This window comes from Gopherus evgoodei, chromosome 7, assembly GCF_007399415.2.
Source record: "Gopherus evgoodei ecotype Sinaloan lineage chromosome 7, rGopEvg1_v1.p, whole genome shotgun sequence".
In the NCBI taxonomy this organism is placed as follows: domain Eukaryota; kingdom Metazoa; phylum Chordata; order Testudines; family Testudinidae; genus Gopherus; species Gopherus evgoodei.
Genome location: NC_044328.1, coordinates 14,895,406 through 14,957,483, shown reverse-complemented (window position 1 = coordinate 14,957,483; position 62,078 = coordinate 14,895,406). Strand labels below are relative to the sequence as shown.

Here is a 62,078-nt window from a genome sequence, read left to right as displayed (position 1 = left end):
TTCTGCTGCTCTGAGCTGTGCAGGATCCATGTTTCTGACCGTGAGGTGGCCGAGAGAAAAAGTGGTGTGAGGCACTTGGGGATTTTAAAAAATGGCACAAAAGTGATGGGATGGCAAAAACATGTGAATATTGGAAAGGAAATTGTGAAAATATGACTCCAAGATTCCATAATTTCCCAAGCTCATTCCTGGCATCCCACAATGCAATAGGGAAAAGATCCCAAGGCGCTGAGCCCCAGATGGTGTGCAGGACTGTAAACTGAAAAAAGTTCTGTTTGTCAAATTAAGCTATGCCTTTAGAATGCTCGTATCTTACATACTAGCAGCATTATGGTAATAATAATAATAATAATAATAATACCACATAAGCCTATGCCTGCTTCATTCTTGACTGTAAATTAAGACTTTTAACTCCGTCTGTCTTCACTTGCTCGTCTCTAGTGGTTTGGTTGCATACAGCAGAATTGAGATTTAGCTCTGGTTAAATCATTTGTTGCAAATAGTACCCTGCTCCATTAGGTTGGTATATAGCATTGATAAATTGCACATCACACGTTTAACTGTAGATTTTGCTGTCATTGTTATTAAAAATAAATCCCTCCCCTCGCATTGCCTTGTGACTGTTGTAATCTGGAGGGGTTTGTATCATTGCTGCAGAATTCTGTAGTTCTGTCTGTAAAGGGCATAAGATTCAGGAAGTGACGTTCACACTTGTGCAAAGGCCCAGCACCAGGCTTCTGCACCACTTGAGTCTCACTCACATCTAATAGTATTGCTCAGATGTTCCTATCTTTAAATATCCTAGGCTGGTAGCAGTTTAACTGCCTGCAGTTACCTGTTAACATTTCCGGTTATTAAGTTCAAGGTCTGGTTGGGAACCCCAACCCACAATACTCTCACTCCATGCTCTACTGACTGAGCTAGCTGGGCATGCTAAGGATCAGGGACCCCACAGCCTCATGCTAATTATGTAAGTTCATGTCTTGCAGGGCGTAGACCTGTAGGTTTCTTGCATTCCTAATAAATAAAATATTGTTAAATAAGCTCTCTGGGTTAAAAGAGAAGGGCCTGAAGTGGGCTCAAGAAGTGCATAGATGTTGTGCTGGTCCTCTGGAGCAGGCTGAAGTGGGAAAGAAGGGTTTGCCAGCCTCTTTGTGCCCATGAGGTGTATTCTTAGAACTATCTGTCCTTCCAGGAGCTGATATCCCTCAATCTCTACCTGTGAGAAGGAATGAAAGGACACCAGCTGTGCACATACGTATCAAGCTGACAACAACCACAGAAACAAGAGGTGTTTTTTTAATGACATTTGGACTTCATTCAGGGCTTGATTCTGCCAGTCTTACTCTGAGTAATACCACACCCTGTAAGTAGGCCCATATGGATGGTAAGGGAGAGGTTTCAGATGCGGAGAGCTGTTGGGACTTGTGCGAGTCCCTACTAAATGATCACATGAATGATAAGAGGGAGCAATAGCCCCGCTCATCAATTTTATGAATCAGTGCGAGAACTTGCAGCTTGATTCCTATTTTAACTGATCTGATTCTCCCATTCTGAATAACCATAAACAATAATCATTAGCAAATGTAGTTACTGGCCTAATCTACTTGGCCCAAGTTCAGGCAGGTTCAAGCTGCTCATCCACTCTCCATGCAGGAGGTGTTTTTGGGCCCTGGAATACAATGAAATCTGGTTGAGCCTTGGTTGGAGAAGTTGTCCCTATGAGACCACTCTAGCTGGCTCAAATTAAAGCAGCTCTGAAGTGGCTCTAAGTTACATTGGAAACTGCTATGGTTCTTGAGACAGGGTAACGGTAGCTTTAGAATCTTTTTACCCTGCCTGTCTTCCCCCCAACTGTTTTGAATATAAGTATTGCTTGGCTGATGATTTGGGTTACTGTGTTTAGCTGCAGCAGCCCTTTAAAGTCTCAATACATTCTCATCAAGACACTATGGGTCACTACCAGTTTATGTTAATATTCTGCTTGTAGAATAATCTTGGGGAGAATTTAGTGCTCACAAAAATAACAATGAGAAAATAATAATTTTATTTACAGAGCTTGTAAACATCTGCCTGTGCACTTGGGGTGCAACCTCTACAACCTCAAAGAACAAATTCAACTCTGGTGTTACTCCCAACCAGGAGCTTGAGAAGCCCACTCTGGGCTCTGAGTCACGCTAACATTGTTCTTATGTTATCATCAGTAATACAGATTCTTCATGCCAAATTCTGCCTTTAGTTTTTACCTGTGTAACCACATTTTGTTTTTAAATTTTGCTCTTAATGCCTGAGCAATCTCATTGCCTTCAGATTCTGCCCTCAGTGACTCCTTTTCAATCCCCACCTTGAAACTTTTCCTGAGCTGCAAAGACTTATATATGCTTACATTTAAGTGAGTGAGCAGTCCCCTTGACCTCACAAGGACTATTCCTGTGTGTAAAGTTAAGAGGTGTGATTGTCTGAGGCCAGGTCTACACTCCAGCGTGTTCTCTGTCTGTGACAATCCTAGTGTTGTGAGCCGAATATACACACAGTTATATCCTCAATACTGCACTTTTGTCATTATAGCTTATTTTTCTTGGTAGGGCAGTTTTATTGGTACAAATTGTGGCCATACTAGGGGTTCTTTTCCAGTACAGTACACCACTATAGCTATACTGGCAAAACACTCTTAGTGTAGAAAGTCTTAGCTAACCAGTCTGCTACTGATGCGTGAGCCAGAACAGACTCCAGGTCACACTCCCATCACCCTGTAGTCCTGCAGAGCTAACAGGAATAAAAAAGTTGTAAAAGTATATTTTTGTCATTATTGTTAGCGGATCTGATTTTTTTATACACTCGGAGTAGAAGGAGCTATGGTGACAGAGGGGATTTCCAGAGTAGAACGACACTTCAAGAAAGATTTAAAAAAAAAAAAAAGACTATCCTCTTAAAAAAAAAGTCAGAGAAATCAAATCAATGTCAGGGAGGCCTAAAAACAGCAGTAGGGAACTGTGGGAAAGTTTTGAGGAGGAAGGGCACAAATGCAGGACCAGCCATAATCAGAATTTTAAAAGGAAGAAAAGTTCTAAAGATGTTGTTCAAAAGTGGGAGAGATTGAGGGGGGGCAAAAGGGGAGGACCACGATGGACTGAAATGGATGTGAGAGGTTTCCACGCTCTAGAACCCGCCACAGGAACTACGTTGGCAGTGTTTTGCTTTCCTTTGCACTCCTGTTAAACGCTGATTTGTAGCACTCTTGAACACGGGCCTTCGTAAGCTGAGACTAAAGGCTGGTCTAACGGTGTGGTAATTTTGTATAGCCTTTGTTAATGGACTTTAGTTTAGGGTTCTGGGTTTATTTTTTTAAAAATCATTTTACTTACATTTTTATTCCCATCAATTCCAAAAGGTTTGAAATGCATTTCGATTCCTATCTAATAGCAGTTAGCTATAAATACCTAAATGCCTGCAGGTCATTTACCAGGTGTAAGAAAATGAAGGGAACAGGTAAAAGATTAATATGTTTGGGATTTATACTATGTACTTTAGCAATTTATTTACTTTGGTTAAAAAAGCTCCACTGCCTTGAACTTTTAACAGCTACAACCTGATTACTCATAACAAACTGTGCAGATCTTAAAGAAACCATGTTAATTTAAAATCTGTAAAACCACATTTTTAAAAGCCTATGCCTATGAGCAATTTGTCCAAGTTTGTTTGTTTTTTTAAATACTAGTTAAAGCCATTATAAATATTTTTCCAAAGCTGGATGCCTTGCTGGAAGATATATGTTTTTGGGCTGAGTACAGAAGTAACTGGATGAAAACATAAGGTCTGTGTTATACAGGAGTTCAAACTAGATGATCTAATGTACTTCGGGCACCTAGGAAATAAACATTCTTCTTCGAGTGATTGCTCATATCCATTCCAGTTAGGTGTGTGCGCCGCGCGTGCACATTCGTCGGAAAACTTTTACCCTAGCAACTCAATGGGCCGGCAGGTCGCCCCCTAGAGTGGCGCCATCATGGCGCTTGATATATACCCCTGCCGGCCCACCTGCTCCTCAGTTCCTTCTTACCGCCCGTGTCGGTCGTTGGAACAGTGGAGCGTGGCTTAGCTGACCTCCACTTCCCTAGCTACTCGTAGTTCTCGTATATAGTTATGCAGTTATATCCTTTTATATATATATTTGTATAGTTATACGTTTTTCTTTGCTAACATAGTTAGTTTAGTAATTGTTAGCGGGGTTCAGGAAGTAGCCCCTTTCATGAACCTGGTGCCGGAGCCCATGCACGGCTCACCGGGTTTTAAAATGGGCTCGGCCTGCCAGAAGCCGATGCCGAAGGGAGATCCACATGACTCCTGTTTGAAGTGCCTCAGGGAATCACACTTGACAGCTAAGTGCCCCATTTGCAAGGCTTTTAAGCCAAGAACAAAAAGGAGCGGGACTTTCACTTACCCCTCCACCTTGGGCGCCGAGCGATGATCAAGCGGCTGGCAGAAGCGCCTCCTCGGCACCGGATCCCGCCGGTACTGCCACGGCCTTTCGGCACCGGCCGTCGCCGGCACCGAAGTCGACTCGGCACCGCTCTCTTCCTCCAAGGTCAAGAAAGCCTACGATTCCTGCTGGTGCCTGACGGCTCCCCGGCACGCGCCGTGGTTGAGCCCCCTGCTCCTGCTGCTTCCGTGCCAGCGGCACCGCAGCCAGAGAGCTCGTCTAAGTCGGATCGCCCGGCACCGGCACCTGCAGAGGCACCGACGACGTCGGCACCGTCGATCCCGGTCCCACAAGGGCCGTAGAATCCGGTGCCTGACGGCTCCCCGGCACGCGCCGTGGTTGAGCTACTGCTCCTGCTGCTTCTGTGCCAACGGCACCGCAGCCAGAGGGCTCGTCTAAGTCGGATTGCCCGGCACCGACACCTCGGAGGCACCGACAACGTCGGCACCGTCGATTCCAGTCCCACAAGGGCCGTCGAATCCGGTGCCTGACGGCTCCCTGGCACGCGCCGTGGTTGAGCTTATTGCTCCTGCTGCTTCCGTGCCGACGGCACCGCAGCCAGACAGCTCATCTAACTCGGATCGCCCGGCACCGACACCTACCGAAGCTCTGACAACCTCGGTACCGTCGATCCCGGTCCCACGAGGGCCGTCGAATCCGGTGCCTGACAGCTCCCCAGTATGCACTGTGGTTGAGCCTGCTGTTCCCTCCACGCCGGGGACATTACCAGCGGCGAGGGATCTCATTGCCATGACAGAGTCGATGCTGCCTGACCCCGGCACCGCCGGTGCGGGTAATACAGTCTCTTCATGTGACCGTCCTCTGTCAGCACAGCAGAGCGGCACCGTTCATGATCACGGTCCCGCAGACACTCCAGGTCCTGTCGGCACGCCCTACACCACTTACAGTCCCGGTGCTGTTTTCCTCATCGGTACTGGTCGCACTCGCTGCACCAGTCGGTATCCCGTTCGCCAAGCCGCTATCGGCACTGTTCCGACTCCCGGCACCGCGACAGGTACCTTGACTCCTGTAGCCTCTCCCTGAGCCTCGAGATCTAGGTCGACCTCCCGGCACCGTTCTGGTTGCGGGTCTGGATCTCGTTCCAGGTACCGGTACGCCTCCCGGTGCCGGTCCCCGGTGCCGAGTTGGGCAAGGTCCGATAGAGTCAGAGACTCTGCCTGTGCCTTCTTTTAGTACCTCCATGGTCATCCGGACACGCATCCATGTCATCCCACATGCGCAGATCTTATGCTCAGGACCACGATTCTGATATGGTGGCCAGCGGGCGCCAGCCCCGAAACCGAAAGAGTCTTGGCGAATGAACCTGCTTGGCTGCAAGGTGTACTCTGCAGAGGCCCTGCAGCTCTGGGTAGCAAAGCAACAAGCCTTGCTTAGCTGCGATAATTGTAGCACCTGGGTGAAGGTAGTTTAGTTTATGGAGTTTCTCCCTCAAAACTCCCGCCAAGAGTTCGCTGCCGTCTTGGAGGACGGGGGAAAAAAGGTACCCAGAGCGTCCCTCCAGGCCTCGTTGGACGCAGCAGACTCTGCAGCCAGGACTCTGGCCTTTGGTGTCGCCATGAGGTGCATCTCATGGCTTCAGGTTTCAAACCTCCGGCCAGAGCTGCAGTATGCCATTCAGGATTTACCCTTTGTTGGTACAGGCCTCTTCGCGGCAAAGACAGCCCCAGGCTGCGAAGCCTGATGGATAATAGGGTCCTAATGCGCTCTCTCAGCATGCATATGCCAGCGACCAAACGCAGGCCTTTTCTTTCCCCAGCCGCCATACTCTGTGCCTAGCCAGAGACAGGACTTTGGCAAACGGCGAGGCCAAGGTGGTCGCAGATGAACGTCAGGACCCCTAAAGAGCCAAGGTCAAGGTCCCTCGCAATTACCACTGGGACCAAAGACAAACCTTCCAAGGTGCGCCTGAGGGTGGTGTACCAGTCACAGGCCGGGATCCCAATCCCGCTTTCTCCTGGCGTGGCCCCAGTTAATTTCAGATCGCTGGGTCCTGCGCACGTTGGAGCATAGGTACCACCTCTAATTTGCTCCAGCCCTGTCCCCCTTCAGCGGACGAAAGGGGCAAGGGGTTTTACTCCCGTTATGCCCTAGTCCCCCACTCGAACGCAGGTCTCAGACCTTTCTAGTCCTGCACGGACTCAACCGGTTTAGGATAAGGTTGAAGTTCCGCACGGTATCCCTGGGAACCATTATTCCATCCTTGCCTCCTGGGGGCTACTATGCCGCCCTGGATATGAAGGACGCGTACTTTCGCAACGCCATCTTCCCTCCGCACAGGAGATACCTCCGCTTTCTAGCCAACTGTCAGTACTTCTGGTTTACGGCCATAGTCGCCGCCTACCTTCGCTGATGTCGGATATGCGTTTTTCCGTATCTGGACGATTCGCTTATCCGAGGAGACTCTGAGACACAAACCACTCAGCGCGTGGGCATCGTCACGGTCTTATTCACGGGTCAAGGCCTGATGATTACTATAGAGCAATCCACTCTGGTTCCCACGCAGAGGTTGGACTTCCTAGGGGCTATCCTGGTCTCCTACCTAGCCGGAGCCTGCTTATCACAACTGCGGTTTTAGGCGATGGCAACAATCATCTGAGGTCTGCAGGCTTTCCCAACGACCTCGGCTCGTACTTGTCTCAGTCTCCTGGGTCCATGGTTGCCCGCAAGTTTGTAACCAAACACGCCAAGCTCCGCCTCCGTCCTCTCCAAGTCCGGCTCACCTCGGCGTACCACCCGGACAGGGAGCCGATGGTCATGGTAGTCACCGTTCCCTCGAGCACCTTAGGCTCCCTAGAGTGGTGGCTAACTCCCTCCCTGGTGTGGGCAGGGATGCGGTTTCATCTGCCCCAGCCCTCACTGCCCCTGACGACGGACGCGTCATCTCTCTGCTCGAGTGCTCATGGTCACCTCCGAGCTTAAGGCCTTTGGTCTTCTCGGGAGCTGGCATTCCACATCAATGCCCCAAAAATGAGAGTAGTCCGCCTGGCGTGCCAGGGGTTCCAGCGGCAGCTGCGAGGCCGTTGTATCTCGGTGTTTACAGCCAACACAACAGCCATGTGCTTCATGAATATCCAGGGAGGGCCATGGTCTTCCCCCCTTTTGTCAGGAGGCCATCCATTTCTGGGACTTTTGCATGGCCCACTCGATGGAGCTGGTGACGTCCTTTCTCCCAGGCGTTCGGAACGTCTTGGCGCTTTGACTCAGCAGGTCTTTCCTGTCTTACGAGTGATCACTCTGCCCCATGTGAGGCGTTCTGCTTTCCAGAAGTGGAGATGTTTCCTCACATAGACCTGTTCGCTCACCGCGAGAGCAGAAAATGCCAGATGTTCTGCTCCTTCCAAGGTCTCTCCTCAGGATCGATCTTGGACGCATTCCTGGTGCCGGGGAAAGGCCAACTCCATTATGCCTTCCCACTGTTCCCACTGGTTCATTAGGTCCTTCTCAAACTCCGCAGGGGCAGAGCGCGCATCATCATGATCACTCCAGAGTGGTCCAGGCAGCACTGATATACCACGTTGCTCGGCCTGTCAATAACAGACCCAATTACCCTGCCACCCCACCCAGACCTCATCACTCAGGGCAACGACAGGCTTCGTCACTCGGACCTGCAGCCTCTTCGCCTCACGGTGTGGCTGCTGCGTAACTGAGCCGGGGTGACAGGAAGCCTTCCACCCGGTCAACGTACCGGGCCAGGTGGAAGCGTTTCTTCTACAGCTGCAATACGCTCGATCTTGCTCCTGCTGAGGTCTCGATCCCCTCTATTTGGCCTGCCTCTGGCCTTCAGCGGCAGGACCTGGCGGTATCATCGCTGAGGATACACTCAGCAGCCATCTCTACCTTCCAGCCAGGCTAAGGTGGACGTTCCGTGTTCTCACACTCTATGGGTTCGAGGTCCCTCAAGGGCTTGGAGCGCTTGCACTCTCGGGTGCGCCGCCCAGCCCCAACCTGGGACCTCAACCTAGTTTTAACCAGACTTATGTCTCCCCCATTCGAGCTGTTCGCGACCGGCCCTCTGCTATACCTGTCTTGGACGACAACTTTCCTCGTAGCTGTTACATCGGCCAGACGGGTCTCCGAGCTCAGAGCTCTTACGGTGGTTCCGCCGTACACTAGGTTTCATAAAGACAAGGTGCAGTTATGACCGCACCCGGCTTTCCTCCCTAAGGTGGTTTCGGCCTTTCATGTTACCCACAGCTCAACGCAATGGGCACAACCATTGCACTCCTTGAACATCTGTAGAGTGCTCGCATTTATATTGCGCTGACAGAACCATTTCGTAAGGTGCCCCAGCTCTGTCACGGTAGCAGGCCAAAGGGAGGGCTTGCTTGTTTTCCTCTCAGAGGATCTCATCTTGGGTGATGGTGGACGTCCGCACTTGTTATGATTTGGCTCATATTTCCCCAAGCCACATCACCGTGCATTCTGCCAGGGCTCAGGCTTCATCTGCCGCCTTGCTGGCTCGTGTTCCTTCCCACGAGATCTGTCGCGCAGCTCCATTGGTCCTCGGTCCATACCTTTGCTTCGCAGTATGCCCTGGTTCAACGGTCAAGAGATGCTGTAGCCTCTGGCTCAGCAGTTTTCAATCTGCCACATTTCACTCCGACCCCACCGCCTACGTAAGGCTTGGGATTCACCTAACTGGAATGGATATGAGCAATCACTCGAAGAAGAAAAGACGGTTACTCACCTTTGTAACTGTTGTTCTTCGAGATGTGTTGCTCATATCCATTCCACACCCGCCCTCCTTCCCCACTGTCGGAGTAGCCGGCAAGAAGGAACTGAGGAGCAGGTGGGCCGGCAGGGGTATATATCAAGCGCCATGATGGCGCCACTCTAGGGGGCGACCTGCTGGCCCACTGAGTTGCTAGGGTAAAAGTTTTCCGATGAATGTGCACGCGCGGCGCACACACCTAACTGGAATGGATATGAGCAACACATCTCGAAGAACAACAGTTACAAAGGTGAGTAACCGTCTTTTCCCATGACATGTCTGAACCCCTGATGTTTGAGTACTGAAACCCTATGGTCCTGCGAACCCTTACGCACACAACTTTACGTATGGGAGCTCAGATGTTATATAGTGATGGGTTCCATAGAAATACCTGGATGGCTTGATAGTTCAGTCATTAGAGAGACAGGACTAGTCACATTGATTTTAATGGGAGAACTGATGTGTGTAACGTTAAGCACATGTGCAAGTGTTTGAAGGACTCGGGTCTGAGAAACAGTCTTCCATAAGTGGGGTGAACTGCAAGGACCAGAGCCGTAGGGTTGCCAGGTGTCCGGTTTTCAACCTGAACACCTGGTCGAAAAGGGACCCTCCCCAGCCGGGTGAAAATGAGCAAGTGAGTGAAGGTGGGGGAGAGTGAGCAACAGAGAGAGGGGGGATGGAGTGAGTGGAGTGGGGCCTCAGAGAAGGGGCAGGGCAAGGGTGTTTGATTTTGTGTGATTAGAAAGTTGGAATATTGGATTATTGTGGAGTTTTTCATGTAACATTGGGCTACAGAGCAGTATTGCCAACCTGAAGCATTAACAAATCAGGCCTATCAAACTGTCTTAAATATTGAGATGCAGAAAATCTGAAAATTAAATAATAAAAATTTGAAATTAATCTTGGGGTTTTTATTTGCTTTCTGGTATTGGAATGTTTAGCTTTCATATTTTAAAACTTTTTTCTGCCATCATGATGTCTAGAAATTTACTTTGAAAGAAAAAATGAGGGGTGAGATTCTCAATTAATAACTGGATTTCAGCAGCTGAGCTCTAAGAAAGTCACTAAATATTATAAAATCACAAGTGTTGGCAATACTGAGAGAGGGCCATCTATATAGTTCAGTGTTTCTGGGCTTCTTCGAAAAGATGAGTGGTCACAACTTTGACCTCAGCTTAATCAGATGTTTTTCCTGGCAATTTCTTTACATTTTAAAATAAATTTTGCAGGAACACCTGTGACACTTATTGCTGATTCTGGGTTTCTAAAACAGTGTTTGTGCTCAGCTGGATATCTGTGCCTTCCTGATATGGTCTGAACAAAATAAATAACAATCTAGTAATCAAGCACAACACAGCAGTGGATTCAAACAGAGAAATTTGCAATCTTGTTGCCTATGGCTGTGTATATTCTAAGGCATGCATGGTATGAGCAGTCCAGTACAGGCCTGAGGGGTTCTGCAGCCAGGAGGCACACATGGAAGGCTGCATGGGACATAAGGTGAACATGGCAGGTGTTAGGAATTAATTATCTTATTACTATGCTGTGGCTATCCTAAGGAGCACAGGTCATGGCAATTCTGACACAATGCAGACTCCCTGCACAAAGACCTAGGAAATACTCCTGCTACAGACCAGATGGTTGCTGCTTGAAAAAAGCTTAGATTGCTACTTTTGATATTTTAAAGGTATGTTTTTATTGAAGTGCCATGTTAAAGTGGATTGACTAAACCATGCCAGCCCCGCACCCCTTTTGCCAGCTCAGGTAATAATAACCCCTTGCAAGACACCCAGTTTTTGCTTAGCTACTTCTGCTGTCTTCCTTAGGTCCTGGAGACTCATTTTGTGGGCTCCTGGTTCCACCTCCTTATGGATACAGCCCGTCAGTTTCCTCCACTTTCACATGTTTTAATAGCTTTGTGTGTGTGTGCTTTAGCCCCCACTGCCTAGCAGGAAGCCAGGAGATACTAACACCAGCCACCCATGGAGATATTTGGCAAGAAAACAAGGCAGAAATAGAGAAACTCAACACCCATCAGCCTGTATTTGAAACTTTCTGCCCATGGCAGTGGGAGGGTGTAGTACTGCATTCCTGCCACCATGTGGTGCTGTATGAGGCTATAAATCTGTACCACTGGCCAGACCCATGCTCCCTTCATTCCAAAATGGTGTCCCCCAGCAGGAGGTAGATGTTGCTGCTTGTTCTGTGTCCCCTGGATCCTGAGGAGACGCTGAGCAGCAGGGACACGTGCCCCAAGGTAAGAGAGTGCCTAGGTCTCTGGTTCTGTACTGTGGCAGGTAGGAGGGTGGTTTGGGAGCAGATGTGCCACATGCACCTGCCCTGCGCTGATTGCACCTTGGGGTTCTTTAGTAGCTTTGATGGAAAGTTTGTGATGTATTTTGGGTGCCCTTTGGGGTTGCCCCTTTGAGGGTCCTTCACCTTAGATTTCATTGCCTCCCAGTTAGATTGTTCCAGCACAAATTCTTGGTGTATTACGGCTTCATTCACATTTCTGTTTTTCTGTCTGTTTTTCTTCAAAGTGTTGTATTCTCAAGGTACTGGTCTGGCCCCAAATGCTCATGAACAACCACAGGAAAAGCCAGGAGTCGCTCTCTAGGAATAGAGGATTACGGGTAATGTAGTAAGTGTCACAGTTCAGGGCAACTACGCTCATAGTCCTCCTCTATGGGCCAGCAAGGGCTGAACCCACTCTTAGGCTTCTGGCTTCCCTGCCATCACTTTTCTTGAGTAGAGACACACACCTCTCTCCCACTCTTGACTGGGCTGTTCCCAGGCTGCCTGGGTCCCTGCCTACACTGAGAATGGCAAATCAGATTGCCTCAGCAGGCCTGCTTTGCCTTTCCTCACAGGCTGCAAACATCATCAGTTAAGTAACCGCACAACTTTCTCAGCAAGTACATTTATCCTTATTCAAAGCAATAACAGATCCTACGTGCTTGCTAATAAGCCAATCAGAAATCACCTCAATTCCAACTCGAGCTCTGGCCAGTGAACAAACCCCACCAATGGTTTTTGATGGGGTTACAGGGTTCATAACCGCGTTGGCTCAGACCTGTGAGCCCTTCCTTTATACAATTGGGCCTATCATCTTGTCTTGATGTAAGAGGTGATGAGCAGGTCCCCTCCTGAGGAGGGAGTTTCAAAGATTGTGTCTGGAGGTGGGGAATTTGCCTTCCCTCCACCCAGGTATTTCCTAGGGAACCCCCTTAACTTCATAACCCGACAAAGTGAGTATTCACCCACGAAAACTCATGTTCCAATATGTCTGTTAGTCTATAAGGTGCCACAGGACTCTGCTGCTTTTACAGATCCAGACTAACATGGCTACCCCTCTGACCCTTAACTTTGTTTATCCCACTAGTTCCTTCTCATCTGTCCCATTATTTTAAAATAGCCATTTGAAGCTTACATAGGGTTTAAATTAGTCATGTGTGCCTCCTTCATTCACATTGCTGTCTGTCTGTCTTCTAAGGGTTGTATTCTCAGGGTACTGGTGTGACCCCAAATGCTCATGAACAACTACAGGAAAACTTGTTACATACAATCCCACCATAACAGAGAAATCTTTGCATTTTTAATATAATGAACTCCTAAGACACTTAACTTTACTTTGGTGGGGTTTAATTGAATTCAGTGAGGTTTGTCCAGGATGTGCAAGAAATTGCCACGTCTGTGACAGTATTAAATTAGACAAGTTTGGCGGTATCTCATCAGCTTTTTGGAGGCACGTGGCTAAAAGAATTATTCTTATTTCAATGCAAATCAGGGGCAGAATTCTGGTCCTTTGCTCTGGTGTGCAAGGGATGAAGATCATGCACAGAGAGTTCTCCTCCTCTCGTACCATCAACTGACTCCATTGTGTAGAAGCTAGGTGTGGTGGCAGGCTTTGCCATCAGGACTTCACAGGGTTAGTGCCACACTGTGGTATAAGCCTGTGCAACGGAGGGGGGAGGAGTCAGGGTCATGGCCCTGCTTCTTCTCCCCAGTCACTAGCTGGGCTAGCCAGGCCATTTAAGAGCAGCGCAGTGGCTGTGCCATCAGGAGCTTGGCAGAGTCCAGAGTGTCTTCTGGAACTTCTACTAGGCCGGTGCATCTCTGTACTACCCCTAATATAAAGCTATGGCAGGGGTTGGGAACCTCTGGCGCGCAGCTTGCCGGGGTAGGCACCCTAGTGGGTCGGGCCAGCTTGTTCACCTGCCACGTCCGCAGGTTCGGCCGATTGTGGCTTCCACTGGCTGCGGTTTGCCTCTTCAGGCCAATGGGGGCGGTGGGAAGCCACGTCCATCACGTCCCTTGTCCTGCACCGCTTCCCACAGCCCCCATTGGCCTGGAACTGTGGCCAGTGGGAGCCGCGATTGGCCGAACCTGCAGAGGCGGCAGGTAAACAAAGTGGCCAGGCCCACCAGGGTGCTTACCCAGGAGAGCCACACGCCAGAGGTTGCCAACCCCGAACTATGGCTTAATGCTACAGCTTCGTCCCGTCATTTCTCCATAAGTAGGGAATATTTTACTTTGCGAAGTATTTGTGCGATTGCAGCTTATAATGGGTAGTTCTGTCTTTCACTGAAATGGGGACTTGTTTTTGTGCTTGTCTATTCTTACCTCATACATATTGTCTGTGTTAAATGTAATGATGTATTTTAATGCATTAAAACTGGAAGGTAAACTGCATACGGGTTTTCTGCATGTGCTCCTGGCATATGCTTAGGGCTGTTTTGAGATTTTGTGCTGTCTTAAACACATTAAAGAGAGACACATAATCCTGGGGCACCTTATAGACTCACAGAAGTATTGGAGCATGAGCTTTGTCAGACTATAAGGTGCCACAGGGTTCTTTGTCGCATTTTACAGATCCAGACTAATATGGCTACCCCTCCGATACTTGACATTAAAGAGAGAATCTTGCAAATGCAACACAGTGGAAAACATTTGTATTTGTCTGTGAGCCTGTTTGAAAAGATTGTGTCAATATTACAATGTTTATCAGTGCACCTACATATATGTACTCCTGTAGCGCCTGCCCCTGTCTCTTACAAGGGAAGTGGACTTTGGATAAACTGAAACCAATGACTTCTTGCTTGAAAAACCCAACAGTGTGTTTACACGGAGCTGAGAAAACAAAGAAAACTACCTATTTCAGAATTATTTTCTGTCAATAGCTGTCTATGAAACAACCCCAGAGAGAGGACTGATGTGGGGAGGGATAGCTCAGTGGTTTGAGCATTGGTCTGCTAAACCTGGCATTGTGAGTTCAATCCTTGAGGGGGCCATTTAGCGATCTGTGGCAAAAATCTGTCTGGGGATATCCTGCCTTGAGCAGAGGGCTGGACTAGATGACCTCCTGAGGTCCCTTCCAATCCTGACATTCTATGAACACAGGAACCATAGTTGATGGGATTCAATTTAGCAAGGTGTAAGTGACTGTGGAATTCCATATTTCACATTTTCTTTGCCACAATATGTAGACCTGGAAAAAAAACAAACAAACAACTTGAGTCAATATTTCACTACAAATGTGTTTTCCAAAGTGGGTAGGAACATTGGTTACATTTATTGGCTCATCTGATTCTGCCAGCCAAGACCCTCCTCATTTGGGAGGAGGAGTACTCCACTTACATCACAGTAGTTCAGCCAAATAGTATAAAGGGGTGACAAGAACTGATGGAACACTATATATTTCCATCAGTGTGCGGTGCTATCTTCACTTTTGTTGAATGCAGGTTTTGGATATTCAGGACCACGCTGTATGATGATCTTGTTAGATATGGGTTTATCTAGGTACTTCCAAACACAGAGGAGCTTGTGTATAGCCAGTAAAAAGTCTGTTTAATTTCATGTCCTGACCTGTCTCTTTGAACAAAAATATGTACAAGTTTCGTTTCCCTGATACCGCTCCTGGAAATATCTTCCTTGAAAGTAACACATCTGGGCGTGACCTGCACTAACTGACTGACTCACACTCACTCATGCCCGTCACCCCAATCGGGGTATAGGCCGCCAACCACAGATCTCCAGAATCTTCTATCCTGGGCCATTCGCTCTAGCTGGTTCCAGGTATAGCCCAGCTGACGGACACTTAAAATGTTGCCTGTAGGGTGATACTTGTGGAAAGTCATGTCACAGAAATGGTAACCTTGGGATTATTTTTTCTAAAAAAGTAGTTAACAAGGATTTAGACAGAGTGTAATAAAGGAATATCCTTTAATGCTCTGGGTGCCCTTATCTATTTTTTTTGGCCAAGCCAGGTGAAATCTAACACTCAGCTCTCTGGCATTTTCCTGTCTGCCTGTAACATGATCTCACTGAAACTCCATATCTGACAAATTCCAAAAATTCAAGGAGTGTTCCAGGCATCAATAGGCACAACCCTGTTGATTTTGCAGCAAATCAGAGCGCCAGAAAAAAACTGATTCCATGGAAAATCAGGGCTCCAAGACTGCCTCCTGCTGCAGGCAGAAGAATCTCATTGCAACCCTCTGCAGCTGCCTAGACATATCAGAGGCAACAGCTTAACTTACTGTGTGGGTTGATTGTCTATAGCCTGGACTCCAACAGAAATAAGAGAGCCTTACAGGGAGGGCTTGGGGGTGGAAGGAGAAAGAGGGTGCACAGAGATCCTGGCATGGAGGGAGATGCAGGACCCAGGGATGGTGGGAGCACAGAGACCCTGGAACAGGGGGATGTGAGGGCGGATGTGAAGAGATACTGGCATGTGTCAGAGAGGGGAATGTGAGCTACATAGAGCCCCTGGCATGGGGCAAGGGGTAGGGGGGAGCTGCATGGAGTAAACGAAATGGACAGGGCTGCCCAGAGGATTCAGGGGGCCTGGGGCAAAACAATTTTTGGGGCCCCTTCCATAAAAGAAGTTGCAATATTTAATACTATATTCTCGTGAGGGCCCCTGCGGGCCCGGGGCAAATTCTCCACTTGCCCCCCCCCAGGTGTCCCTAGAAATTGAGGGGGATGGGAGCTTGTGGGAGAGAATGGAGGGATGCAAGAAGCCTCTGATGTGTGCAATGAGCTCAGTTTACAGAAGCTACAAAATGTGTGCACACACACCCCAGTCTAGAAATACGCTGGATCAAACAGAAGCATCAGTCCACTCCATCAACTTGAATACACAGCGACGACATGAGCAACTGAAATCAATCAATACCACACAGAGCCTCCAGAGCTGCTGTACTTCACTGTTGTGTATGCAGTTAAAATTGCTTTTTGGGTGAAATCCATCTCCAAGTTGAAAGCCAGCCTAATGCCTGGGCACCCTTGAACTCCCATTTAAGCTCTGTTGGAAGAGTTTAAGTGGGCCTTGCCCTTGTATGCCAGCTCTTTGCATAGGGGAGAATCTCACCCTTTAGGAGTAAACCGCAATGTCAAATTTGGTTCTTTTTATAAATGACAAACGTAGTGTAAAACAAGTGTACTTACACATGGCCATCTTCTTCATTGATTATATGTACCATTTCTGCTCCCAGTCGGGCCCAAAGCAGAGTCAATATGTTCTTATTCCAGAGAAATTCAACTTTTGTAATATTTCTTGGGTTAATTTCAACATCAACGTACTTGGTATAAATGCTGCCTTGATGAAGGAGTCCACTGCAAATAGGAGAATGAGGAGAGTGACCCTATCTGATACAGTCCAGGGGCAGGGGTTCTCAACCTTTTTGTTTCTCAGCCCCCTCCCGTGTTTTAAAAATTCCACAGGCCAGCTGTGCCACAACTGTTTTTCTGCATATAAAAGCCAGGGCCATTGTTAGAGGGTAGTAAGCAGGAAGCTAAGTTTCTCAGGCTTTGGCTTCAGCCCCTGGCGGTGAGGCTCGATGCCCCAGGCTGCAGTCTTATGCAAGAAGGCTTCAGCTTTCTGCCCTGGGCCCTAGCGAGTGTAACACCGGCCATGCTTGGCGGACCCTGTAAAATCTGCTCGTGGCCCCACAGAGAGCCCCCGACTGCTGGCTGAGAACCATTGGTCTAGGAGGCTGCAGAGCTAAGACAGGTTCTAGAGAACTTTCAGCATGTTGCCCTTATTATTTTATAACACTTCATACCTTTTTAAATAATAATTTGTATTTTTGTAGCATCCCCTGTGCTAGATGTTGTATAGATACAGAACAAAAAGATGGTCCTTGCCCCAAAGACCTTGTAGTCTAAGAGTAAAACAAGAGACAGACGACAGACACACGGGGGGAGTACAAGGAAACAATGAGAAATATTGGTCAACTGGCTGGGTTGTGATTCCAGCATGCTGGTAGCTTAACCATTGTTGAGTTTTTTGGAGACATCGTGGGAGAAGAGAGGTTGAAGGAGGATAATGAGGTAGCTTTGTGGAAGTTTACAGGGAGCTCCTCCCAAGCATGAGGGGCAGCATTGGAGAAAACACAAAGGTGAAAATATAGCAAGTGGGAGGTGGAGGCTGGCATCATGGGCTGAACAGAGGGAGGAATTAGGTTGTGAAGGTCCATACGCCCTTTCCACCCTTCATCTAAAGGTCTCTGTGCTGTTCTCACATTAATAAAGCTTTTTAATGTAGTCAAGATAGGTAGTATACCTAGTTTACAGATTGCGTAAACCAAGGCCCGGAGGTTAAGCAGCTTGCATGAGTTCATACAGCAAGGCAGTGGCAGAGCTGGGAATCATATTCATGTGGGAGTGACTATGCTAACAAGCTATCACAATGCTAGCATGGAAGTGACTAGGGCTAGGCCAATGCCTACGGTAAAGCTGCACACACCCCCAACGTGACCTGAATGGAAGTACACCTCTACCTTGATATAACGCTGTCCTTGAGAGCCAAAAAAATTTTACCGTGTTATAGGTGAAACCGTGTTATATTGGAATTGCTTTGATCCACCGGAGTGTGCATCCCCACCCCCCTGGAGCACTGCTTTACTGTGTTATGTCCAAATTTGTGTTATATCGGGTGGCTTTATATTGAGATAGCGGTGTATGTCTCTGTCAGAGCTGGCTGGAGCCTTCTCCCCAGGCAAATCAGACTCCCGAGTGCTTGTTAAATGTTAAGAGCCCAGGCAAAGGAATTGACTTTCATGCCCCTGCTCTAACCATGAGCTAATTCTCATAAGCCTTGTCTTTCTTAACATGTGTTAACTAACATGACTGCAAGAATGAACAAACGTTTGTTGCCTGCAGTCTTTAAACATGACTTGCAAACAGAGGTGTGAATGAAGTATAGACACACTACAAAGCCTAGTCTTGTGCCATTGAACTTACCAGATAATTTCGTACTGCTTTGTGAACCCGTCTGTACCATGCAAAACTATGTTTAGTTCCCCCCTCACTTTCTTTGTGCCCGACAGCTTGATAGATATTCGGTGGCTCCAACCTACACAACAAAAGTCAAATAAAAGTAGATTGCTGGCATTGTCTAGGTTCCTTACATACTGCAAACAGTGACAGTTCTCTTTAAGTGTACTTTTACTGTTCTTATTTGAAGAACAGGCAGCTCAAGAGTCTCAGCAGGAATGGACTTTGGTAAACGGTTTAGTGTTTTCCCTTGGTTGTCAGCAGCCGTGTACGAGAGAGACGTGGAAAACTACCACCATTCAGCTTATCAAAGTTTATAACAGCACAGAAAGTTTACAGCTTTAGATCATCTCATTTCAAACGCCCACCTTTCGCCCCCCTCCCGCATCTATTTGGCTAAACAATTACACTTCTACACGTACTAGTGAAGGGTGGGTGTGCTCCTGTGTTTAAAAAATATTTTTGGTTTATTTTCTCCAGTTTAGCTGGATATTGATCCGCGTAGTGACCCATCATTGGGCAGCCTTCTCTGGGACATGGGAAGCAGAGTCCCTAGGGGAAAATAAGAGCATCTGGGTAATGTGGAATATTTTTCTTTTCATTCTAACTCTTGCAAGATTAAAGCTGAAGAGGTGGCCCTGATGCTGCCAAAGCCTTGACCATTCCCTTCCCACACTATTGAACCCCACTGCGTTTCAATGTCCTGTTTCTGATGTCAGTTTCTTTACTGATTATGAAGTATCAGAGGGTAGCCGTGTTAGTCTGGATCTGTAAAAGCAGCAAAGAATCCTGTGGCACCTTATAGACTAACAGACGTTTTGGAGCATGAGCTTTCGTGGGTGAATACCCACTTCCTCAGATGCATGTCACCCACGAAAGCTCATGCTCCAAAACGTCTGTTAGTCTATAAGGTGCCACAGGATTCTTTGCTGCTTTTACTGATTATTTATGCTTAACCATTTGAGGATGAAACAAACTAACTCTTTACCCATTACATTGAGGGGTGCACTTAACTTCCAGGTGGTGATGGTCTGAACCCTTCTATTTCAAACACTGCCTTTTTTTCTGCCTAAGATTTGTACAAAACCTATGCTAGTCAAATCTCCAATGGAACGTGTAGCGTAGGAGAAACCTGAGGTTTGACCTATCTCAGTGGAATCATCAGATACCCAGGATCCCACCAGTGGTACGGTGTGGGAGCCAGGGTCTATCTGTATCTATCCTGCCACATGCCTGCTCTCTACCAGCTGGCATTGCTTTATTATTGTTGGAGCTTCATTCTCCCCAAGGCCTGATCCCAGTCAGGCACTGGGAGAGCAGGGACACCCTAGCACCTGACTCTGTGTGTGATGTGTGCACATGAAAGTAGAGTTGTGAATATTTGCAGCTCACCCATTCTTGGGCTGTTATGCTTACCGACCGGAAGAACTCGTATGTCCTGCAGGGATATCCAAGAAATCCATTGGGATGGAGGATACTTTGAAAATAAAACTGATGGCTGCGTGAATGATGGCATATAGGAGAATTGGCATCTGTTGAATCAAAATTATGAGTGTCTCTGAAACCATCTTCTATTACATTTGGCCATGTAGCGCAGGGGTGTTTTTTTCTCCTTTATAACAATAATAAAAATTCTGGCTGGAAGGATAGCATGGTACTGTAGCATTTCTTAAGGGGAATTTTAGGGGTTTCTGGTTGTCAATAGCATACGAGAAGCTCGCTGCTTCAATTGACCAAGGCATTGACTTCTCATAGCTGGAAAACTGGGCTCACCCCTGCTTAAGTTCTCTTGTGGATGTTGATCCATGTTACAAGACAGCTATGCAGCACAGTATCATTTTTGGTGTTGCAGCATGTCATAAAGCAGCAGTTCTCAAACTGTGGGTTGGGACAGGAAAGTGGGTAGCCATGGCTGGCTTAGACTTCCTGGGGCCAATGCTGAAGCCCGAGCATCACCACCCGGGGCTGAAGTCCAAGGGCTTTAGCCCTGGGCGTCTGGACTCAGGTTACAGACTCCTGCCTGGGACTGAAGACCTAGGGCTTAAGCTTTGTTCCCCCGCCCCTTCCCTCCCCACACACACCTGAGGCTCAGACTGGCTTAGGCTCCTGGGGTCATGTTATTTTTATTGTCGAAAGGGGGTCACGATTCAATGAAATTTGAGAACGCCTGCCATAAAGAATGCAATTCAGATGAACTGAATAGAGTATAATCAATACACAAGCTATGTGTCCACCATTCCAAGCCATATGGAGAGGGGATTCTTTCACCCTTCTCCATGGAGACATTCAGCCCAGCTCTTTGGCTCAAGTAGCTATAGGGAGAGGAAGATGCAGTCAGGCTTTGTACCTTTGCTCAATGCCTTATGGGTGCTGGATGCAGCATGGTGAGAGGTGTCACTTGCAGCCTCTATTCCAGGGGTCAGCAAGTATTGGCATGTGGCCCATCAGGGAAAGCCTCTCCTTGGCCTGTGCTGCTTCCTGCAGCCCTCATTGGCATGGGGCAGTGAACCGTGGCCAGTGGGAGCCATGATTGGCTATACCTGCGGATGTGGTGGGTAAACAAATTGGCCTGGCCCACCAGGGGCTTTCCCTGATGGACTGTGTGCCAAAGGTTGCCGATCCTCGCTCTATTCCAAAGTGAGAGCTAGCGGTGCCCCAGTATAGGTGTAGTCATGACCTTGTCCTCACCCTGGCCAGACGCTTCCCATTATGACTGAAGTACTAAATGATCTCTACCCCAAATCTGCAGTCAAATTATGAAAATTAAGGCTGATCCCCCGTCTTCTGCATGACCATTTCCCCCTTTACGCTACCTTCAGGCCATCAAGGCTGTCATCTGGCCCTCATTGTTTCATGCTTTTTTTTACCACCCATCAAATATGCAAAAACATTATTTTTAAAATGAAACCCTCAAAAAAGCTCCATTTGCCATGTTCAGAACTAAGATATGAACAGACACTGAGTAAATGCTGTAGATGTTTGAAGTAGATTTACCTTCAGCGAAGACTCGACAGTCTTTTTTAGTCAGTGGAATAATTACATCATCGCATCCAGGCATAATGCTGCCTCCATTTGGGTAAAAGTCAAGGTGGCCAGTGGTATTAACCATTCCAAGCCCTGAAATACATACGCGACATGGGGAGTGCCTCAGTTAATTCAGTGTCAGGACTGTTGCTGCAAATGTTTGTGGGATCTTACCTACAGTAGGAAATTGGGCTGCATTACTATGAATAACGTCAACAAATCTTGCATCTGTAGGGTCCAATCTGACTTTAGGCGGAGTGTCTTCAAAAAAGGGCCCAGCAGGGTCCAAGCCTAAAGAGAAACAAATTATTCACTGTTGGATTGGAAAAAAATTGTGCACACGTAGAGCATCAGTTTCAAATGAAGTATATAATGCATGGGCAGTAGTAATGTAAAGATGGGTTAGAACCCCAGCCAGGGCACTGAACATTTTAATGTAATAAACATTTGTACATGGTCAAAACACCTACAGAAGTCAGAATACTTCATAAAATGTAGTCACTGCAAGGAGAATGAAGCCTCATTTCTCTTAGTGGGCTACTGTTTTTCCCAAGTGATGTAGAAGTGAGTCTCAACTCCTAGAAGGCAGCTTTTCTGCAAACTCATCCCAGCACAAGCAAAGTGCTACTGGTTAGTGTATAATGGTGTCATATGACCAAGGATAAGGAGGGATTTTAACACAGCGATCCAGTTTCCTACATTTTCTGCTGGTGTGGAATGGAAAGACTAAAAAGTTTTTGATCAGTTATTTATTTGTATTTTAGCAGCACCCATTGGGCCCAACTGTAATAGGCACTTTGCAAATGCAAAGCGAGAGACAGTCCTTGCACAAAGGAGCTTGCAATCTAGAGAAAGGAAGCATTATCACGATTATCCCCCTTTTACAGATAGAGGACTGAATCACAGAGATTAATTGACTTGCTCTAGGTCACACAAGAAGCCTTTCACAGAGCCAAGAACTGATCTATCTTAGTTCAATGCCTTAATCACTAACCTCCTGTCACTAGCAGTGGTAACTACTACAAATGAATCTGGCGAAGTGAGGAGGAAAAAACAATACACAACACAAGAATGCAGTTATAGCTGTCTGGCTCTGCTGGTTGTGCCCACAAACCCTTAGCAGGGTCCAATAGCTGTACAGGGAGAGAACCACCTTCTCCCAATACTTAGACCTCTATCATGGTTTAAGACATGTGGTGCAATGGTGCTCCACTCTAGCAGGAACCCCTTGCTGTAAGAGAACATGGGAACTGTGCCACAGGTGTCTCTCACCCTAGGCAGAGCTAGTTTTGTGTCGGAGAGAGGTGAGGCTGTGACCACCCCCTTCCTGTTGCTGGAGCAGTGCTTGTGCTCATGGGAGTGCAGGGATTGCTGTCATGCTCTGCTGCTGTGCAGGTGCATGTATGGGTGGAGAAAACCAAGAGACAACCACACAAGTCCCCTGAAGACTTTTCTGTGCTATTTCCTCTCAAAGGCCTGGGAAAAGGTCATTTAGTGGGATTGTAGCCTGTGTACCCGCCTCACCTATTAAACCCATTCAGAGCAAGACATGCCTTAACAATGGCCGTTGGGAGACTCCTTGGAGGCAGAGTGTATCTGCCTTGTTAATAAGTCCCACTCCAATTCCCACTTCCACTGAAAGTATGTTAAGGAGAAACTTAAGCTTCACTTTGCAAATTGATTGTAAGACATGGAAAACTGTGTGTGGAGAGAAACTTGCCAGTCGTATCTCAGGTCATCGTTTGCTTGAGACTACTAAAGAGATCTGCACCAGAATCCTCACTGTTGATATTTTAATACTATTACTAAAGCAATACTGTTTTGCTTACTCATGATAACACCATAAAGAATGCATAGTGACGTCTATAGGAACAACACACACAATGGGCTAAGCAAGCACCCCAACTCATTGAAGTTGGTGAAGATACACCCCTTATGCCTGTTTGGCTCAGTGGGTCCAGCTTTGCAAACTTCTTTCCTCTTAAATAACATACCGTGTAACCTTCCATCTTAGTGACTAGCCTACCGGTTATTCTTTTGATGCCTCGTATTCTTCTTCCTGCATCTCCTGCGGCATGTGCACCCAGACTATGCCCAATGATATGGATATGAGAAGGGCAGTACTGAAACATGTTCTGAATAGTTTTTGAAAAAAAAAAGAAAAACAAAACATATTTAAATTTCAAATGCAGAAGATGCCTTATTTTCATAGATTTTACAGCCAGAAGGGACCATTGTGATAATTTAGTCTGACCTCCTGCATAACACTGGTCATAGGACTTCCCTGTATTTATTCTTGTTTGAACTAGAACATTTTAGAAAAAAAAATCCCACCTTGATTTAAAGATTTCCAGTGATGGAGAATTCATCACAACCTTTGGATAGTTGGTCCAATGGTTAATTACCTTAACTGTTAAAAGTGGGCACCTTACTTCTAGAATGAATTTGTCTAGCTTCAGGGTCTTGCCACTGGATCTTGATATTCCTTTGTCTGCTAGACTGAAGAGCTCTCTATCAAAATTCTGTTCCCCCATATAGGTAATTATGTACTATGATCAAGCCACCCTTTAAGCGTCTCTTTGGTAAGCTTGAATGTGATGAAATTCACCCACCTCTGTGCTGAGTGACGTACAAGGTGTATTGACCCCTTAGGTGTCACGTGGCCCTAGAGGTTTAAGTGGAGATTAATTGGTGAATACACTCTGTATAGGGGTGTATTTGACCCAAGGAGTTGCAACTTTTGTGACACTGAAAGCAACAGTGACTAGTTACCTGGAGTCCACAATCTAACTTGCTTATGCATGTACCAGAAAAAGTGCATCCAGCCATATTTGCTTGTCTTCCTTGATAGAGGAACAGAAAAAAAAACAAAAACACTTTGGCTACAGTATTTTCTAATGTTTTTACCTTTAAATGAAAGAGTCCCAGGCTTTCAATTTACAGTGTTACCCACTTTCCTTATCACTTTTGCCAATGATTTTAGAAGGTATCCATGCTAAGTTCAAACCAAATATCTCCTAATAATTCCTGTTGGCCATTCATGAAGCCACAGTGGTTTGATTTACTTGTGACTGTTGCAGGTGAATTGTTCAGTGGCAAAGTCCTGTTCCAGAGTCCTCACAAATACTGTGTTCATGGAAAACATATATAATTAGTATTGTAGCTTATACAATTGATGGGAGAGAAATGCATAAACCACAATTTAAAAAAAAAATCAATTTACATCTTTATAAAGGTGTCAGAGGGAGAAACCAATCAGTGAACAGAGAAAATGGTAGAAGCCCAAGAACCATGTTTGCAGTGATTTCACTATGGCAGTATTTTCATTGTGGAGAAGTATAGGTCTGGACAACAAACACTCCACAGTACAGCCATATTGAATGGAGAGAGGGACACGCAAATCCCATGAGCAGCTGGGGCCTCCTTGTCCAAGGAAATAAGATGACTCTATGGAAGGCAGGTCAGTAAGTATCTGGAATCTTGTACAGGAAGAAGACTAGAGGCATAGTACCAAAGTCACCAGGCTGGAAATGATAGGATCTGTCAGGCAACAAGTTTAGAAGGTACTCCCTTGAGATGCTAGTTTTTGCAAAACCTATACTACATCAGATGGAGCCTTATGGTTGCCAACTTTCTAATTGTACAAAACCCAATACCCTAGCCCAATCCCTTCCCTGAGGCCCCGCCCCTGCTCACTACATTCCCCCTCCCTCGGTGGCTCTCTCTCCCCAACCCTCACTCACGTTCACTGGGCTGGGGTAGGGCCTGGGGGCAGGAGAGGGTACGAGCTCTGAGCTGGGGGTGCATACTCTGGGGTGGGGCTGGGGATGAGAAGTTTGGGGTGCAGCAGAGGGCTCCAGGCTGGGGGTGTGGCCAAGGGATTTGGAATGTGGGAGGGGGCTGTGGGTTGAGGCAGGGTGTTGGGGTGTTGGAGGGAGTATGGCTCTGGGCTGGGGGTGCATGATCTGGGGTGGGACTGGGGATGAGGACTTTGGAGTGCAGGTGTGGGCTCCAGGCTTGGGCTGTGGGATTTGGAGTATGGGAGGGAGGCTACAAGTTGAGGGAGTGGGACAGGATGTGGGCTCTGCGGTGGGGCTGGGGATGAGGGTTTTGGGTGCAGGAGGGGGGCTCCGGGTTTGGGGTAGGGCTCAGGGTTGGGGCAGGGGGTTGGGACTCGGGTTGCGGGCTTACCTCAGGTGGCTCCTGGTCAGCGGTGCAGTGGGAGTAAGGCAGGCTCCCTGCCTGTTCTGACACCATGTTGCATGCGCCCCAGAAGCGGCCAGCAGGTCTGGCACTAGTATGCGGGGGTGGGGGGGTAGGAGGCTCTGCATGCTGCTCTTGCTCGCAGGCACACACCCCAGCTCTTATTAGCCAGTTCCCGGCCAATGGGAGTGCAGAGTCATTGCTTGGGGCAGGAGCAGCATGCGGAGCCCCAAGCCCCCAAGGAGCCAGACCGGTGCAGTGCGGGACTAGTCTGCCTTAGCACCGCAGCACTGCCGAGCGGACCTTTAATGGCCCAGTCGGCGGTGCTGACCCAGAGCCTCCAGGATCCCATTTTGACCGGGTATTCCGGTCGAAAACCGGACACCTGGTCACTCTAGATGGAGCCTTAAGTACCTTGGCCAAAACTTTCAGACATGGATGTCTAATCTGTGACATCTAAATCCATATGTACTTAGCTATATAAATGCCCCGATTCTCAGAGGTACTGAGCATCCGCAACTCTATTCAAAGCGCATGTAGGTATCAGCACTTTTTTAAATCAGCCACTTTGATTTAGGTGCCTAAGTTTGAAACACTTTCCTCAGACAAAGACTAGGGATTGGCAGCAGAGGCAGGACAAGAGAGTTGTTAATAGGGAAACCCGGGGATAATTCTCAGGCTCTGTTGTGCCAGGAAGTAACAAAGTCTGAACTAGAGGACTTAAGAGTGTTTATGTCCTGTAGCCAGACATCAGAAGCAGAAATCCAGCAGTTTTAAGTGAGCCTCTGGACTGCTCCCAGTATCTGATTGCTTTGGGAATGAATTGCTAAATTGAGAATGTAACTCTATCTCAAGCATAAGTATGTATTCCTAACAAGTATTTACTAATCACTTTAAAAATCATGTTGGTGCTTCCTTGCAGTGATTATACAAATACAGTTGAGAAAGCAAAGAAATATTGCCACTACTGGTCTTTTAAGTTAATTAGTCACTTCTATCACATTACTGTACTATCTTTAGGACATATCTTAGTTCCATTTGTGGCTATGTGAAGTATCCCCATTTTGGTGGTTCTCAACTATCTACTGTGTTCTGCACTTCCCAAAACATTAACTTTTTGAATCATACTTTTCTGACCACAAGAAAACAAGATCAGAACACAAAGACACCGGTTACATAAACCCATTATGATCATGTGAATCTTAGCTTTAAAAAGTAACTTAAAATTCATAATATATTTTTACCATAAGAGTATTTATGAAATAAGCAATCTCAGCTCCAACAACACGGATGTTGTTCACTGCACTGATGTATATGCCTTTTGCACCATCTGCCCAGTCCACAGCAATGCAGTTCACATCTTCCACTTCCACTAGCAGCTAGTGTGTAAACAGAAAACAAAGAACTTATGAAAGCATACAGTAAAATAGTGATTCAACTTAAACCTAAATGAATCGTTAAGTAAATTGAGCATTTGGGTTGCTTGTTGTTTACAGAGGACAAACTTTTACCACAGCACTTACACACATTAATATGGGTCTTTTCGTGAAGCACAATAGGATGAAAACTTTGACATTTACACAAACAGATGTCTGAACTTTAAAAAAGCACAATCAAAATATTTTTCAATTTTTGTCACCATAAACACTTATTTCAGATCAGAACTATAAACTGATTTATTGCAGTTTACAATTTCTGACTGTTTTGTTTTCCCTTCTGTAAACAGTTTAATGAAACCTTTAATGTTTAAAGCTCTCGCTTCAATTCTGAAAAAGGCAACTGAGCTTGAGGGGCTCAGAACTGAGTGGGAGGGTCTGCAACAGCACGTAAAGCTAAAAGCCTGGTGACTTCCACACTGGAGGCTTACAAACGTCGGGGATATTGTTCTCTCTAATTTCCCATCATAACTCACCATTTACTATAATAAGAGTGCAAACATGAAGGTGTGCACTGTGCTTCTATCGTCTGTCCTCTTCACAAGGCAGTATGTCTGTGCTGACCCATGACTCATGCCTTAGAGAGAGGATTCCTTCCCTCCTTCCTATTTTGTTTTATGGGACCAGTAATTAGATGCTGGTGGATTATTACCAACAGTTCACCTGCTCTGCTTAGAGGAGCAAAGGCTCCACTTCCTGCTCAGGGGTGGGTGGGGGATGGAAGTGCATAGAGTGCCGGTTTACCACTTTATGCCTAGACCTAAGGCTTAGGGAGGAGATGAAGGGGTTTGTGGGGTTCTTACCCCTTTCATTCCCCTGAGCCGGTACATGGACCACATTGAAGCCTGGCCTTTTTTGTATTCAATGGATGAAGGTAAATTTGGGTCATATCCTATATAACACGAGACAGCAAGAGACACTGTATGGCCGCCTCTTATTTTTTCCATTTTAAGGTTAGTATTTTGTATCAAGAGACAGTATAAAACAGCCTCCACTGAGAGGGCATTGAAATATTTAGGTTCTCTGCTGTGTATTGACTTTTCAAAATATTTTTGGTCATGGGTGGTTTATTTTTCCTAAGTGTCTAAGATGATTCCAGTAATTGCGAGCAGAACCGGTTGGAAAATCTATTCTCTAATAGATTTTCCTCTAGAAAATTTCAAATTTTCATTGAAAAACTGACCATTTTAATTCAGAAAAGTTTTATTTTCTGAAAACTCAAAATATCCTATAGAAAACTGATGTTTTTCACAAAAAATCATTTTGTCAAAAGTCCAATTTTCCATTAAAAAAGTTTTGATGGTAAATTTTCAACCTGCCTTAACTGAGAGTTCTAGATATGAATTGTGTGCTAAACCAAGACAGCATATTGGTATTACTGTAGATTCTAGCCTTCTCATGCTTTATTCTTTCAGAAGGTTCTACTCAACAGCTAACTAACCTTTGGATAAAGATTTTTTTTAACTTTTAAATGTAGTGTAGCAGTAGTGAGTAACAAGCCCATCTGTTAGCTTCAGCACAGTTAACCAAACCGCAAGGACGAAAAAAGTTAAAGCTATGTCTACACTAGCACTTGTGTCAGTAAAACTTTTGTTGGTCAGGGTGTGAAAAAAACACACCCCTGACTGATGAAAGTTTCCACCACAAAAGTGCTGATGTGGACCATGCTGTGCGGGCTGGAAAGAGCTCTCTCCTGTCAGCACAGAGTGGCTACATAGATGTCCTTATAGTGGTGCAGCTGTGCTGCTGTAAGGTCTGTAGTGCAGACATTGCCCAAGTTTCAATATCTGAATGCTTGGAACAGTGTAGGCTTGGCATGAGATCATAATAAAATTAAACACCATCTCCATTAGAATAAAAATCCAACTTCTGGTGAATTTGCTAAGATTCCCAATATTACAAAGACTTCCACATGTGCTTCATTTTACTCACTCTGAGTGGGCCCCCTACTTGCAGTGTGTAAAATTAAATGCAAGCCTTCATAATGTCAGGGCCTAAGGTATTATCTACTTCCTGGTTACGCAACGGTTAGGTTGATCCTGAGTATAAATGGATTTCCCCTGGAGCCTTGTGCCATAGGCTCTCTCTGCTTTTGCAGATCGGTGTTTGTTGAGGCCCAGACTTTCCTCTTTTTAGTTTGCTGAGTAGGAGTCCTACTTTGGGGAGAAGAGTTTCCTTTTCTCTGTATATACATGCACATATCACTGCTTTCCATTCATTTGTCCAAAGTAGAATTTACTCTGTTAGACTGATTGACATAAGGAGCCATAATAATTCTGTGTGACTGGGGTTAAACTTTCAGGGCTGGCTTGTGAGTGGTAATGGCAGAGGGATAGTCTCTTCCAGCTGAGAGATGGCATAGGTGAGTTGATAGCGCACTGGCTCGGAACTTAGATGACTAGGGTTTTATTCCAGACTCTGCCACTAGTCTGTGGGGTGACTATAGGTAAGTTATTTTATATCTGTGTGCCTCATTTTCCCCATCTGTTAAATGGGGATAATGACATTGGCTGCCTTTGTAAAACACTGACATCTATGGATAAAAGGAACTATATAAGAGCTAGGTATTAGTATTGTTATCTCCCCCAACCACCCAGGGAGGAGTGGACGCCACAAGAAGTATAGGTTTTTCTTCCAAAGCTGGACTACTACAAAAACATATGCACAACCTTAAACCCAACCCAGCATTCTCATTTCCTGTCAAAGCCATATGGAATGTACAGTCTAATTCACTCCCACACCCACATTCATTAAAAGGGCGAGGTGATTATTAAAGTTGTTACATATAGGTTAGCACCTCTTGCCCATTAGGAACATCAAGTGATTGTCAAAATGCAAGTTTAATACTAGTGTTTAAGAAACAGTGATTGAATGTGGCCTCAGTTAAGTTGGAAATTGTAGGATATTCTCTCATACCAAGCACATCTCTACCACCCAGCCGCGTTTTCCGGTGCTCATGAATCCATGAACAATGAAGCGTGTTTTCCTATGTGAGCAGAAATGTGAGTCTTTGATAGTTGAGGAATGTATCGCAGAGATCACCTGTTTTGAGCAAAAACAACAGTAATCATCATCATCCTCTATTCTTTCATCCCCCGGCTCTTCTTAGCTAGGAAATAAAAGCAAAATATGGTCCAGATCGTCCCTTATATAGGATGCTATCTTCACTCCTGGAAACCCATGGGTTTCATTGGCTCCCCACAACTCTAACCCCAGTCACAGCAGAGCTCCTGTTCTGTCCCCTGCTGCTCCAAACTACTCCTCTCTGTGTACAAAGAGCTCTTTATATAGAGCCAACCAGCATAAAATAATCACAATGAGCAGCACCTCACTGAGTATCCCCCAAAGCCAGTCCTCCCAGCTCCTGCCTGCCCCCTTACTGACCTAACTCCTGAATCCCCAGAGCTGCAGTGCAACTGAAGAGTGGCTTTGGGAAGTCACAGGGGATGGAATCATTGAGGTACAGCTCTGTGCTAGGTGCAGTAGTGGAGGCACCTTCATTTAGTATGGCCCTTTCTTCTGCTGCCAGAATGATCTCTAACCCTCAGTCTAACTTTTTTAACTAATGCTGGGTCTCTGCTCTGGGTGCGTGGAGAGAGTGGGACTCTGAAGCATTCCAGAGGGATGCCCCTATGAGCTTAGTCTGAGTTGTTTGTATTCAATGCAGGTTGAGCTGCTGGGCAATAATACAAGGTATGTGCTACCTGATTTAATGTATTGGATAGCAGTAATGTTTTGTGTAACCCACTGGTGAGTGTATGTTACAGGTCCTCATGTGCCCCTCATAGACCTGGCTTTGGTAGCTCCTGTCTTTACCTTTTGAGGTGCCTGGTTGGATCCCTGTTGTGTTGGCCAAGATGGTGGCTGTCACATTTACACCGTCACAGCTTGTTGCATTTTTATGTTCATGCATAACACAAAAGGCAAAATGTTCAAAAGCTCCTAAGTCCCATTTTTAGAAGAGTCTTAGGCTCCTAAGTCTCACTGAAAGTCAACGGGACTTAGGCTCTTAAGTGTCTAAGTCATTTTTCTAAGTCACTTAATTTTTTTTTGAAAATATGACCTCCTGGGCACGTCTCATTTCCATCCCCAAAGTGATATAGTTCTGGCTCAGTGGGATGGCACTAGTACTGCAGTGTCCATGGGCAGTAGCAATAACGCTGGCTTACTCACGCTGCTCCACTGCCTCCCCCTGTTTGGCCGGGATGAGATGGCCGTTCACTCTCCATGCCCATTCAGTTTTTGGCTTTTGCTGAAATTGCCAACAAGGGCACCAGTTAGGGTGGTGGTTTGTATGATGAAGGCAGCTGTGTTCTGGGGAAATGGACTGAGACCACAGACTTCACATAGGCCATGACAGAGAAATAATCTTCATTTGAAGCTGAACTTGGCTGCAGTGGCTACAGGTATTAAAACATGAAAGGCTCCTTTCCCCCTTGCAAGTTCCCCAAGCCATTCAGTTCCCCTCAATTCCACTTCTTCACCATCTTCCCTTACTCGCTGCATATTTGAGTTTAAAATTATGTTAGCTTTAAAAGGCAGCATGGGCTGGAGGAATAGACAAAACATTGGGACTGAGGAGCCTAATTCTGGCTCTGCTCTGGACTTTCTATATGTTTTTTGGCAAATCATATCACCCCACCTCAGTTTCCCCATCGGTAAAATGATGATGCTAGTTCTCCTATCTGTCAGGGGTGATTGAGCACTTAGAGCACTGCATAAATGCTACTGACTATTAAAACGTGTCTCCTGATTTTTCTCAGAGAATTAAATGTGTTGCAAACAACAGTAGTGTGCAGCATTCCCAGTTCCTTGCACAGGAAAAGTGCCAGAAAAAGGTTTCATTTGTTTGGTTCATTTTTCAGTTTGTGCATGAAAATATTTCAGTTTTTACCCTAGTGACTTTAACCTCTGTTACTGCATCTAACAACAACCTGACTCTTTATTTCCTGACTCAGTTTCTCACGGTGAGTGACATGCTCTTCCTACGGAGCTAGTGAACATTGGGAGATGTAATTAATTTTTTATATTAAAATAGAGGTACGTTCTCACTTGAGAATTATTTCTAGTTTCTTTAGTGTAAAGGGTGAAGCTGATGTTCATACTCTCTGGAGAGTCGGGTAAACCTGCCAGATATCTCCCTGGTATTCCAGCCCATGGCGGTTTATCTGAAAAGCAGCCAAGTCGTCCGTAGCAAACTTTTTCGCCTGCAGCATACAAAGCAAATCATTAGTATTTTGGGATCCATTACAGTTAGATGGTGCATTGGAAGCAACAACAACTTTATAAGAAGCAGACACTGGGCTTTGGTTTTATGATTCATTTTGAAGTCCAAATTCTTTCTGTCTGTTAGCTAATGCAGGTAATAGAGAATAGATGTTAGTGACTCATCAAACACAATGAAACACCGGGATACTCTTGTGGCAACTTTTTTTCCTTAGGGTTGTAGAATCCTCATACCAAAGGGGAAAAAAACCAAAACAGACTTTAATAAAATGTGTGTTGGTGTCACTACTGCCAGCTCCTGACTCAGAAGCAGCAAGTGTATATGTCACAGTTCCCAGGTTAACTGCATCTCTGACCCTCCCTGGTCTTTGTGAGGGCACCCCACCTAGGTCTCAGGCCCTAGCTGTCACCTTTATTGGATCGGGATGCTGTGATCTACTCCCTCTGAACCAGGGAAGTAGCCTGCAGACTCCTGCAGTTCTCTATGATCACCTCATCAGCCTTCCCATCAGCACCTGTTCTCACAGGTGCAATGCCAGGGTGAGCAGCCAGCTCTCACGGAGCACATTACTGTTTATTCAGAGCAAAAGCATTTCAGAGAAAACATAAAAACAATAAACAGCTTTTAGGCATTCCTCACTTACCAGCTGTCACCCATCTTCCACATAATGACCCTGATAGAACTGAAGTACTAGGGGCCCTTTCACAGCACCTGTCTCTCGTGGTCGCAGTCTCATGTCAGTTCTTGGACTGACTGTGCTTGACCCTTCCCTCTGATTAGGGCTGTCATTTGATACAGTTACAAGTCCTTTGTATTAGGCTTCTTGAACCAGGTCGAACTAGCATATGTTAATTTCCCGGGGCCAAAACGTCTAAAGTCTGGTTACTTGCATTTTTTCGGCGTTGAGAATTGCATTAATTACTCCCTACTGAGTTTAGCACCTGCAGGATGCACCTATTAGCTCACGTGTTGAGGCACCTCACCTAGCCATCCCATGAAGATACATGCAACATTTGTAAAGTTGATACAATATCAAGTGATTATAATCTTTGAATAGTCCATGTTTCTAAAGTATGGCATCTCTCTTAGTATATGTCTAGGAGAGGAGATTCCTCTCCGCCCCCCTCCCTCCGTAAGAGTTCTGAAGGAATTTATCACAAAATTCTGAGCACTTATTTCCTTTGACTTTTCTGTTCATCTCAAACACTGTCCATCACATTGAACACTCATTCTGCTGCGCTGCTCCTGGGAAACAGTGCTCACGTGTAAAATAAGTGTGTCCATACAACTATGCAGAATCAGGGTCTAAAGGTGAACACGGGATTTATGCATCACTTGAGCTCTTATAATAGAACTTAAATGGTGCACAGGCCTTTTGCTAGTTCTCAGCACCAAGTGAATAACATCATAAATCACACAGAATAAACTGAGGGCAGAGAAAAACGAATTTCCATTATACTGATATTAATTTTTTATTTCATTTGAACATGACTAAATTCAATATGTTTGGTGCAGTTATTTATAAATATTGTATCTCACCTGCTGTTGGGGCCAGCAGATACAGTGCAGCAATCCAAATTCCAATCATCTAAAATAAATTAAATATATATGTGAAGTCCAGGTAAAGCATTTTATTTGGATACTAATTGATTTAGATGTCTTCATCTTGTAAAAAGTGTATAATACAACAGTATTTTCCCAGTGATCCATATAGCACTCAGTCTAGCATCAATTTCTATGCGTTCATTACTTATGTCTTGAAAAGTAAAGGTAACATGTTCTTAAATGTGTGCTTTAATCTACTCCTATTTCAAAGCAGGGTAGATCAAAATACGCTACAGAACATTTAGGGCATGGCTAGGGTGACCAGGTAGCAAATGTGAAACATCGGGACTGGGGGGTAATACGAGCCTATATAAGAAAAAGACCCCAAAATTGGCACTGTCCCTATAAAATCGGGACATCTGGTCACCTTAGGCATGGCAGCAAGGGCCACATGGAGACTTAGAGCATGGCAGGCTAGTGCAGGGTAGATTTACACCCCAGCTTGCTCCAACCTAAGTGCTCATGTAGCCAAGCATTAGTGTAAAGTGCTGTTTTCTTGATATCTCCTCATCAGCAGATGCCCCTTTTTAGTTCATTAGTTATTTTTTCTGCTTTCTGCAATGTCAGTCTTTGCTAGGTTAAAAATTCTAACTTATGTCTTACACTTAGCCTGATCGTGCATTCTATGCATGCTCCAAAACTCCCGTTTCCTTCCCTGGAGAATTTTGTGTCTGTGAGGAATGCAGGCTCCAGCTTGTTGAGGGAATAAATTCTGCCTCAAGTAGATCTTGGAAATTTTCTGACAAAACGGCGTTTGAGCTCTGCCCCTCCTTGTGATTCTGCTTTCATCTCTATTCCCACTCCCGAGGCACTACACAAGCCTATTCCCTTTATCTCCTCTGACACTGTGCCACAAACTTAGCACCCTCCCAGTTGCATTCTTCTAACAATACTTCAGTTTGCCTTTCAAATCTCCCTTCAAATCCTCTTCCTCCCCACTATGGTTTTGCATAGGAGGAATTTGGAAGCCCAGGCTCAGCTCCGACTCCATGCCAGGGAACCTGGAAGCCCTGCGAACCCAGGTTTGAGCCAGGCCTCTAGGGGCTTCCAGGGTCCCAAGTCAGCTGGCTCCCAGGTGCCCAACTTCCTCAGCCTGGTGAACCAGTTGCCCCAAGAGTCAGGAAGCCTAGGGAGCCAGCAGAGGTCCCTGGCCTAGGCAGTCGACATACCCAGGCTGCCCCAGAGCTTCAGACCCTGGAAACTCTGTCAGCTGCTGAGTGAAAATGACACAAACTGAGAAGATCCATCTGCTGCCAACCACTGAATAGCATCATGGAAACTGACTCAGCAGCCACTGAGTCCAGGGAGCATTTTTCATTTTGGAAACACCTTGTTTTGACCAGCTCTAATTTGAAGGCTTCTGATTTTTCCATCATCTCCCAGGAGCTGGGTAAAGTCCGGAGGGGAACAAAAGACACTGACATGCGAAACTTATTAGAGGGTCACACACTTTGTTTCTTCTGTAGGCTGAGCGCTGTGCTCACACCAGGGATTCCTGGTGTTATCTACCCCATCACATCACCAAAGAACCAGAGGTCACCCAAGATGTAGCAGGTTTAAAACAAACCTAGGGAAGTATTTCTTCACACAGCACACAGTGAAACTGTGGAAGTTGTTGCCAGGGGATGTTGTGAAGTCCAGAAGTATAACTGGGTTCAAAAAAGAATGAGATAAGTTCATAGAGGACAGGTCCATCAATGGCTATTAACCAAGATGGTCAGGGATGCAACTTCATGCTCTGGGTGTTCCAAAACCTCTGACTGCCAAGTGTTCGGACTGGATGACAGGAATGGATCACTAAATAATTGCCTTGTTCTTGTCATTGGCCATTATCAGGAGAGAAGATCCTGGACTAGATGGCCCATTGGTTTGACTCAGTGTGGCCATTCTTATGTTCCTTGCAGTCTTCCATTCCTCTACATGCTCCCCATGTGGCCTCCCAACCTCCTCTGTTTCAGGGACTCTCTGTGGCCTCCACCCCTTTCTTCATGCCAGATTTAGCTCAGTATGCTTTAGGATTAATACACAGGATGAAAGCCTCAGTTGGTGTATATCTGCTAAGAAATATGGCCTTTGAAGCTACAATAATTTATACCAGCTGAGGGTATGCCTAAGGATATGATATAAACAATTGCAAGCTCCTTTCTTTGGCCTTCTACTTCAGTCCCACCCAGCTTCCAGTTCACGTGGAATAGCTACTTGAGAATAGCAATGCCCATGAATTTCCCTGCCAATTCTCTCACATCACACCCCTCTCAAATGCATATGCAGGCTGACCCAGTCCCGTATGCATTTTAACCGCCATACTTCATCAGAACCTTTCTCAATTCTGCCCATTTACAATTCTGCTATCATCTCTTCCTTTATTCACACTCGTGGGGCACTGCACAACGCAAATCCTTTTATCCCCTCTTACACTGTGCCTCAAACGTAAAACACCCTCCCAGTTGCAGTCTTCTAAGCATTCTCCCTTTTGTCTTTCAAACCTCTTTTTATATCCTCTCTGCACTTCAACCCCACGGTTTTGTCTACCATTTACTTAATAAATGAAGTGCAGCAGGGGTATCCACTTTTGCACTGCAGTTATTACTTAAATGCCATGCAAAATGGAGAGGAAGGAAGGTCTTAGGGGTAGTGCACCTGCTGGAGACCCATTTAATTCCCTGTTCTGCCACAAACTTCCTGTGTGACCTTGGGCAAGTCACTTAGTCTCTCTTTCTCATCTGTATAATGGATTTAATAGTGTTGTCAGGATAAATGCATAAAAGATTGTGAAGTGCTCTGATGCTGCAGTAATGAGAGCCGTATAAGTACCTAAGAGACATAGAACTACCAATTTCCATTGCTATATTGTTGTTCCACCCTTTGGCTGCTGTCCTGGAATGGCTTATACCAGCAGCTGTTGTGCTGTTTTCTGCACAGATCATATTATAAATTCTCCAAAGCAGAAAAGACGTCTCTTTAAAGTGCTGCATTCACTAGATCAATACAATATGCCTAAGTGTTCACCTGTTGTCTTTTATACTTCAATTTAAGGCCAAGGATCAGATTCATTAGAAGGAAAGAGGTAAATAAAAACATGCCAGATGATTACAGTTAATGTCTTTGCAAACTCAGAACAAAACCCTTGAAAATGGAAATACCCGACAGTACAAAGTTCTCTGCATATCACATGTCCCATCTTACCTGTGTGAACACCCAGTTCGCCTCTAGAAAATGACTATTTGGAAACACACCAGCCCACTCCTTAAAAGGAATCCGAGAGTAGCCTTGTCTCTAGGCACAACTGTAGCTCAGGTTGGAGATGGCACAGTAGGATCCCAGTTAGCTGCCCAGGCTCTTCCAGACACTGAAAACGGGTGCATAGAAAATTTCATGGTTTGCTGGTGACGTGAAGAGTAAAGTAATCTAAACAGGAAGTGGAGGACTTCATCCCATCTCCAAATGCTGCTTACTCCTCCTATGTGTTTATAGAGTGCTTAGCATGGTGATCCCTAATTGCTGTTAGGATTACTGCAATGCAAAATATAGCAGAGATGGGAGCATCTTGACCTTGGCCAATCTCCTCTTCCTGTCTACTCACTAGGAGCTGTATGGGGAAATTCTCCAGGAGGCAACTGACTTTAAATAAAGGCTCAGAATGACACAGGTTTAAAATTAGGCAAACCAGCCCTCCAGTCGAACAGAGTGCTTTGGGACTTCTTTCAGATTCTCCTTCTCCAAATCAGCTGACAGAGCAAAAGCAATAATTAGGTCAGTGAATAGCATTCATACACATCACTTTGTCTTGCATAGGTAAGAAGGGAGGCTTTCAAATATCTGCCGATCTCCTAAATTATGTTGGAGTCTCTGGATTGAAACAGTGACCCAGAATAGTTGCTAGGGAATGTTTTTCTGAGGTATTTGATGAGGGCGATGAGGGTACAAAGTGTACAGGCATTTGCTCACTGTTGGAGATCATGTACCACGGGTTGGGATTTCAAAATGTTCATGTTATAGCCCGATGAAGAACCAAACACAATTAATATGATTGTAACGAAGGACAGAGGAAAAAGGGATATTAATCCACAGCCACTTGCTTGGGCATGGATCACAGTCAAATGGACTCAGATAGTGTAGTGATTAAAAAAAACAATTCAATTATCCAATTTTTTATCTTGCCAATGTAAGATTGTTCCATTCAGCATTTGTCTAGTCTAGTTTAATGTCCTAAATAAGGAGGATTCTACCATTTCCTTGCACTGGGATTCATGGATTTTTAAGGCCGAAAAGTACCATTATGATAATCTATTCTTGACTTCCGCATAGCACAGGCTATAGAAGAGTTTGGGAGATGTTTGTGCTACCTGTGGATTCTTCCACTAGTTTATAGTCAGTGACTAGGATTTCTTGCCTCTTCTTTCTTTCTAGTGGCTCTTTTTCTCCTTTCTTCTTAGTCAGTAGTTAGGTTACTGTTAATCTCCGTCCTATTCTCGATCTGTTTATCAACTAGCCATCCTCAAATGCAGGATACCTTTTGCTGGCAACCAGCCTGAATGTCTCTATAGATGATTGTGTAATAGAATTTTTTCTAATTGCCACATTCTTCCATTTAGTATCTCCATAACAATCCCATCCATTCTTTAACCATGTGGTGCCTCTGACAGTACTTTACTTCATGCTTTATCTAACTTTGCTTCCTCAGTTGACTTCAACTATTACTCATCTTTACAGCTGAGCGTGAAATGGTTCTCCCATCCAGCAACATTTTTTGAGATTTCAAATATGTTCCTGTTTGGTATTGGGATGAAACTAAGACCTTCTGACATTTCTCACAAAGAGAGACAGACAGACACAGACCCACTGCAGAATAGCTAGTAGCATGATGCTCCAAATCAGACAATGCCAGGACTTAAACAAGGCTCTTCCACATCCCAGGTAAGTGCTCCAATGATTAGGCTAGTGGCAGTGGCTCTTTCTCCGTGTCTCCTGTTGGAGCTATTCCACTTTGTAGAAATAATTAATTCGTCATTGGACAGAGTACAAGCAAGACTGAATATAGCACAGTGGTTTAATCACTGATGTGGGAAACCAGGGTTCAAGTCCTTGCCCTAGAGCAGGGATTTGAACCTCTGTCTCCCATGTGCTAGGTGATGTGCTAACCAGGACTCAGATGGTCAGAGGCACACACTTTAATCCAAAACCTGAGAAACCTTTCTGATGAAAGTTTTGTTGACTGTGACCCTTTCCCATGAAAAGCTTTGGTTTTGACAAATCGGTTATTTTCTGATGAAAACCTGTTTCATCAAAAAATTCCCAACCAATTCTACTTGTGCCCCTATATATTTGACCCTGGAAAGGATCCAGATTACACTTCCTGCAGATATAGCTTTTCTGTTCTTCTTTCAGAATGGGACAACATCCCCCCCCTCCCTCCCCCCGAATCCCAGTTACATTACATTCTCTCTCCAAAGGAGTCTCATCACTTGTTGGGATATGTCATTGTTTAGACACGGCAACCTCTTCCTTTCAGAGCTTCCACGGGTAGCCCTCAGAACTCGTTTGTTTGCTTCTCACATGTTGGCTGAGTCACTCTACTGTCCCTGTCTTAGATACATCCCTTGGTTAGCAATAATGCATTTCACTGTCCCCTGGCCCCTATATGGAAACAATCAAACACAGCATATTACCCTTCTTATTATTTTTAGTCACTTACCACTCTAAATCCAGCATGTGCGGTTGCTTTGTAATCTCTGTTCAGATTACTCCCTCTGGAACACTGGTTCCTGCTCTCTTTCCTCAGACGTCTCATCTCCTTGGGTGTGGACCCACCCATAAAGTGCCTAATTATGTATTTAGTGCAGGGGAGTGTGAACTTTTGTGATGATCATACAATGAGAGTATCCTTGTTCCACCCTTTCCTGTCTTGTCTTTTCTTATCATCTTGTGGTTATCTAATTTACACCTATTAACATTTTACCATTGACCTAATTAAAAGCAGGGTCAGGCCTGTTACTCACTCCTCTTAGTAGGGACTGTGACTTTATTTCTGTAAAGTGCTGTGCAAACTATGATGTTATTTATATAGTCATAAACTGCCTTGTTGGAGTTGGGAGCAAGCCGCTGCCACGTCTTTTCAATGACCATTTCCATATTTAGGACCTGATACTGCTTCTGCTAAAGTTAGGGCCCTACCAAATTCGCAGTCCATTTTGGTTAAATTCACAGTCATAGTATTTTAAAAACCATAACTTTCATGATTTCAGCTATTTAAATCTGAAATGTCACGGTGTTGTAATTGTAGGGGGCCTGACACAAAAAGGAATGGGGGGGGGTTGCAAGGTTATTGTAGGGGGGATTGCAGTCCAGCTACCCTTACTTCTGCGCTGCTGCTGGTGGCGGTGCTGCCTTCAGAGCTGGGCAGCTGGAGAGCAGCAGCTGCTGGCCGGACCCCCACCTCTGAAGGCAGAGCCACCGCCACCAGCAGCAGCGCAGAAGTAAGGATGTCATGAAGTATTGCTACCCTCACTTCTGCGCAGCTTCCTGCAGAGCTAGGCCCTCAGTCAGCAGCCGCCGTGCTTTGACTGCCCAATTCTGAAGGCAGCGGCGCCAGGGCCGGCTCCAGGCACCAGCTTATCAAGCAGGTGCTTGGGGTGCCCACTCCAGAGCATGACGGCACTTTCAAGTATTCGGTGGCAATTTTTCGGAGGGTCCCTCACTCCCGCTTGGAGCGAAGGACTTCCCGCTGAATTGCCACAGATCGCGATCGCAACTTTTTTTTGTGTGTGTGTGTGTGTGGCTGCTTGGGGCGGCAAAACCCCTGGAGCCAGCCCTGAGCAGCGCATGAGTAAGAGTGGGAAAGTATGATATTGCCACCCTTACTTCTGCGCTGCTGCTGGTGGGGCACTGCCTGCGGAGCTGGGCTCCCGGCCAACAGCCACTGCTCTGTGGCCGCCTAGCTCTGAAGGCAGCGCAGAAGTAAGGATGGCAATATTGCAACCCCCCTAAAATAACCTTGTCTCTCACACCCCTACAACTCTCTTTTGGGTCAGGACCCTCAATTTGACAAATGCTGATCTCCCATGTGAAATCTATATAGTATTGGGTAAAAGCACACAAAAGACTAGATTTCACAGGAGGAGACAAGATTTCATGATCTGTGGCACATTTTTCTTGGCTGGGAGTTTGGTAGGGCCCTAACTAAAGTCAATGGCAAAATTTCAGTGGGGGTAGAATAGGTCCTGTTAGTAATGAATGGTCAGTACTCCAGTAACTGGGCGTTGATGAGAAAATAGAAATGAAGCACCATTTACAGGTCTTACATCTTGCCCCGTTGGTATTGGTGTCTGGTAAGGAAGAGATTAGATCAGGCGTCGGCAACCTTTCGGAAGTGGTGTGCCGAGTCTTCATTTATTCACTCTAATTTAAGGTTTCGCATGCCAGTAATACATTTTAACGTTTTTTAAAGGTCTCTTTCTATGTCTATAATATATAAACTATTGTTGTATGTAAAGTAAATAAGGTTTTAAAAATGTTTAAGAAGCTTCATTTAAAATTAAATTAAAATGCAGAGCCCCCTGGACTGGTGGCCAGGACCTGGGCAGTGTTGAGTGCCACTGAAAATCAGCTCGCGTGCCGCCTTCAGCACACGTGCCATAGGTTGCCTACCCCTGGATTAGATCCTGGTAACATTAGGTAAGACATTGAAGGAGGAAGGGTTTTGTGCCAGATTTTTTAAAATGAGGTCACCTGCCCAAATTTTTGAAAGTGACTGGTCATTTTGGGTGCTTTTATTTACAGTGCTCAATTTGAGATGCCGTAAAGGATCCTGATTTTCAAAAAGTGCAGGGCACATGCCCTCTGAAATCAGGCCCCTTTAAGATGTCTTAAATTGAGAACCCTAAATCACTGGATAGTCTTCAAAATTTTGTTTGCTACCTGCAGAGTGCGTGTATTCTCTCTCATCACAGAGCACACTACAGGGGTATGGTTACAAATTAACTGAAACAGCAACTTCACCACAGTAAGAAACAAGAGGAGGGTTTCAGGCAGGGTGACCAGATGTCCCAATTTTATGGGGACAGTCCCGATTTCTGGGTCTTTTTCTTATATAGGCTCCTATTACCACCCCCCCCCAGCCCCTGACCCGATTTTTCACATTTGCTGTCTGGTCACCTTAGTTTCAGGGCTCTACTATAACTGAGAGCAAATTTGGTCAAATGAATCCAACTGAGAGTTTGTTTTCACCAGATCTAAATTTCTGGAAGGGCTATATATGGAAAAGCCTATTTGACGTGATCACATGCATTTTCAGCTTTGAAATAGAATTTTGCTGTTGGTATGTCAGGAGAACCCAAAGTGGGTATATTTAATAAATACGGGCTAGGATAACTGGGATGGGTCAATAAACTAATGGCTTTGTTCTCTAGGCCAAACTGCAGAATTTTTGTGAAGTCTGTGTTAGGAAGGAGCTTCGACAACAGGATCTAGATTTCAGTTAGTCTTGACCTATTTTTATGGATCAGGGAGATTTCTTTAGAGAGAGGGGCAGGATTTTGCAGAAGTAGCCCTGATATCTTATATTAACTGGAGGCAAAAGCAATGGGTTTGCCCTTATGTATCATTTAATGGTTACCCAGCAGCAGTTAGATAAATATTTATGAACTCTCAGTTAATATACACCATCTGCTGAGTAAACAGTTCAAAGACCAGCAGAGGTAGGTCATAGCAGGAATTAACGTTTTGGGGGAAATTGGGATCGGGGGATCCATGAGAATGGTGTTATGGTGAGCAAATAAAGATGAGAGCAAGGGAAAGAATTTCATAGCTGGAGATGCAAATAAACAGGGAGGAAGAAAGTGGAGGGGGAGTCAATTCACCTTTCCCCACTATCACTCTTCACCAGAAGAAGTCCTTTTATCCTGGATGTCTTAATTCCTGGTAATGCTGAGATTGTAAACCTGGTTTAGGCTTAAAGATTTTTATGTGATGGGAGCAACACAACTGAAAGGAATATATATAGAGCGGCATGGTCTTGGAGATCGAGGCAGATTAACATCTTCACCGAGAATGTTGTAGATATATAAAGGGATGGTCATGAGCTGCTCCTAATAAGAACCAGTGGTCAGTTGGAACCAAAATTTTAACTAGGAGCATGAGCAGCCTTCAGATCAGACCTCGGAATGTCCTAGTGTAGAACAGCTAATAGAGTGAGAGGGTGACTTGAATGAATGTAAACACTAGATTGTTACACAATGCCTCTGCTTCTTATGTTGTAAGAAGACTGGCTCTCTCTGCCTCTGCTTCCTGTGTTGTAAGATGACTGATTCTCTTACCCCAACCATTCTTGCATAAGCTGGAATGAGGAAGGTGTGTTTCCTGCAGTGCAGCGAAGTAGGTGTGTGTTGTTTGGAGAGAAAATCATCATCATCCTTTAGCAGGAGTTTTGAGAAATCTGATATTCTACAGATAAGACCAGATCCATGGTTTTGTTCCATCCCAGAAATCTGGTTTAAACATCCATCTTGGACTTCCCAACTACTCCCTCCCTTACAAACCCCACTGATTCTGGAAACAATGGTGTGCAGTCAGCATTGTTTAGAGCAGCCTTTGATGGGGTATTCAAACCCCACTCTGGGCCCCAAGGTGTTAAAAGGCAAAACTAGGCCCAGGTAGCCCCACTCCTCCCGGCTTGCCAAGCATGCTCTGATTGGAGAAACAGGTTATAAAGGAAGCTCAGAAGCCCAGGCCAGGGATGACGGATGGGGTTGCAGGAGAGGGCAATCCTTCCCCAGGAAGCCATTCAGGAGCCTGAGAGGGGACCACCCACAGAGAGAGTATTGCCCACAGGCACTGTCTTCTCTAGCCATCAACCCCATTGAGAACCAACAGGCCCTGCTCCTTTGGATTCCATTTTTTATTGAACTATAGGGGGCCATGCCCCAAATGGAAGGGACTTATAGGTAGGAAGTAGCTCAGGGAAGCAAACTTAGACTTGCTTCAAGGAGGAATTGTTAGTGTTGCTTCCCACTGGGCCCTGGACTGGGACTCTGTGGAGGGGGAGGGCTTGTGTCTCCCTAGCACTCCCCCTTATTGCTTGAGGCCCAAATGTGGGTGGAAAGCTGAAGATTTCTGGCACTTCTACTGCCCTGACAGAGAGTTAAAGGGCTGGAAACTGGGTGTGCTGACCACTAGGCTGCCCCAGCCCTCGGAGCCCCTATCCCATAGCCTTATTCCAGGAATGAAGCAACCCCCAACTTCCCCCAACATTAGTGGGTTCTGTGGGGGGCAAACTGGCTGTGAGCAGCTCAGTGGGGTATCTGAGTCTGGGGGGGATCTGGATGCACAGGGGCTTGTTGGGGAGTTCTGGGGCGTAACGGTAATGGGACTCTGCAGAGGGGTCCAGGTGAAGGTGAATGGAGCTCAGTGTGGGGGAATCTGGGTGTGGAGGGCATAGAGCTTGGCAGAGGAGTCTGGGTGTGGGGGGCTCAGTGGGGAGATCCAGATGCTGGGGAGTGAGGCTCAGTGGGGTCGGGATCCAGGTGTAGCTGGTTGGGGCTCAGTAGGGTGGGGATCTTGGTGGTTCATTAGGGTCATCAGGTGCAGGGGAAGTGGCTCATTGAGGGGGTTCTGTGTGTGTGGGGGGGTGAGGTTCAGCAGGTGGAGCTGAGTATGAGGGGGTGTGGATGCAGGGGGGTTGGATGAATGAGGGATCAGCTCCCTCTAGAGTGATCCCTCCCCCTGCAGTGGAGAAGCAATGGATGCAGGAAGAGCGAGGAGGTGTGGGGGTGGTTACAGAGTTTCCTACAGCCAGGCGAGAAATCTGGAGGTGGGTCTGACCCAACCCTGGATGCCATGCAGGTGAAGAGGAAATCCCGTCCTCCCTAGCCCAGTTGGGACTAGCAGCTGAGTCCGGCAGAGGGTAGGAGCCACCACCCAGGTTTCCCTAGTCCCGCCCCCTTCCCCCCAGTAATTTACCTCTGCCGGCTGCCTTGGGCACCCAAAACATACTGCCGGGGAGGGTCACATGACCACTTTTGTGGCTTCTCTTTGCTTCCCTGCAGAAAAATGACTTTCTGACAGGGAAGCAAAGAAATCTGCAGGGGACATAAATTCTGCGCGTGCACAGTGGTGCAGAAATCCACCAGGAGTAATTATTGCCTCCCTGCTCCACTATCAGATAAATTATAAGAAATACAGTTTCCATCTGTAGGCTCAAAAGTGGAAACTCTCACCCAAACACTGGGTGGAGAATGAAGCAGAAGATCAAAATGAAACAATGTTAAAATGGAATACGCATTTTCCTTTGTGCAGAAATCATTTGGGAGCAAGTAATGTAGGGATCCTGGGGAGTTATCTGGTGAAGGAACAAACCCTAATGCATTTCATGAGGAATTTCTTATCTCAAATGCTGAAGGGGTGTGTGTGTGTGTGTGTGTGTGTGTGTGTGTGTGTGTGTGTGTGTGTGTGTGTGTGTGTGTGTGTGTGTGTGTGTGTGTTAAAATCACATCTATGCTGTCCTTTGTTATACAATCCCAACAAGGGAAGCCTGTACTGGAATAGGAGCGAATTCTGGCACGATTGGGTTATTAACTGATAACAGGAAAGGACAAATTTTTACAGGCAGTATGGGTGAGTGGTGAAATATATATATATTTGTGTATTTCTCAAGGTTTTCGTTGTCTAACTAACTAAATGTTGAAGAAAGAAAATTACTCTGGTAAAACATCAGTTCTTGAACGATCTGATGTTGAAGTTGTATTTTCTGCAAAAATCCAGCTAACTTTTAAGAGTCATATTATTATATTCTGGGATGTCAAACTTTCATAAAAGCATCTGAATACTGCACAGTGGGAAAACAGATGAAGAGGATCAGAAGAGGAAAACTAAGGAAGAAAGATAATATACTGTACGTTGACTTCACTTAGGTTATCAGTTAGTTAGTTGGTTAGCTTATTTATTTGAGGCTGTTTTTATGCTATTGTTTACTCAGGCACCAGCATATAGATGGGAGAGTCTCTTATTTGTGGACCATCTATTTCCCCTTTTCTTGGAAAGAAGAAAATGTGTAGTGGCATGCAATTAAACATTTTATTTCCTGTTAGTGGGGAATCCTGATGTTCATGGTTCTTCCTATCAAAGTGACGCATTTTTATGCATCATCTGCAAAATGGATTCTCTCCCTTAACATTGCCCTCTGGAGGGAGACACAAATTGAAGGCAGTTGGATAAGTGGTTCTAAAATATTATTAGATTTTTGGTACAGTAATTTAATATTCTGGATTATTTATTTACTATTGCTGTTCACTTCTTCCATGGAACTAAAAGGAACATACAAAGTTCAAGAATCTAATGTTTTTTCACCTCCAACAATAACAGAAGAAATGTCATGCATATAATAATAATAACCCCCCCACACACACTGAAAGCTCAATATTCTGTAATAATTTTGTTAGTAATTTTGGAGAGTATCCTCAGCTTATTCTTTGCACCAAGGAAGAACTTTGGACAAAGGTTTTTGTTTTGTTTTTAATTTTAATAAAATCTTTTTCTATTGTATTTCCCAAAAGCCAATACAATGTTATAAAATAAAGAAAAATCAACAGAATAACTGAAGTCAGCTTTTTATGGGGTGACAAACGGAATGCAAATTGCATAGCAGAGGAATATGCCCTCAAAAAACATACTTAGAGCACAGCTGTTCAAAGAGTAATTGTCTTTTTCAACATGGCAGGAAAATGCATCACGTAGCACATTGTGAAATTATGAATTATAGATAAGATTTAATTCATTATAAAATGTAGGCTTACTTTCTTTTGCTATTTACAAGGTATGAACATCTTGACTGATTATCTTTTTCCAAGGCAAATTTTCCTGTGATTAGATCAGGCCTTTATAGCCTCAGACTAGTTCCAAAAATTTAAAATGACAGCACCACACAAATCTGAAACCAAGTTACAATTTTAAAATTTCAAAAGAGATGAGGTGGAAAGAGACTGTGATACAACAATAGCTGGTAACTGTCAATACTTTATTAAAAGTAACTGTGATAAGTTAGCAGGAAAGATCAGTACTTCCACCCAAGTAATTATTACACCATTATCATCATCTCATATTGCAATAAGGAATATAATAAATCTACTTTTGATCTACTTGGGGAAGCTGCTTACCCTCTCTGTGCCTCATTTCCCCATCTGTAAAATGGGGATAATTCTTCCTTTTCCTATTTTTTGTCCGTGTTGTCTATTTAGACTGTCAGCTCTTTGAGACAGGTACTATGGGTATCTTTGGGCCTAGTACCAACAGTCCTTCAGTTTCAGTTGGGTCTTCTAGGTGCTACTGTAGTACAAATAATCAACCACAGGAAGCATTCCCAATGCCTCAGTACTCCTCCAACTCCAGCGTGTCTCAAAAGATCTATAGGAGAGGACTCCTCATATTAGGAATTCCCAAAGATTCACAGGAATGGGTCCTGCCGAAATAGACTTCCTAAGTTGGACCGGAGTAGGTTCTTTGGTTATGCAGGTCATAGGACCTTTCTCTGTGTGTGGTTCGTGAGTGCACTGAGTTACTATATCTGAGCAGGAAGTCTGCTGAACTTGTCAACACTGCTGCAGGCTTCCTAAGCTTCTTCCGTTCCTCTGGCAAAGCTCATAAGAAATGGCTGGATTTAGACATTTCTAAATATGCTTTTTCTGTCTCTCTGGTTTGGCCTTGCAAACTAGATCTCATTAAGATCTTACTAATAAATCCTGTTTGACGGATTCCAGACAAGCTAGTAGTCAGGATCCGGTAGTAAAGGAGTTGCAAGCATTGTCAGATAATGATTAATACTTACTATTTCTATGTCCCATATTTTAAAAATGGCTTCTTGAAATGATCTGACACTTGCCAATTTCAAAGCTGAAAGGACTTTTATGGGGGATTTTAGATAGGAACCAAAATTTAGTTTATAACAGAAAGTGTCTGCCTTTTCAACACTCTCTGTTAGTTCATCTTATAGATAGGCAGAATCTGAATACCTTCAAACTTTGGGAAAAATTCAAACTATGCAGCTCAAGTTCACCTCTAATATGAACAGATACTGGAATTCTGATGAGGAGGATAGAGATTTATGGCACATGTTCTCACATTCCCCACCGTTGTGTCCTTTGTAGGAAGAAACATGATCCTAAGAACTGATTAAGCCTGTAGCTCTAGAATTTCTGTGACAGGTGATCTTAATGGTCTTTCCAGACTTAGTAAGCCACATCAGTTGTTTGTATAGAAAATTCAGCTTGATTGCTAAAAGACAAATGATCATAATTTGGAAGACACTAGGGATATTTAACATATCTGAATACCGCAGTGTTGTTCTGGCTAATGAGATGAGCCATGCTCTGTGAATGCAAGGGGTTGGGAAAAGGTCCTGGTTGTCCACCAAATCCAGCAGAGATGGATGGAGCGGACCACAGCAAGCACAAGGCGGCAACAGCAAATTTGATCTTGAGGAAAATGAGAAAAATCAAGTGCCCTGCATTACATTAGGCTGGCCTGATACGCTGCGGTTCCCAGCAGTGACTAGGTTTTATTTCCATGTACATGCTTCACTTCATATCTGGATACACCGTGCTGCCAATTCTCAACAGGCTTTTGAAGTTATTGTTAAAAAGTAGCTTTAAACATGTGCTTCAGGAAGAAAGGGCACATCTCAGATAATTCTAGTCCAACTTCGGAGGCTTTTATTTTCAATAGACACTCTTCAGAATACTGGTGTAGAAGCAGATGGTCCCAGGACAACCATGGGAAATTCCATTAAACAAAGTGGGTATTCACCCATGAAAGCTCATGCTCCAGTAAGTTTGTTAGTCTATAAGGTGCCACAGAACTCTTTGCCGCTTTTACAGATCCAGACTAACATGGCTACCCCTCTGATACCAGAATGTTCAGTTGCCCAGGAAATGGGGATTAAGTAGAGATGGTCAAGCAGCCATTCCCAGCATGAGTTAGCATATTTAAAGCTCCTGTGCTTACAAAGTACATTCAGAAGGGCAAAGACAGTCTTTTCCACTGTATTTGAACAAAGAGAGACCTTCTTCCGTTTCAGTATTTGTTTTCACATTGAAACAAAAATGGAACCAAACCATGCAGTTATAGCATTAGTAAAATATCTGTTATATTTGGTCGTCATTAACTGAGCTGGACAGTTTAGCTTCCCTTGAAGGAGTGGATAGAAACAATGAATGAATTTGAAAACACAACATTAGTGCTTTTGCAGAGAGCCAAGTAAATAAAGTTCTAGTATTTATTGAAGGAACCTAGTTCGAAATCAGTTTGCCACTGAACAAATGAAAGAAGATTATGTGGTTCTGTGTATTGTGGTCACAGGAAATACAAACACAAAATTTCCATCCATATGTTAGCAAGGTCTAAGAGTTTGTCAAACTCTAGGCTGCACAATGACTTTGCCACAAAACATAGATCTGTGAACAAAAGAAAAATATAAGTAAATGTACAACTGGATTTTTTTAAAACAATAGCAGGAGTTACTAAACATGGAATCTATTCCTTTTTTTAATGTCATGTCAACATGCTGGTTATTCTGCCTCAAAATATTTGCTTTTTCTAAAAATGTTTTTTTAAATTATCCGAATAAATATTTTAAGGGTCACTATGTAAGATGTAACTAAACTATTCCAAAATATATTCACCCTCAGGTTCAGCCCAAACATGGAAAATTTCAGCCCAAGAGGGAAACATAACTTTTTCATATGCCGAAGCCAAAATTCCAAATCTGAATTCTCCTGTATCTGGGGTAAATCTGGATATAATTCACAGTTGGCTGTGATATCCAGAATGGGTCCAGGGTTTTGATTCTGACCAGTGGCGGATTAACGCTCAGGGGAAGAGGATAAATGGACACAAGTCAGATATTCGGAATGGCAATATACAAACACTTCAATCTCCCTGGACACATAATAGCAGATTTAAAGGTAGCCATCCTGCAGCAAAAAAACTTAAGGACCAGACTTCAAAGAGAGACTGCTGAGTTTCAGTTCATCTGCAAATTTGACACCATCAGCTCAGGATTAAACAAAGACTGTGAATGGCTAGCCAACTACAAAAGCAGTTTCTCCTCCCTTGGTGTTCACACCTGTCATAAACAGATAGTTAAGGTTAATAGAACAGGAGTACTTCATGTCTCTTTTGCCTGTAAAGGGTTAACAAGTTAGTGAGCATGGCTGTCACCTGACCAGAGGACCAATCAGGGGACAGGATACTTTCAAATCTTTAGGGAGGGAAGTTTTTGTGTGTGCTGTTAGATTTTGGTGGTTGTTCTCTCTGGGTTCTGAGAGTGACCAGACGTGCAACCAGGTTTCTCTCCAATCTCCCTGATACAGGTTCTTATAGATTCAAAATAGTAAATACTAGGTGATAAGGCGAGTTAGGCTTATGTTTGTTTTCTTTATTTGCAAATGTGTATTTGGCTGGAAGGAGTTCAAATTTGTATTTTGCTGAAAGGGTTTTAATTTGTACTTGTATACTTAGGCTGGGAGGGTATTCCCAGTGTCTATAGCTGAAAGACCCTGTAACATATTCCATCTTAAATTTACAAAGATAATTTTTACTGTTTTTTCTTTCTTTAATTAAAAGCTTTTCTTGTTTAAGAACCTGATTGTTTTTTTTATTCTGGTGAGACCCCAGGGGACTGGGTCTGGATCCACCAGGGAATTGGTAGGGAGAAAGGAGGGAAGGGGGAGAGAGAGGTCAATTTTCTCTCTGTTAGAATTACTCTCTCTCTCAAGGAGAGTCTGGGAGGGGAAGAGAGAAGGAGTGGGGAAGGATTTTCCTCTCTGTTTGGAGATTCAAGGAGTTTGAATCACAGTGATCTTCCCGGGTAACCCAGGGAGGGGAAGCCTGGGAGAGGCAATGGTGAGGGAAAGGGTTTACTTTCCTTGTGGTAAGATCCAGAGGGTCTGGGTCTTGGGGGTCCCCGGGCAAGGTTTTGGGGGGACCAGAGTGTACCAGGCACTGGAATTCCTGGTTGGTGGCAGCGCTACAAGTACTAAGCTGGTAATTGAGCTTAGAGGAATTCATGCTGGTACCCCATCTTTTGGACGCTAAGGTTCAGAGTGGGGAATTATACCATGACAACACCTCAACAGCTAGATGAGGGCCTCATCCTCCCTGATTGAACTAACCTCATTATCTCTAGCCTGATTCTTGCTTCCACATTTATACCTGCCTCTGGAAATTTCCACTACATGCATCCAACGAAGTGGGTATTCACCCACGAAAGCTCATGCTCCAATACGTTTGTTAGGCTATAAGGTGCCACAGGATTCTTTGCCGCTTTTACAGAAGTAGTTATATTATTGTCTGCTGTGCATAGACCTAGTTACAGCATTATCCCTGTACAGGGCAGCATTGAGCAAAATGTCTAATGAGAAGTGACAATTGCTACACCTTTAAAAATGTGTTGTGTGCCTTGGTTCTCATCTTGTTGGAGGTGTGCAGTGAATGATTGTCATCCACCTAGTTGTATCTCTTTGGGATGCCTGGTGCTGCAGACAGCACCAGCAAAACCCCTTATTGTCTAGTAGCTTGAGGATGTGGTTTAATTTTTTATTGGAAAAGGTCACAATCCGAAGTATTGAAGGAAATTGTATTAAATTGAACTTTTAAGAAAAAATACAGATTCTGAGCTATTAATGTTTAAAAATCTTTAACTGCACTCACAACAACTTTACCTAAAATATTTTGCAATTGTTAATTAACATTCCAAGAAGAGCTTTCCTGGGATTTGTAGGGCCCTATGCAAAGTGAAATGTGCTGAATCCCACCTACTGGTGACCGCCTCCCTCCTGCCAAGTATACACTTGACACTTCCAAGAAGTTTGGTCATCTCTCACTTTGTGCACCAGGAAGCTGGAGGAGCAGCACAATCTTCCTAGCACAGAGCGGTTGAGGGACAGTTAAGAATTTCACTCTCTTTTGCAACCGAGTCTTCCTAGAGTCAGACACGGCTCAGCAGGGGAAATTGGGGGTAGCGTTCTGGCTGGCAAGTCAGATGTATGCAGGTGATATGGGATCTGTGGAAAAACAAGGCCATCTTTATATCTGATCACGTAGGACTACGTTGGGAGCTAGATCTTCTGACCCAGTTCCCTGCAAATGTCTGTCCCACAAATGTGCAGTGTATGAAAATGTTAGAATATATGTGGGACCTGACCTGTAAATTAGAGATACAAGCCTAGTGCAATGGCCTGATGCTCAGGGCCCAATCCTGTGAGGTGATGCATGCCTTCCTCCATCATAGACTTCATTATGACAATTTACCCCCAACTCCTGCTACATCATGACCCCCCCATTGCTTCCATGTCTTCACCCTCCCCTGCACAAGCACACTACCATAGGCTCTAAGGTACTGTCTAGCCTGCTCCCCACTCCTGGAATCTGTGCAGGGACAGCAGAATGACCCTGGTTCCCCTCCCTGAGCCCCTCTTCCTCCAAGCCCCATCCCCATCCTTCAGGTCAGGGCTGTGAGGCCTGGTGGGGAAGTTTGCGCTTTACCCATCCTGTGGATAAAATAAGTCTTTATTGTACAGGGGTGTCAATCTGAGCCCTTCCACCAGTTCTGTTCCTATGCACACTAAGTAACATGTAATTTAAAAGCAGTTAAAAAAACAGTTGAAAAAAATGTGAGAGTCATGTCCATATCTCTCACTCCCAGTGATGAGCCTGACAGCTTCATTTGTGTGAGGAAACACTGCCACCTAGTGGCTTGTTGGGTAAATTGACCGCCTCTTTCATGGGGCTATAGTTGTGTGACCCAGATTTTGCAAACACATGCTTAATTTTAATGGGACGCTCAGGCGCTTAGAGTAAAGCCTGTATTTTATCTGTTTGTAGGATTGGGGTCTGTGCAAGGCAGCCACGTTTGTGATTATCAACTGCTGCATTCAGCATTCCCCTGCTTTCTGACTGTGCCAAGTCCGATCTAAGGACACCATTGGTATTTTCTTAGACCCATCATGTGAAAAAGCTCTAGGGTCTGTAAAGAAAATAAACCTGATTTAAACTCCACCCCATGGACTGTATGTCAGTGGGTCAGCTCCACACAGCCTTCAGTGGTGGCTAAATAAGATATTTTTACCTCAGGAAGGGCCACAAAATAGATCAGTTCAGCCCCAACAACACAGATATTGTTTGCTGCTTCAGTTTACAAGGCATTTGAGCCATCTCTCTAGTCCACAGTAATGCAGTTCACCTCTTCCACTTGAAACATGAACTGGTGGATATGAAAAAAAGAAGACAGAAGGAAACCAGCATGCGTTAAAAGTCAGGAGTCAGGTTATTAGAGCTAAATAAGTAATGATTGGATTATATTGTGCTATGGCAGAGAGTCTCATCTCAGTCACTGAGAGTTAGATTCTGCAGCCCTTATTTATGGAATTAGTATCTGCCCGTGCAAAAAGCACCATTGGCCTCAAATTCTGCTCAGGTTACTAATGTGACTAATCATAGTGAAATCCTTGGTGCAACTTGTGGGCACTATTCTGTAACTTTTCCACTGAGAAGTGCCTCATCTTGCAAGTAATTCTATTGATCAGTGGTTACACACAGAGTGAAATATACATATCACCGGTAAGGGGGAGAGAATAAGACCGTATGTGAGTAAGGTGAGCAGGATTTGGCCCCAGGTTATGTGGAAAATTTTTGCATATATAATTGTAAAGCAACTCGGCTAAGATTGTTTTTCAACATGATTTTTTATCCTATATTTTTCTAATAGCCCTTCAGAAGGTCAAATCTTGTTGTGTTTCTATTTAGAAAAGTGGCAGTATAACAATGACACAACTGCCTCAGCTTACTTGACTAATGAAGATAAACTTTGAGTACTTTTTTACTCCTGTTAGTGGAGTCAACACATCACAAAACAGTGAGGAAGGATGGTCCAGTAGTTAGGACACTACACTAGGACTCGGGGGACCTGGGCTGAAGTAGCTACGGCACCACAGACTTCCTGTGTGACCTTGGGCAAGTCACTTAGCCTCTCTGTGCCTCCATTCCCCTTCCCCCGCTGAGGATAATAGCACTTCCTGTCTCTCAGGTATGCTGTGAGGATGAATATATGAAAGACTGTGAGGAGCATACATGAAAGATTGTGGTGCGCCCGGCGTGAAGGGGTGGGGCTTCGGTTTGTTTGGAGGAGGTGTGAGGCAGTCTCTGTCCCCTCAGGCAGAGCAGAAAATGCAGCAACCTGCCTGCATAGTTTTTCCTATTGCTGTTAATTAATTGTTCCCATTCTTAGTGAATTCCCCAAGGAGCATAAAACAGGTATAAACATTTTAAGGCTGTTTTACATTGCTAGAGTGGTGTAAAGGAGTCTTCTTGTAAATGACAGTAAGGCACTCCTCAGCCAGGAAGATCTATGTTTTTTCACTTTTTTCCTGTGCCAGAATGGTACAATGGGGATAAATTACAGCTCAGGGTCTATTTTACTTACCCATTTTAAAAAAACAGACCTTGAGGGTGAATCAAATGTTTATCAAGCAGTCAGTAAAATGTCAGGACAGTCAGAACTAAGCACTTTCCAAAGTAACCAGCCAGAATTATAAGTGGAATGCAGGGTATTGGTTACCAAGTATTTGTAACTTAACTTTGTGTTTAGGAAATGCTAACTAATTCTTAACTTTTTTCTGTATTGTAGTTTAAATAAATTACCAGTATAATTGAAACTCACGTGACCATATTGCATTTCTTTTGACAAATAAAATATGCAGAATTTTTTAATTTTTGGAGCAGAATTTTTAAATTTTTGGAGCAGAGTAGCATATAAAGAGCTTAATGAGCAAACAGAGCTGGCCATGTTTTGAAGTCAGTTCATTGTAGATAGAAAATACATACCAAATAGTTTTAAAAAGGAAAGCTGAAATTTCAAGTTGAAATGAAATGACTCTGAGATAATATTCGTATTATACCCCACACGTATCTGTTATCTAGGGGTAGTCTTACCAATGGTATATCCATGTATGATGAAAGGAGTTTTCCTTTGTGTTCAGAAATTTGAAGCTATGATAGTTGAGGGATTTATAGCTGAAATGTCCTGTATTAAGAAAGAAAAGGAAAAAGAAAAAGATCTGTATATCCTACCATGGCATGTATTTTTATGTGGAGGCAGACTGGCGGTATGGCCTGGTGAGTAGCGCATGGGACTAGGACTCAGGAGAGTTGGGGTTCTATTCCCAGTTCTCCCACTGGCCTGCTGGGGGACCTTGGGCAAGTCACTTCCTCTCTCTGTGCCTTACGTCTGGTCTGTGCATAAAACTCAGCTACATCGTTCAGGGCTATGAAAAATTGCATTGTGTGTGTGTGTGTGACTTAAGGTAGGTAGACCTAGCGCCTAGTATAGACACAGCGAAGTCAACAGAAAAATTCTTCTATTGACCTAGCTACTGCTTCTGGAGAGAGTGGATTTCCTACAGTAACAGAAAAACACTTTCTGTCACTGTAGTGTCTACGCTAGAGCAGCATAGCTACAGAATGTGTAGTGTAACCATACCCTTAGTTTCCCCTTAGCTTTGAGATCTACTGTCATATCAGAACTAGGTATTATCAGAAGAAATACCTTCAGGCTGATGGGGGAGGGGTGCCTGTCAGTCTCACTTTTTTTTTTTAAAGAAAAAATAAGTGGGGGGGACCCTGACTTTCTAACCCTGTTTCTTTTTTATCTTAAAAACTCTCTAGACAACTGGAAAACTACCAGTTACCACATCAGAGACCAGGAGGCAACCTATGGCACGCGTGCCTAAGGCGACACGCGAGCTGATTTTCAGTGGCACTCTCACTGCCTGGGTTCTGGCCACCGCTCTGAGGGGCTCTGCATTTTAATTTAATTTTAAATGAAGTTTCTTAAACATTTTAAAAACCTTATTTACTTTACATACAGCAATAGTTTAGTTATATATTATAGACTTATAGAAAGAGACCTTCTAAAAACATTAAAATGTATTACTGGCACGTGAAACCTTAAATTAGAGTGAATAAATGAAAACTCGGCACACCACTTCTGAAAGGTTGCCGACCCCTGTCAGAGACCCTGGGTAACTTTTGATTAGTTGAGAGGGGAAGCAATATTTTAATTATTTTTTTTTTAAATTGTGGCTTGTTAAGGCTCATTAAACTCGAATGCTTGCATAAGCAATCGGGGAAAAAAGATGACTTGAAGTACTTAACACCCCATGCCTTCAGCGAGGGGTTGAGAGAAGTCAGAGGATATATCTGAGACCCTCATCAAGTCCTCCAGAGAAGACCAGACCTGGTAATCCTGAAGGGTTTTTAAGGTGACACACAACCAGGAAAAATAAAATTTTAAAAATCCCACTTTTTAGAAACTAACACTAATAAAAATCTCTTGAGTCTTTTTATGCATCATAAAAAAATAAAAAACAAATAAAAAAAGACACACACTTCACTATTTTTTCCATTGCCAGGTAACCATTAAATTACTTGAATTTTGATTTCGCTTTTAACACAGTTAGGATTGACTTTCTTTGGTGAGTCATTTTTCTTCTGCCACTAAAGTAGTCTCCAGCACAGCAACTGCATCGCACGTACACACTATGCTACAGATGGGCCCAAGCCAGAGCCCTCAACCCAAACACCTGCAACGTCTCGAGAAGGTCAGATGCAAATTGGATACAAATTTCACCCAGTGCCGGCTGGTTCTTAAAATAATTGACAGGACTGAGACATCCCCCAGCTCCTTTCTACCCTCCCAATGAAGACACCTCACTTTCTCCCACCTCCTGTCAGTACAGCAAACCTCTTCCAGCTGTCTCCTTCTGCTTCCTCCTGTCTCAAGCTCCATTATTTCCTCTTATCACACTTGCTCTTCTGTCACTGTAGTTGCCCCTGCTGCCTCCTTCCCTTTCCTGCTGCATGTGGCTCCAGAAAGCTGGCCCAGCCACCTCTCACTGCTGCCTCCCTTCGCCTCTCTATCTGAGCAGGCTCTAGAGACACAGCCTGCTCATACTTTCCCTGCCCAGCTGACCCTGCTCAGAAGAAGCCAATATCACCTTCAAAGCCACCACCACTTTAAAAGAAGTTGATTAAAGAGATTTTCTTATCTTTACATCCAGGGAGTTGAGAAGAGCTGAATCAGATTTGGTACATGAGTCCATTTCTAGAGAAAAGGGGTTCAGTTTTCTGTTGGATACTCTCCTAGTAACCCCACTGAAGTCCACACAGTGATTGCACTGGGAGTAAGACTGGGCCCCAAAGCATTCTGAATTGCTCCAGTGCTGTTCCTAAGAAAAAAAGAGTAATGAATAGAGCAGACGTCATGGCTCTATCACCCACACTCACGACATCTGGGAGGAGATGGGAAGGACCTGAGAATCTCTGCCAGGCAGAGTCCACAGCACTGGGATTGCACTGGTTCCTCTTCTCCCCTATAGGCGGAGCAGAAGTTGCCCTTTATTGCGGACATGTTGACACAGAACAAGCCCACACCTTTTTCTGGTGTTAACAGTGCACTGACTAAACCAGGAACTCCTAAGAAGAATAGCCCTGTTAGTTGCTGCATGTTCACTTGTGACATCCACTGATTCTTAGCCATTTTTAGACGTGCCTGGTACAGGGCAGATCACTAAAGACAACAGCACTGTAACAATAAACTTCTTCAGAGTCTACTTTTAATTAACCAGTTTGTACATCTTAGCAAACCGTGCCTGCAGCTCTGTATCCAGGGCCCGTTAACAGAACTTGTATCTCTGGGGAACTTGGTTTGCTGTTTGCTAAAAGCTAGTTGGCTATTTAGAAATGGTCTGTAAGTGCTGTCAGCATACACAAGAATTAGGTTTGAAGATGCCTCAAGAGACTGTCACCTGGTGGAGCTTCACCTTCAACATTTTTAGATGTTATTTCTTTAGAGATGACTGAGGTTTGGATCTTTGGTCTAAGAGGAGGAGAAGCCAAATGGGAAATACATCTGGCTTATGGAACTCATTGTTTACAGTTGAGACCAAGACCTAAGTAGGAAATTTATGTGAATAACAAGAATATCCAGTCATATTAGTGAGGAATGTAAAGATAATTTTGGAAGGGGTATAAACTTACATACGTCAGAGAATAAATCAACTTTTAACTAATGAGGGTTAGGAAGAAATCTCCCCTGGGAGCTAGTTATCCCAGAATTGCTTAGTGCAGGGTTTCTTGCGTCTTTCTTTGAGGTAGCTTGTAGTGGCTACTGTCAGAGACAGAATACTGGACTAAATGGGCCTTGGGTATGATCCAGTATGGTAGCTCCTGTCTTCCAACGGCCCGACTGGGAAGAGTTTAGGATCTGATTGGCCCAGATCTTAAATCAAGTATCTGCTTTTATTAACAAAAAGATATGAAGTGAAAGTAATACTGCCCAAAGCGATGCACAGCCTGGGGAAGTGGTGAACTCCTAAAATAAAAAAATAAAAAAGTTGGAGTCTCTTAGTTTCTATAATTGTTTTAAATAGTAGCAATACAATGACAGTATATAGGAGTTGCCATTTAAAAGTCACCATTTACCAACACTTATCACTGCACCTGCAATCCTTCAACTAGTTCCTGTTCTAGCTAGAGGAAAATAATACAAATGGTTGGAAACTATGATAACCAAGGATAAATAATGAATTTTTAATAGTGGCAACCACAACTTGTATGTTGTTCCAGACTCTTGACAAGTGGCTGGTATAATAGATTGTTTGATCTAGAAACACTTTTGGGATAAGAACGAAATTTGAATATGGAAATATAAATAGGGTGTATGTTGAAACCCTAGTGAATAGTAATTAATTATTTTTAAAGAACCCAGAAGTGTGGTAGGATTCTGATAGATTCAATGGCAAAAAACTGTGTTAATGCAGAGTTAAGGTTGCTTGGTGGTATATTGTCCCCTTGAAGAACATTGCATTGAGCAAAACTCAAACTTCTGAAAACCAGGAAATGCACAGCAAAGGGTTGTCCATGCAGCTGTAACTTGGCCTCTTTCAGGATTTCATATGGATTTTAGAGCACTTTAAAATTCAGCTCTTGCTATGCTCCTAAGTGACTTAGACACTTTGCAAATGGGGCTTAGGATCTTAAGACACTTAGGTAAAATTTTCAAAGGCACTTATGATGACAATATCACAATCTTGTGTCCAAGATCTAAAGCAAAGGTTTATACTGTACAGTTATTCCTGTAATTCATACTCGAGATACTACACCTCAAGCCTCATTGCGGGGAGCTTAACACCTGCCAGCTTTTCTCAGAGTATATGAGATGATTTTTCAGTGAGTCCCTTACTGCTGCACAGCAGTCAGTATGATTCCACAGTTCCCATTCCACCACAGAAAGCATCACGAGCCAAATTGCAGGTAAAGCGGGGGCCAGCCGGAGCATCTTCATTTATTAACAATTCAGTCAGAGGATTTACTAGAGCAGACAAGCATGAAATGAATTCTCCATATTAGTTTATTAATGCCGGGAAAGCTTTCTCCACAGAAGCCAATAGAGTTTGTCTGCTTACAGTATTAACCCCTGGTTTTCTGTTCTTTCATCACAGACTTTCATTCTTATTCCTGCTTCCAAGTTCTACAGTTGTTTCTCTAATAATTTGGATGTCATCCAAAAACATAGGATCCCTTTTAGATTTTGCAATATCTGGTTCATAATGGATTGAAAACCATAGCCAGGATTAGAGTATGAGATAAGACAGGATTCCTTCCTCCCCAGCCAACCTGCTAATTTTAACAGCTCCACCTCAGGTGTGTTTTCCATTAACCCCTACAGCTGCTCAAAGCTTCGAGATCAAACATAGGATCCATTGTGCCAGTGCATCTTTCGGAAAGTTGCTTCATTGTGTCTCTCTTGACAGAGATCTACAGATTGCAACTAAGATCCTGGTCTACAATGCAGTAGTCATCCCCACTCTTCTTTATGGGTGTGAGACATAGTCACATGGGTGACATACCAAAGTCGTCATAAGCATCTGGAGTGGTACCACCAGCACTGCCTTAGGAAGATTCTGCATATCAGATGGAAAGGTTGTCGCACCTATGCAAGTGTTCTCTCTGCAGCTAACATCACGAGTGTTGAGGTGAAGATCATGAAACATTAACTGCGCTGGGCTGGCCATTGTCTGCGGGTGGCTGATACTTGTCTTCCCAAGCAAGTCCTCTTTTTTCAGCTTAGACTTGGTAAGAGGATTCATGGGGAACAGAGGAAACACCACAAAGACACCCTGAAAGTATATCGTAAGAAGAGAGACCACACGAATTGGGAAGAGTTGGCTGGCAATAGACTGCAATGGCATCGTATCATACATCAAGCCTCAGTGCATTTTGTAGAGAATTGCCTTGCTCAAGAGGCTGAGAAATGTCAGAGGAGGAAGGAAAGTGTACAGCGTCCTAGCCAGCTGTTGTGCTGTCTCCAAGCAACCACCTGTCACATAGACAGAAAAACCTGTAGAGCACGGATTGGACTCCTCAGCCATCTTAAGTCTCCTCAGTGACTTTTTCTCTCCTGGCAGATAACATCCTTGTATCGAGGGACAGCCAATGACGAGGACGAAACACAACATGGAAGTTAGAAATACAGATTAGGGAACTGAAAAGTGTCACATGCAGAGGAGATTTTAAATCACTGCTGCAGAAATATTTTAAGGATGAGGGACACTTCTTATCTTAATCCAAATTTCAAGGTATAGGTGGGTTTATCTAGACAGCAAAAGAGAGATGAGACACATATTTGAACCACCTATTGGGGTGAAATCCTAGTCTTATAGATGTAAATGGCAAAACTGCCATTTGCTTCAGTGGTGCCAGGATTTCACCCTGGATCTTTATTCTGAATTCGTTAAGGGGATGAAAGAAATGGTTACAATAATAATGTTTTTTTCCTCAATTGATTTATGACTGTTTTTACTTTTCTCAAGGGGCAGCGCTTATATAATTGTTTAGTCCATCATTTTCGATAGCTAGTTATGAACAATTTTGAGAACAGATAATGAAATATTTTATGAGATGCATTTCGCAGATCAGTGGGCAAGGGTAAGGCTATTTCAGGATAGAGATTCTAATCACGCTCATTTTAGAAGACCTCATAGAAGACTGATGATATAAGGCAAATGAATTGTAATCATGAATGACAGATTTTATTATGTGGTCTTAGAATGACATTATGGAGGTTCTGCGTGCAGACCTTGGATATTATGTGTGTGACCTATTGACTCAGTTTGTTGAGGTTGTTGCTAATTGTGAAAAAAGAGCTATTTGGATCAGTCCATATCATGACATAATAGTTATGATGCCTTTAGGAAGGGATTGTGTATATTGTTTAATTACTTCGGTTCTTTCAAACAAGAGGAGTCATGTTATGTTACATGTGTAATATTAGCTGTATAAGATGGTTGTATCATCTCTTTTTCACACTCTGATTAAAGTTTTTATCCAACTGTATATGTGATGTACTTGGAAAAGAATAACCTTAAGACCAGGAGTCAGAAAATCTAAGTTCTGTTCTTGGCTCTTTGCAGATTTCCTGTGTGACATTTACAAACTGCCTTCCAGTTCTGTGAAATAGGTATAGCTCCATATTAAAAACGCGCTTAATTTCTCCCTACCTCTGTCTCCTCATCCTTAAAATGGGGACAGTAATAGTTGGGCCAGTTCCTTAGCTGGTGTAAATAGACATGGTGAAGTCAATGGATCTATGCTGATTTACACCAGGTGAGACTCTTACCTACTTAACCAGGAGTTTTTGATACTTTTGTATAGTTAGGTGCATTTGCATTGGGTGGATCTGTTTTTCCTTTTGCTGACACCAATTTTCCACTGGTATAATCCATTAACTTCAGGTGAGTGACTTCTGATTTACACTAGTATACTTGTGTGTGTGTGTGTGTGTGTGTTATTTTTAGACTCTTAACTTTTATGTTGCTTAAGGATTAGATAGTGTCTGGCCCTGTGCACAAGGGGAGAGAGGGTGCAACGAGCATTCCCCTGTATGTCTGCATAGGGATCAGACACAATCACAGCCTTAGCAGCCCTAGCCTTCCCAGAGTGACAGGTTGAGAGCAGAGCACGATCAGCTGGTGCTGGCCAGTGGAGCAG

At 44.4% G+C, this 62,078-nt stretch overlaps 1 protein-coding gene across 1 annotated transcript; it reads right to left on the bottom strand.

The window, feature by feature from the left end:
• Positions 1-14,636: 14,636 nt before the first annotated feature.
• LOC115655030 (pancreatic lipase-related protein 2-like) lies at positions 14,637-33,969 on the bottom strand. The gene is made up of 12 exons (XM_030570061.1): positions 33,921-33,969; positions 32,207-32,361; positions 30,071-30,196; positions 26,963-27,097; positions 23,542-23,650; positions 21,690-21,806; positions 21,486-21,608; positions 19,908-20,023; positions 18,914-19,043; positions 18,459-18,570; positions 16,662-16,829; positions 14,637-14,700 (listed from the first exon to the last, which is right to left on the bottom strand). Exons 1-12 carry the CDS (start codon positions 33,967-33,969, stop codon positions 14,637-14,639), a joined length of 1,404 nt encoding a protein of 467 aa, XP_030425921.1.
• Between the last annotated feature and the right edge of the window lie 28,109 nt (positions 33,970-62,078).

Coding starts and splice junctions, on each gene's coding strand:
- LOC115655030 (XM_030570061.1), bottom strand. CDS start 33,969: ATGATTGGAATTTGGATTGCTGCACTGTATCTGCTGGCCCCAACAGCA. Junction 18,571..18,913: donor AGCACACCCACCCTTCACTA/GTACGTGTAGAA, acceptor TTTGTTGTGTAG/GTTGGAGCCACCGAATATCT. Junction 16,830..18,458: donor AAGCAGTACGAAATTATCTG/GTAAGTTCAATG, acceptor TCCTATTTGCAG/TGGACTCCTTCATCAAGGCA.